The sequence below is a fragment of the Miniopterus schreibersii genome, assembly GCF_964146895.1.
Source record: "Miniopterus schreibersii genome assembly, chromosome: 5".
NCBI classification, from domain to species: Eukaryota; Metazoa; Chordata; class Mammalia; order Chiroptera; family Miniopteridae; genus Miniopterus; species Miniopterus schreibersii.
Genome location: NC_138106.1, coordinates 37703774 through 37775034, shown reverse-complemented (window position 1 = coordinate 37775034; position 71261 = coordinate 37703774). Strand labels below are relative to the sequence as shown.

The 71261-nt window shown below is 40.9% G+C and overlaps 4 protein-coding genes across 9 annotated transcripts in view; 2 read left to right on the top strand and 2 right to left on the bottom strand.

Annotated features, from left to right (window-relative positions):
- The window catches only part of AHSG (alpha 2-HS glycoprotein), a 7134-nt gene extending 2270 nt beyond the window's left edge, over positions 1–4864 (bottom strand). The window contains exons 1-5 of the mRNA XM_081137669.1: positions 4579–4864; positions 2242–2352; positions 1982–2066; positions 1453–1619; positions 167–268 (exon numbers count right to left, since the gene is read on the bottom strand). Of these exons, the coding sequence (XP_080993795.1) occupies positions 167–268; positions 1453–1619; positions 1982–2066; positions 2242–2352; positions 4579–4791 (678 nt within the window). The 5' untranslated portion in view covers positions 4792–4864. The remainder of the gene's footprint in view (positions 1–166; positions 269–1452; positions 1620–1981; positions 2067–2241; positions 2353–4578) is intronic.
- Positions 4865–22760: 17896 nt separating this feature from the next.
- On the bottom strand, positions 22761–40275 carry DNAJB11 (DnaJ heat shock protein family (Hsp40) member B11). The gene is made up of 10 exons (XM_081139407.1): positions 39789–40275; positions 36981–37137; positions 33202–33299; positions 31808–31940; positions 27560–27702; positions 26705–26787; positions 26014–26071; positions 24563–24674; positions 23948–24107; positions 22761–23210 (listed from the first exon to the last, which is right to left on the bottom strand). Exons 1-10 carry the CDS (start codon positions 39854–39856, stop codon positions 23146–23148), a joined length of 1077 nt encoding a protein of 358 aa, XP_080995533.1. The 5' UTR covers positions 39857–40275; the 3' UTR covers positions 22761–23145.
- A 305-nt stretch (positions 40276–40580) lies between these two features.
- TBCCD1 (TBCC domain containing 1) lies at positions 40581–64767 on the top strand. 6 transcript variants are annotated; one of them, XM_081139405.1, is made up of 8 exons: positions 40581–40661; positions 45217–45595; positions 48617–48772; positions 52343–52709; positions 54592–54778; positions 54926–55423; positions 60404–60554; positions 62754–64767. In XM_081139405.1, exons 2-7 carry the CDS (start codon positions 45260–45262, stop codon positions 60531–60533), a joined length of 1674 nt encoding a protein of 557 aa, XP_080995531.1. In that variant the 5' UTR covers positions 40581–40661; positions 45217–45259; the 3' UTR covers positions 60534–60554; positions 62754–64767. The 6 variants fall into 6 exon arrangements, with proteins under 6 accessions (XP_080995531.1, XP_080995528.1, XP_080995529.1 ...); XM_081139402.1 differs by lacking the exon at positions 40581–40661 and adding an exon at positions 42718–42751; XM_081139403.1 differs by lacking the exon at positions 40581–40661 and adding an exon at positions 42726–43272.
- Positions 64768–65107: 340 nt separating this feature from the next.
- Positions 65108–70999, top strand: CRYGS (crystallin gamma S). The gene is given in 5 exon segments (XM_081137617.1): positions 65108–65216; positions 65220–65276; positions 65279–65302; positions 70011–70253; positions 70639–70999. Coding segments are annotated over 5 exon segments (645 nt in total). The 5' UTR covers positions 65108–65168; the 3' UTR covers positions 70912–70999.
- The last annotated feature ends 262 nt before the right edge of the window (positions 71000–71261 follow it).

The following is a 71261-nucleotide window of genomic DNA, read 5'->3' as shown; positions in this document are numbered from 1 at the left end:
TAACACCAGGGACCTCCAGCAAGTGAGATGATTTCCCCAAAGGAAGGCCTGCATGACCCAGCCCCACAGGGAGTGGGTATTTTGCACAGCCCCAAGATACTAGCTTGCTCTAAAGATGCTCTGTTCTATGACCAGTTTTGCCATCCCCAGGGCCTGGCCCACTCACCTTTTCCTCCAGCAAGTTACACTTGGCTGGGTCTGTGACCTCTTTAGCAACACAGTCAGTGGCAGCCACTGCAAACTCCACGTAGGTTGAAAATGCAGAAGGCTGATGAGAATAAATGAAAAGGCTCATGAGGCAGCATGACTTGGCATGAAAAAGGCAGGGAAAGAGAGGCTGGAGGGAAGTAGCAAGGGCCGTGTCATTGCACCCTCTAGGGAGCACCTTTACACAGACCGCAATGAGTAGCCAGAAAAGATGGGTTGCATAGGGTGGCTATTGTGACCTCCTGTTCTGGAGTGCTGTATACAGAGTTCAGGGGTGGGTCTCCCCTGAAAAAGGTGCAGGTACCCACTGTCCATCATTCAGGGCAGAGTGAGTTTTCAAATAGGAAACAGGAACCCAGAGGCCAAGCTTACACTGACCTGAGTGAGAACTCTGCCTCTCCCACCCCAGCCTTCCCTGTTGGGGCTGCACTTTGAGACCCAAGGTTCAGGTTACTCCAAGATGGAGTGGGAAAGTAAAGAAATTAATTAATACCTCTCCCACCAATTGTATAGAGCAGGATCAAATGCAAAATAGAAATGAAAGTATGGAAGATACTTATGCTTTTCTTTTTTTATAGCTCTTATGGAGCATACAGATATTTACAATAATAAAATATCTGTTATTTGGTATAGTCTGGGGGTGAGGGTGTCCTGAGAAGCACATATTCAGGTTAATAGAATTTACCACTTATATATACAGTGCATTTCCAAGTATGCCACGGCTGGTATCCACAATACCAGTTTTGGTAAATATTAGAATTTTGTTGCATTCAAATGTGCTGAACTATCCACCGTATAATTAGATTTTCGTCAGTGATTCAAAAGGCATTTTAGGATCCTGCCACTATACGCCTATCTGTGTGAGTAGGCTCTTGCCTTCATAAATATCTATTAAGATGTGGAGATGCATGAATTTCTAGTGAGTGCCTCTAGACAATGTGGGAACTCCCACTTAGTGAATGGAGAGCCCTGGTGTTAACTAGAACTGAGAAACTGGAGACAGGCAACGTCTGGCTGTTTTGTGTTAGAGTGGCTCAGCATGGAGGAGGCCCTGAGAGTTTTTTGGGTCCACCTGACGCTCAGGGTCCTCATACCTTCCAGGACTCTTTTTCCCTTTTTTCCCACCACCCTCCTTGCCTTCCCGTTGCTGCCCCTGCACCTGCTCTGTCCCTCACTGGTCGTTCACCACGTGCATTCCCAAAGTGCCACCAAACTGCCTGATTTGTCAAAAGTCCTCAGTCTTACTGTAGCTCGTTGAGCCCTGGAAACTTCCACAAGCTGAAAATAGGAGCCATCAGTACGAGAGTTGAAAGCGGCCAGTGCAGCCTCTACAGCATGCACCACCTTGGTGTCGTTAAACTGGACCAGCAGGGGGCAGCCTGCGCACACCTTTAGCACATCCTCCTTGGAGTCTAGGCACAGAGAAAAAGAAGAGATCAGGGTTGCAATTCTCCACAGCATTCACCCCAGCTCTGCTTATTTAGAAAGGGCTAAGACATGATCCAAATGGCTTCAGGCATCTTCTCTGCTTCTTACTAAACCTTTGGGTGGCTCCTGTCATACTGACATTTCTGCAGGACCCCCTCTCATCAAGGGGCAATTTTCACCTCCCATGAGAACAGCTCCCTAAAACAGTTTTACAGTCCTAGAACCCAGGAAATCTGGCTTCTCTTTTTCCTCACCAACCAAGTGGCTAGAACTACTCATGCTGATAACAATGCAGGTTCCTTCCTCACTCTCTCTACAAGGTCAAAATAAGAAGAATCATCTCTACCTGGACTGGAATCACATTTTGCAGACAACACGGAAAACTGGCCATCCTGTTTCAGCACATGGAAATCACAGTCTCCTTCCACAGCCTAGAGAAATAAACCCACGGTGAGGGCCTTGCAGGAGGGCTGGCAGTTTTAGAAACTGCACATCGGCTAGCCATGAGGGCAGGCTGGGCAACTGGATAAATGGACCTGCTCTGTGTAGAACCACGGTGGAACTGGCTGGGCCACTACCCGCAGCCACCCTAAGAGTGCCACTCACGTGGTCCCTCAGCTGCCGCACAGAGCAGTTGGCCACGGGGGTGGGGTCCAATGCGTGGCAGGTGGTTTCCAGCGTGTCTATTTCTATCTCAAACACCTCTCCCGTGGGCCGCTGTGGAGACACAGAAGGAAGAAGTGAGCAGTGTATTGCCCTCGTGCTGTTGATCAGGGCAAAGTGTAAGCCCCCCTTGGGTTGGAACCCACCACCTGTTGGAGAGGTGAGGGAAGTCCTTAGGACTGTGCCTGCGACTCCGCCCCGCTCTGCCCTGCCCTGTGAGCCGGGCCGCAGCTGGGCTTCCCCGTCCTCCTCAGCCGGCTGGGCAGGTGCTCAGCGGTGTCTACCAGGAAGAAGGGGGCGTGGGCTTCGACAGGATGATGGGATCACAGCCACCGCTCTGAGCTCTGTCTAGAAGCTAAAAGGGAATGCTGACACCTATTTCATTTTTAAAATTTCGCCCTTCAAGCAGTGCTTTGAAAAAGTCAGCCTTGGATTTTTTGCAGTTAAGCAGCAAATAAGGTGCTTTAGGATGATATCATACTGTCTCTACCTTCTCCATCCCTCCCTCTGTTCTTTTTTCCTCCCCTCTCATCATCTACTTTTCTTCCTTCCCTACTTCCTTTTCCTTCCTAAAGGACAAGTCCTTGGCTTTGGGCTTTGGCTTGTAAATGCCTGATGCAAAGTTGCCGCCCTCTCCTGCCCCCTTCTGGTGCTGAGGGGAAGAGGAGCCCCTTTGACAGAGGAAGCGGTGTGTAAGTCACTAGCATAGACCTGAAAAAGGAGCTGTGGGGGGGACAGTGATAGGAGAGCTTGTATAACTCCTTGGAATCGTTCTTGCCAGTTCACCTGTTTCTGCATCCTTTCTTCAAGGCCTGCGAAATCAAGAAGGTACAAGTATGCCTTTTTAAAATTTCACCCCAGTTCTTCTTGCCCCTTATTTCTGTTCTGCCTTTATCACTAGCACCTGACGCCTTGGAATCTCATCTCCTGGAGAAAGCTGTGTTTTATGATGTGTAGATGTGCCCAGGTTAACTTCCTGAAAACACTTAGAGCTGCAGGGAACAGGAGACTCACACTCCTGGGTTCTCAAAGAAAGTAACTCTCAAGCTCTACCTTTAGTGAAAACCACAATGTCTGTTCATTGCCTTTTCCTTACATATGCATGTTGTGTATTATTCCCCCTGAATTGATCAGTGTTTCCTCTGTATTTCAGTATGGTTGCAGAGCTCTTAAAACCCATCTGGGACAATCCTGATTTTAGATATTTTGTCCCATTAGGAGATCAGATGTTACTTCAGATATCCTGATGTTTACCTTATTTTCCTCTCTAGATTCTAAACCTCTTGTGAGCACTAACTATGTCTTTTCTCATCTTTGTATTGGGTTGAACCATTAAAATGCCAATATTTGACTGCTTTTAATATACAAAAATGGCAATTTCATGTGGCTCAACCCAATATAGCACCTGACACTGATTCTTGCCCTCAGAAGGATTATACTCAACATTTTTGGAAAGAATTATTCCTCATCAGATATACAATCTAATTTCAAAATAGTCAGGAGACAGATGCCTTTTCCCTGCCTCTCCAGATCTCTCTACTGATTCCCAAGACATGTTTTCTTGCTTGATCTTTATTGTCACTGACTGCATTGTTTTCCTGTCTAGCATATGAGGAAGTCTCATGCCAAGACTTCTCTCTGGGATGTAGAGTCTTGGAGGCAGCATGTGCAGAGGAAGGAACACAGGTCTGGAATAAAATCCCAGACAAATGCTTACTAATTATATGACTTGGGGGGGAGGGGGGGAGCCTTGGTTTCTTCTTACATAAGATCCTTGGTTTCTTCTTATGTAAGACAAGGAAAATACCTACCACACAGAACTGAGGGGTGGGAGGAGCTAAGCAGATAACATATATGAAAGGGCCTGGCATATAGTAGGTAAACTGCCAAAAGCTAGTTTCATTCATTCTCAGTCTTCATCCAGAGGTAACAGAAGAAAAGCAAGATAAGTGATTTCCAGTCAGTGATAATTTGGCAACTAGAATTCAATCTCTTGCATCCTGCATTTTCTATCAAGCCACACTTTCTACCTTCAATCTTCAAAATATCCTTTTCTTCTAGAAATCTCCCCAACCTCCAGCACTTACTTTCCTTGAGACCCATGGCTACAGAATAGGGTGTGTCCTCTCTTGCCCTGCACCTGCCCCCTCCCTCCCTCTGGAAAGAAATTAGAGTTTAACCCTCTGCGGTTCCATTGTGCTGAGAGATGTGATCTTCTGAGACACCCAGTTAAGCTCCACAAACAGGTTCTTTCAGCTCATACACAGCAGGTTCACTTACCCGAGGCCACACCTTCACTTTGTCAATCTGGTTCAAGGTGTGCTTGTAGCCTCTAATAAGGTTCTTATTGATGTAGTCCACAGCCACCAGGGCTGCTTGCTCTGATTCTGGGTCATCACAGTTCAGTACTCTAGGAACCATATCTGGGAGAAGCAAGGCAGAGTGGCAGCCACAGAGCTGAGCAAGGCAAAAGACCAGGACGAGGGACTTCATGGCTGCTCCAGAGAGGCCCTGTCAGGTGGGCAGGTGCTGCAGGTTTCAGGAGACACTCAGGTGCTCTGCCAGGAAAGGTAGACCGTGGACAGGCCCAGGGCTTTATTTATCTGTCGAGACCTCCCAGAGGAATTGCATAAAGATGTGGGATGATTTCTGTTGTGGTTCCAAGAAAATTCCTGCAAACATCAGCCCTGGAAAAACAAATAGGTTAGGACATTGCTGGCCCCCAAGAAACCTGCCAAATCAATGTTTCTAGGGATAGGGTCAGCTTTGCAACATGGTAACAGCAGCAGAGAGGAGGCTGAGGGGATGAGGTGTGCAAGGAGGCGAGGGGGGCTGGCATGGCAAGCCCAGGGTGCTGTGGGTTTGGCAGCAGAGGCAGTGCCTTCTGTTGTGACCTGAGCACACCATGGGGTCTGTGAGGGGAAAGGGGGATGTGCAGCAATTTGACAAAATCCTCTAATGTCAGGGAGTGTTATCTCCTCTGAAAGGGGTCCTGGAGGGAGAACAAAGCCCACAGATGTAGCAAGGGACAGATGCTCTAGAGTGAGAAGGGGGCTACGGGACATGCCAAGATATTGGGTAAGATCCTTGGAGACAAGAAGGAAAGAAGGGAGATGTTTCTGCCTAAAGTGGGGAATGGGGGTGAGAAGAGGAGATTCCCAAAGCAGAGCGGGGGAGGGCTACTGCCAGGGGAGCAGTATGGAATTCTGCACTCTCGCATCCTTTTGGCTCCAGACCTCACTGCCAGGGCCCTGTAGGTGACAGCACAGGCAGCACTGACCTGGGTCTCCTGGGTGGCTGGGTGTGATCGGCACCAGTGGCCATGTGCCCCCCGTAGCCCAAGTCCCCAGCAAATGCACAAGTGCAGCAGAGGGGAGCCCGGGGCTAACAGCCACTCGTTGGCAAAGCTCTGGGTTTGAGACCCCACTGCAGGCTGAGACCCCGCAGGCGCAGCTGAGAGCGTGCCTCCTAAATGCCCTCTGAAGCCTTAGCAGAATTAGAGTTAGCCTTTCTGGCCAGAGCACAGGACCAGGCTTGGATTAGCCTGGAGCAAGGAAGCCCTAACATGGGGACCAACATGTTCTTCAAACATTTCGAGGTCATCATTGTGTGTGGGTGGATTTGTTCTGTTTGCTATTGCTTCAGAGAACAAAACTTGGTTTTGAAAAAAGAGGGGGCCTTCTACAGGGGAGCTGACTAGTATTGACTTGTTGGGGGAGGAAGGGAGACAAGGGAGTAGTGTGAAAGGCACAGGAAGTAGCCAGAAGGACTAGTTTCTCATTTATTCCCTGCTGCTCCTACTCTAGCAAAGGTTCTTAATGACAGAAGTTCAGAGGTGTGGTCAGGATTCCAGGTTCTCTGTGAGAGGGAGATCCTGGCACTTAGAGACACAAAAGGAACTGTGGCCAAGATGATCCTCAGAACCGAGGGTGACTCTGCCCCATTTTCTTCAGGGTCTTGACTTATGAGCAACTTTTTGTGGATGCTATGCTTTTCTTTCTTTTTTTAAATGATTTTTTAAAATACAAAATACAAAATACGGTCATTAGTAAAAAATCTGAAAATCACAAAAATATATGCAGTGAGTGAATATTTCGTATGTCATAAGCTCTGGTATATAAAATATAACTTTATTTTCCACCACACAATTGAGTTTCTGACTCTGAGCCCTCTTTTGTGAAGATTTAATCACTTCCATGTAACTTGTTCTCCCAGGTGCTTGGGTTGAAACCCAGCCCCACCAAGGAGTGTTTGCCCCTCACATGCTTCTTCTCCCTCTGGGGTTAAAAGCAAGCCTGAACTGGGGACGGGGTGACTTCCACAAATACTGCGCTAGTAAAGGCAGAAAGGAGCGTTCTCTTTTGCCTAGTTAGCCTGCAAGGGCCGATGCTGTTATCACCTGTCTCATCTGTCCTTAGTCACATCCACCTGTGGAACCCTTTCTAGACTTCTCTCACCTAAGTGCTACTCTCTCCTTAAACTTGGGAAAATTTAGCTGCTGTGTTCACCCATGGTGTGGGGACCTAAAAAAGCTGCTTTCAAGCTCATCTGCCTAGACACCCCCGTGCAGTCATGGCCTACCACTGCAGCGGTGTCACCTGCTACTCAGGGGGCTCCTCCATGCCATGTGATGTCTCCCTGTGCTATCTGTGTGTCCCTTCTCCTCCCCCGTCCCCATGGTGAGGCCCAGGTCCCCTCTGCCCTGGGATTTCTGCACTGATCTTGGGATGGTTCTATTGCCATCCCAACCGGAGGGTGGGGGAGGAAGGCAAGTTCTGTTTGATCAGCCTTTCTGATCATTCCTGTATTATACAAGGATCATTTATTTTGGAATCTTTGCTCTTGGATCTTCCATGGGTGACAATTTCTGAAACACTAGGTATTGTCCTGTTTTGCTGATGCTAGGAAAATAAAGAGCAATTCATAACTCACTTATTATCCTATCACCTGTAAACAGAAAAACAAACTCATCCAAATTCTCATCACACAAAGATAAACAGTGTTTATGTTTTAGTGCATTTCCACTTTGTCTTTTTAATGGAATTTAAATCATACTGCATATATAACTTTGTGGTCTTCTTTCTTTTTTCTTTTTTTTATTACAGATGTTCTCTTTTTCCCCCATTGATCCCCTGGGCCCCACATCCACTCCACCCCCAGGCCTTCCCCATACCAATGTCTATGTATTCTCCTTTCTTCATGTAACATTATAACTGGAATATCTTCCCATGTTATTAGACTTGAAAAACATGCTTATAATGATTGTAATTCTGTTTTGTCTCTCATTTATTTTAGCATTTTCTTACTGTTGGACATTTAGTTTGTTCTCAAGTGATCACTACTTTATTCAAAAGCATCAGTGACATTTTGGGGGGTAATCTTTGGCTTTCTAGTTATTTTTTCAGGATAGATCCTTATTGGTGAAATAACTTATTAAAATGATTTGGATATTTTTAAAGCTCTTAATTTCTTTGGCCAAACTGCTATCAGAAAGGCTCTGCCAGTTATAGCCCTGCCATTGGACTGGTGCAGTGTCCGGTCAGCTGTTTTCTGTTTTCCTCTGCCTCTGCTTCCACACTCACTTTTCTGGGAACTTAGATGTGGGGAAAGCAGCAGAACTCTTTTTAAGTGCAATTTATTTGTGTCTTTGGGTTTATCTCAAATATCCCATCTGTCTAATGCTTATAAACTAAAATAACCTTGGTGTCAAGCTGAATAATATGATCCCTCATTTAAACTCTTTCAGTTTCCTTAGAAAGAAGTGTCACCCTTTACTTACTGACAGTGAAGGCGAAAACAGGTGATATTTGGGGACGTTTTCCGAAAGAGCCGCAGCAGAGTGCCGGGGGGACGCTAGCGGCCTCTCCCTGGGCCGAGGGCGCCTTCAAACCCGGACAGATGCTCACCTGCCGCGGACACTCCTGCGTGCTCCCGGGTCAGCGCCACGCACCCCCCAGCCCCCGCACACCCCCCACCTCCACCCCCACCCCCAGCTTCTTTGCCTGCCGATAGGAGACAGGCATTTTCGCTTCCCCTCCTGGTCCTTTGTCTCCCTCTTTTGACTCCCGGGCTCTGCAGTTTTCTGAGGCCCGCATCGCTGTATTGAAATACCCCTCTCTCTGCTCGCACCGGGCTGAGAGCATGGGGAGGGGGGTCACCGGGGCTGCAGCAGGTTGGGGACAGCAGGCCCGAGGGGCCAAGGGGCCGACGAGGACCGGCCGCCTCCAGGAGGTGGCAGCAGGGCGCTGGCAGGTGCTGGCCGGGGGCTCCCCACGTGTGTGGCGGGCGGTGGAGACCTCCAGAGGGCGACGGCGGGTGAGGGTGGCCCGGTGAGGCTGGCCCGGGTGAGGCCCCGAGTGAGGCTGGGCCCCGGGTGAGGCTGGCCCAGGTGAGGCTGGCCCGGGTGAGGCTGGGCCCCGGGTGAGGCTGGACCCCGGTGAGGCTGGGCCCCGGTGAGGCTGGCCCGGGTGAGGCTGGACCCCGGGTGAGGCTGGCCCGGGTGAGGCTGGGCCCCGGGTGAGGCTGGACCCCAGTGAGGCTGGGCCCCGGTGAGGCTGGCCCGGGTGAGGCTGGACCCCGGGTGAGGCTGGGCCCCGGGTGAGGCTGGCCCGGGTGAGGCTGGGCCCCGGGTGAGGCTGGGCCCCGGGTGAGGCTGGCCCGGGTGAGGCTCGCCCCGGGTGAGGTTGGCCCGGGTGAGGCTGGCCCGGGTGAGGCTGGCTCGGGTGAGGCTGGGCCCCGGTGAGGCTGGCCCGGGTGAGGCTGGCCCGGGTGAGGCTGGCCTGGGTGAGGCTGGCTCGGGTGAGGCTGGCCTGGGCAAGGCCCCGAGTGAGGCTGGGCCCAGTGAGGCTGGCCCGGGTGAGGCTGGGCCCCGGGTGAGGCTGGACCCCGGGTGAGGCTGGGGCCCGGTGAGGCTGGGCCCCGGGTGAGGCTGGACCCCGGGTGAGGCTGGGGCCCGGTGAGGCTGGCCCGGGTGAGGCTGGGGCCCGGTGAGGCTGGACCCCGGTGAGGCTGGGCCCCGGTGAGGCTGGCCCGGGTGAGGCTGGGCCCCGGTGAGGCTGGACCCCGGTGAGGCTGGGCCCCGGTGAGGCTGGCCCGGGTGAGGCTGGGCCCCGGTGAGGCTCGGCCCCGGTGAGGCTGGCCCGGGTGAGGCTGGGCCCCGGTGAGGCTGGCCCGGGTGAGGCTGGCCCCGGTGAGGCTGGCCCGAGTGAGGCTCGGCCCGGGTGAGGCTGGCCCGGGTGAGGCTGGCCCGGGTGAGGCTGGCCCCGGTGAGGCTGGGCCCCGGTGAGGCTGGCCCCGGCCTCCGAATTTGTCAGGAGGGCGCTTCCCGGGCAGCAGCGCCTCGGGCTGTCCCCAGGCTGCCCGGCAGGAGGCGGGCAGGCGGGAGGCGGCAGCTCGGGGTCGGAGGTGCCCGGGTGGTTCCCGTGGGCCCGGAGCCGGCGTCTCGTGGGGCAGACAGAGCTGGGAGAGGCTGAAAGCCACGCGGGGATCTGAGAGCTGGAAGCCAGCCTCTCAGAACGGGGCCCGGCCGCGTGTCAGCCAGGCCAGAGGAACTATTGGCCTGCGCAGAGAGGACGCGGCCGTGCTTGGTGTTCAGATCGCTGGGCCGGATGCCTGGCTCTGCCCTCCTGGTACTTAAAGGGCCTGGGCCCCGAGAGGCCAAGGGTTAATTTCCGATCAGTGTGGGGTTTCTTCATTCATGCCGGCACGCATGGAACACCTACTGCCTGTGATGTTGGTGCCTGACGCAGAGTGATGGGAAGACCCAGTTTTACCAGAAGGAGCTCCTCTGGACCCATTTGGTCCAGTGACATTTGATGAGCCAAGAACTGTAAGTTATCCAAAATTATAATGTTTGTCCCGTGGAGACAGATTGGGATTTCATTCTCCAATGTAAAACATTGCTTAATGGAACACAGGCCACCCTTGTCCAAGGACCCGTCAGATTTTCTGTGAAGGTAACTTGGCACCAGTTGCCCTGGACATAATTCGGAAGAGCCCTTCGTGCTCAGTGCCCAGCGCACCAAAGTGCCTAACCTGTCGTGGTAAAAATGATTAAACCACAGTGACCAGAGGTGATCACGCCCTTTCTTTGGGTGGAGAAAGGGCTCTGCAGGCTTTCCCACAGTCCTGCCCTCATAATCATGACCTGGTTCTGAAAATCCAAACCCTGAAAAGAAACTCATTTGAGGGAATAAATAGAAAAAAGTAGGGCCTGGACTAGGGTGGGGCAACGGAGAGGGTGAAGGGGCAAAATTTAAGGCCGCACTCATTCTCGGAGTCGCGCCTCCTTAAATGTAGTGCCTTTGGCCTCTAGCCCCAGCCCTGGGGAAGAGGCATGATCAAAACCCAGAATAGAAAGCAAGTTTGTACTTCATCAAATATTCTACTCTTTCAAGGAAATTCTTTTCCCATTTGCACTGGTGATCCTATATGCGAAACTGGCCTCAGGAACACAGTGATCCTTGCAACAGGGTTTTCATCATCACATAAGAAACTATGGAAAACCTCCCTTTCTTTTTTGTTTGGAAGACTTCCAACTATATACTGTTTAGTGCAGCTTTGACACCCACTCAGATGATGGTCTCTCAAAAGAGAGAATCAGTTTAGGGTTAAAGAAAGCATGGGGAGACTTGGGCTTCCTGGGGCTGGGTTGGCCCCTCCTCAGGAAGACATTGTCATCATAGCTCATGCTGATATTTTATTCTGTAAAAGGAGTTGTGCTTTAATCCTCGCAACTCCATGGGAGCTGTACTGTTCTCATCTTCTGTTCTTTATGGAAGAAGCAGAGGTTCAGAGAGGTTCTGGAACTTGACCATATCACAAAGAGGCGGAGCCTGGATTTAGCCCAATCACTTTATCTCTGCTAGCCCCAAACCAAAAGAAGTAGGCCCCAAAGAAAGTTAAGGAGTGTGACTGCTGGGTGCTGCCTACAAATGAACACACCATTATTCTTAATAATAAGAAAAATGGCTGTCTACTGTATTTGAAGAAAAGTGAAAAAAGAGAAAGAAAAATGTATTGCATTTGGTTAATAATTAAAAGCAAAAATTTGCTTACCCACATAATTTCAATCAGTAGAACCTGGAAATCAATATTGCAGAAGAGAGCTGTTGACTTTAGTGAGGACTTAGCTGGTGTTGAAATGACTTCTACTTTGGATTTAGAAGGTAAATAAAAGGTAAATGATTAGATTATGTCTTGCTAAATGTTTTCCAGAGGAATGTTAGTCAATGCAGAGGATCACATCCATCTCTCCTGCTGGTTTCTGTTTTTAGCTTTTGATATCTTCAAAACCAGATTAGTGACACTCTTCAGACAGGAAGGGAGATGAGAAGCGAAATCATCATCTTCTAATGAGCCCTATAGTTTGCTTGCTGGAGCCCTCGGACATGCATGTTCAGAAGAGCTGTGGCCTTACCATCCGAGTTACAATGAGACCACTAGAGTCAAGTAACTCATTGTACCTTAGTAATTTGGATACTTCTTTATCCACCATCTAGATTACTGGGGTTGGAATGGGTCCTTTCAATAGAGAGTCTATATTGTAGATTATGTGGATCCATTTATTGACTTGTATTGAGTATTCTGTGGACACACATTCATTACCTTCAAAACTAATTTCTTACATTTTGCTAGGTGCTAAGGATTCACAAACAGAAGGTATAGTTCTTGCCTTCCAGGTGCTCTCTGTTGGGTCTGGCTCCATAGCACTATGTTTAGCTTTTGTGAGCACACAAGAGAAGCATAAGCTGTGGTTTCTGCCCTCAGCCTGCATTAAATCCAAAGGCACAGAATCCCTGAGTTGGAAGGGTTCTTGGAGGACAGCAGTGTCTATGTGATTTGCAATCTTGTATCCCCAGCAACTTCTTCCTGCTCAGCACAGACTGAGACCCATACGTGATCGCTGAGGGGCTCTATGCCAGTCTTCCACTCAACTCAGAGCTTCCCTCCAGTGTCTGGTGTCTGACTGAGGACATTCAGATACAGGAATCCCTCCACCACCCTGGCAGCCCATTCTACAGTTGAATCACTCTAGTAACTAGAAAGTAACTAGTTTCCTCCATATTGAGTCAACACCTACCTGTCTTATAACCTCACCAATGGGTCCAGAGTCTCCTTTAGGGACTACACAGACTAAATCAATTTCCTGCTTTATATGTTGGGCTTTAGGTATTTAGAGATATCCATGTTATATCCTGCCAACCTTCTCCAATTTTCATCATCTTTCTTCCTTGAATTACTTCTCAGGTTACTTATTATTATCTTATTAAATAAATCAGACTAGCATCAGTGGTTAAAAACTAGGATGAATCATCTTGTGATTGGGAATCAAATCAATTGCGTAGCTATCCGAGTGGTTGTGTGCCTGTGCATGCACATGTGGGCACAAGTGAAGGACTATTCAACAATTACTAGGAAAGAAGGTAGACCGCTTGCTACTTGTAGGACAGGAGGCTTTCTCCCGCTTTCTGGAGATTTATCTGGACTCTTAAAAGGAATAACAATGAAACCAACCAACAGAGAAGCCATTCTTCTCCATAGATTGCCTTGATTATATTTCTTGAATATTGAGACGGGACATATATGAGGCTAGTGGAAGACCTGTAAAAGGGGACCAAGTCATTCATCTTGAATTCAGCAAGGCTCTCAGCTGGTAGCATTTCTTCACTACTTGTGGTCTGACCCCTAGAAAACACTCAGGGATGTGAAAGTCTTTGCCTCTGGTGTTCTTGTTAGGACATTAGGTAACAAGCTGAAGTTGAGAAGGGTCTGATCATAGAGCCAGGGAAGGTAATGTGGGCAAATTTCTTTCTGCACTGGGATTGTGCAATAGGCAGCCAAATAATTTGGTTCATTAAGCAACAATTCAACCTCCAGGACTCATATTCTAATGGAGACTGAGGCAGTGGGAGGATGGATAGAGCAGGAAGATAAGGGTAAGTAAGATGGAGAAGGGCCAGATGGGTGGGGGGCAAAGGTGTGGGAGCAGCTTAGCTTGTTTAGGAGCCTCGCATTTAGAGTCAAGATAGACCATGGTGCCACTATATACTAACTATGAGATCTAACTAGAAATTTAATCTTGCTAAGCCTTAGTTTCTTCATCTGTTAAATATGGGCAGTAAAACCTGGCTTGTGGAGATGTGCTGAGGATTTAATGAGATGACGTTTGCTATGCTCAGCGTAGGGTATGGCATACAGTGAATTATCAGTAATTAGGAGTTCTTAATAACCCCAACAATACATTAGTACTGAAAGCACAAAGAAGTGCCATGGTGAATACAACATGAGTAAGATATGGCCTTTGCCTTCAATGAACCTATTTTGGCAATATAGCCCACTGGCTCAGAGGAAGGGCTCCTTGTCTTTGTCGTCTGTCAAGTTATTTTTTAACCTAGCAACACATATTTAGATGATGAGAACATTAATTGAGATAGTATGTTTAACATTCCTGGCATCAGGTAAGTATCTACATTGCCACTTAGAAGAAATAGAACAGGTAGAAGAGAGTGACTGCAGTTTTTGCACCACATGCTGGCAAAGAAGGGTTCTATATTGGCAACTTCTGGCAACAGGAGGGCACAGAGAGAAAGGGAGATAGGGGTACTGTGAAAAATGACTGATACATTCTTCCCTGTTTCTTGTGATGGTGGCCAACCCAAGGAAGTCAATGAGGCAGGACTCAGTGATAAGGGGCAGTAAGCATAGATCAGAGTGGCTGGGGGGTGGAGAGGACGGCTCAAGAAGCAGAACCCTCAGCTAAGTGCTAAGAGATGGAGAGCCAGGTATGTAGGTGCCAGAGCACTAGATGGGCTCAGGAAGGCGGACAGCTCAGGAGGTTCCCTGGGAGAGGATTAGAATGGGCCTTTCAATGATTACATTTGCCTGTTGGCCTCTCAGTTCCCCCAGGAGTGTCTGGGTATAATTATCTGGCCGCTGACCAGGCGTTTGTCTTGTGCTGTGGTGACAGGGCACTTACAAGGGCTATGGGCTTGGCATAATCCACCACTGTAGCTGTCTTGCAATTCCTAACAATTTTTGAACAAGAGGCCCTGCATTTTCATTTTGCATAGAACCATGAAATCATCAGCAGCCCTGTTAATCATCAGTGGCACGTAAGAGGCGCTATAGACCTTTGTGGGAGAAGGGGAGACTCATTCCCAGCTGAGGGTGGGCAGGGGAGAGGGAAGAAGGCACCGTGTAAGAGGATGCATTTGAATTTGCCTGAGAGGTGGCAAGATTTAACAGGTAGAAATGAGTATGACTGACTGGTTGGAAGGAATATGTTGGCAAAGTGAAGCGGTGGAGGAGGATGGCCTTTGTTCAGGGAATGGGAAGAAATCCTTGTAAATGTGGAGTCCTGTTCCTGAGCGATTCGCAGGGGCTTTCAGGGCAGTACCAGGCTCGGCTGACCTTTCTAGAGACAGGCTTCTCAAGGCCTTTCATAGTCCTTTCCTCCAAGTGTGATTCTTCTAGGTACCTGTCCAACTAATAAATTAAATTTAACCATGTTACTCATAGAAACCACAAAGCGAGGCACGGGGCAGGCAGAGACAGACTTAACAAAGAATCAAACAAATTTTCAATTGAAAAGTATGGTTATTTAAATAAAAATGAAAATACTTAAGTGGGTCAAATGATAGATCAAATACAGACCAAGAAAGCATTCAATCAGGAATCCCCGTAGTCTAATTTGCTCTCTCTCTTGATCTTTTATAATGCAAGTTCTGTGGAGGGATTTACACAGCAGACAAGTGGTGGAGGCGGAATTCCAGTCAGGGTCCATATCCTGTGCTCTGCCCACTACCCCACACTGCTGTGGCCCCTCAGCACTCCACAGTGGTGGGTTTCCCTCAGCAGAAGCCTGGAGTGGCCCAGAAAACAGTGCGAGCTTTGGCACTAATAAAATTACCTATAGTCATACCCTGTTGACACAGATGAGAGCCAATGAAATGAAAAGGCCATTTTTATTTTCATCATCTCACAATCTCTATTCTTTATTATAACTTTACTATCCTAACATTTGTATTGAAGATTTACTTCAATTAACAACATGGATCATGAATGACACACCAATATACCTTTTGTTGTAATCCCATTTGATGTACATAACTATTAAACTTTGCTGCTGGATCAGCATGCTTTGACTTTTCTCTTCCAGTGTGACCATCCCATGGCTTCTTAAAGTTGGAGCACTCTCTCCTATATCGAATGGAACAGTTACATAGTAGCTAGCAGGTCCTGGGTAGTCGTCGAGCCTGAGCCTCCTCCTAGGCTGTGTTTCTGCTTGTCTGCGGACTGGTGGGACAGATCACCAGGACACCACTTGCAGGAGGGGTGGGAGCCTTCTGGGCCAGAACCCACCTTCTTGGAATAGAGCCAGGACCGGCAGGCCTGCCTAATACTGAAGCCTCCTCCGTGGTCAAGGGAACAAGAAAACGGTGTCTGGCACTCAGATTTGTCTCCTGACCTGGCTCTGCTTTGGATTCATTATCTGAGTCCTATTATGAGAAAGAACTAAAGAAGGTTCTATTAGGAGGGACCCTGGGAAGTTCAAGCATTTGTTTTGATGCCCACTGACAGCCTCTAACACAGAAGAGCAGAGACCTTCTCCCACAGTCTGCACAGAACTCAGAATGGCCCTGGGTGCACCATGGCCTCAGCTGGGTGGGAGAGGGCAGTGTGGTGCCAGGCCAAGGGCCAGCAGTACCCGGGCACAGAAAGCGGTTCCCAGGGCCAGACAGCCATGCAAGGAAAGCCAGTGGTGCCCCACAGAAGAGAGTGGTGCTCTCATGGTCCCTGTGTCATTTGATTGCTGTTAGAAAACAATGTCAATTCAGTGTAAATAGCTAAGCACAGTATATATTTTTTAAAAAATTGAACAGAGAATACGACATTTAACCAAAAGAAATGTGGGAATAGCACATTTAGGAAGGAACAGGAAATGATAACCCAGGAAAGTTTAAACCATCAGACACTACATGTAATCAGGTTAGTGTAGGGAGATGGAGTGTCAGCGTTATCTTTTTGTAAAAAATCCAAAACTAACAGTTCAAGGTTTATTTACTTTCTGATATAATGAAATGTAAGTTCAAAGTTTGTTATTCCTAAGTCCTCTGTCCATGAGCTCACAGGTAAGTCTAGGGAAAAGGTAATGACCAGAGAACCTGAGGCAGGAGGGCAGGAGGGGGTACAGGGTGACCGAGAGAGGCTGCTGGTGGGGCTGAGGCCCTGATTTCCATCAGCACTTACCTTCTGTGGTATGAATCATTGATGTTTCCTCAGGCTAACATGAATGCTGTGTGAGTGCCACTTTATGACGTGTCAGCAGCTCTCCCCGACCCCAGGCAGGTTACCCTGAGCCTCACTCCTGAGTAGAAATCTAACCCACCTTGAAGCCTCAGTTCCCCCTCTGCTCCGTCACTCTCTGATGGTATCACTTAACTTTGGGGTCAGTTTCCCTGCTGTGATGAGAACAGTTGAAACCTCAGGGAGGAGACATTTCTCTCTCTCTCTCTCTCTCTCTTCTCTCTCCTCCCCACCCCATACTCTTTCACTCATTGAGGGTGCAGAAGGGTGAAGCCAGGGAGCCTGCTACTGTGTAAACAGGGCCACAATCATGGTGGCTGTCAGACCTTGGTTTTTTGCAGCTATCTCAATTGCTTAATTTTTCCCCCCAGTAAAGATAACTTGCTAAGTATTTATATAAATCTGACTTAAATTTCCTATTGTTCTGCACTTTCCATTCAGATAAGTTCACAAACCAGGAAGAAGTCATCTTTCAGAGTGAGTTTGCAGAAGCGACAACTTACCTGGTGGCCCTGACGACACAGAGGCTGCTATGCTGCAACTCTCCTGCTTTCACTGGTGACAGGGTCTAGCTCTGTGCCATGCATAAGAGAGGCACACAATAACATTTCAAAGAAGGTGGACGGAGGAGGTGATGGAGGCCATGCTCCAGGAATGGAGGAAAGGGCTCAAAACTGGACCCAGCAGGTCATTAGAAAGGGCCTTCCCATGAATGAGAACCATTGTCAGCAAACACTCATCAGTGGTGACCCCCAGTAGATTGGAAAGTTCCCCTGGAGCTCTGGGATGAGAAGGAGTCTAAGAGTAGGGGTCAGTGGGGAGGGTGCAGAAGGAACAAGCTTGTACTGTCACCTGCACTAGCTGGCTCCTCTGTGCAGGGGCTGAGCTCCTGGCATCCTTGGTTCCTCAGGGCTCCCAAACTTCATGTACGTAGCAGCTGTTTAATAAATGTGTAAGGAATCAATAGAGTGTATTATTTTTCTCTGTGTTTCCATTGGAAAAAGTCTGCAATGGCTCCTAATTGTCTTTCTACCAAAATGCAGCTTGTCTGTCTTCCACAATTGCACTCTCTCTCCCCCCTTGCTGTGATTTTGCCCACTCCCTCTCTACACCAGAGACAGTGGGCTTTTCTGAGTGCACAGAGCAACTGCCTCAGTCATATGGGGAAGGGCAGGCATGTGTGGCCACTTGGTAAGGGGGAGCTAAAATGACTCTAGAACAAACTGGAAACCTGGCAGTGGAAGTTCCATACATGACTATACAGTCCACAGGATGTATGTCAGGTCCATCCCCTTCACGGTAGACAGCGCCCTCTCGTGGAGATAAAGAAACATTCTAAAAAATGTTCCTTGCAGGTGCTTAGCTTTCCCTGTGGAAGGTTTGTGCCATCTGAGCCTGTAAGCTCATCTGTGATGGGGACTTGGACACCAGCCAGCTGGCTGTTGCCTGCTGTTAGTAGTCAGGGTGGCTGGAATTCTGAAATGGAATAATACCGCCACTTACAGAAACAATGAGTGCATTTTATTATGGAATATGAAAACCCTGAATATGTTTCTTAAAAAGATGGCTGGCTCAAGATTCACAAAACAAATAACCACACAACAAATAAAAACAAAATAAACAGAGATAAAAAGAGATTCAAACAAACAAAGGTGGAAGAATTATGACAACAGTCAGAAAAAAATAGTTTGAAAGGTATTTTTAGAGGACTTTTAGCCCAGAACCATGTGAGTAGCCTGTGTTCTTAACATAAGTACATAGTTATTCATTAAAATAAATGGAAAACTGTGAAATGACAGACAATTCTACTAAGTTCACATTTTAATTATATAGTCAGTACATGGAATAATTCTCTTAACCTTTAATATAAAGGATGAGGTGCATGTGCAACTTGCACACAAAAAAATTCTCCCTGTGCCCCTCCATAAGTGTCCAAAAGGGAATGTTGTGTTTAACACATGCCAGTCCATGAACCAGCCCGGGAAGACCACCTGGGTCTGGCCTGACCCTGCACACACTCATCCTGTAACAGCTGCACCATGGCCTTGACCCTCTAGTTCTCCAAGCATATTTCCCATGGATTCCTCCTTCATGGAACATTCTCCGAACTTGGCCTGGCTCTAGCCTCTCCAGTCCCTTCAGCCATCACTCTGCACTTGCCCTTGACAGTTATGAATGACATGAGCTGCAGGGGCTTCCATGCAAGTGGCCTCTTCAATGCTGGACCTGAGGGCGGCCGACTGTCCTGATTTCCCTGTGACTAGGGGGCTTGGAGGATGTGGGACTCCCAGTGCTAAAACTCGAAACAAGTCCCAGGCAAACAGAATGAGTTGGTCCCCCTAGTGCTGGTTGGTGGGTGGCAGTGGGGGTGGGGGTGGTGGAGATGGGCAATTTTTCTAAAAGGTAAGAGCATGACAGCCATGTTAGGCATCACTTGTAAGCACCTAGATGTGGAAGTGCTGACCAGTAGGACCCAGTAAGGGCTCAATAAGACTAACTCATGTTGACACCTCTCATTTCCTAACAGGCTGTTGTACAACTGGATTTCCACAAGGCCTCTCAGCATATCCTTGTAGACACGATAAAGAAATATGGCTAGATCCAAAATTAGTTACTTCCATGGAGGTTGACGTGGCTTTCCTGACGTTTTGATGAATGACAGACAACACAGAAAGAGGCTTTAAGTGGCAAAATCCTAGAGTTAGCCTTTGACTCTTGATTGGCACTTTTATTCATCATTTGGATGAAAATCTTCACGTCTCAGCCAATACAGAGGGCAGATAACATCAGGCAGAGAAGCACAGACAAAATATTGGGTAGCTGAGTAGGTGTCCCAGAACATCCTGACAGTCTGGACCACTGGACTGAATTGAATGAGAGATAATTAAATAGGGATGAAATGAGCATTTCTTCCCAAAGTCCTAGTTCACTTCTCCCGTGTTGAGGAGTGACTTGGTAGCAGTGCTATCGCTAGAAATATAATGTGAGCTACACCTGTTATTTTCAATTTTTTAGTAGCCACATTTTAAAAAGTAAAAACAAGAACGACTCAGGTGATTTTTAACAATGTATTTTTAATATATTTTACCAACCATACCCAGAATACTATCATTTCAATATGTAATCAATATATAAAATTGAGATATTTAAAATTTTTTTCACTGTCTTCAAAGTCTAGTGTGTATTTTATACTCATAGCATCTCAGTTCGCACTAGCCACATTTTAAGTGCTCAATAGCCACATGTGACTACTGTATTGGACAATGCAGCTTCAGAGGGTTTTTATTGACACTCAGGTCTGTGAGTAGACTGTCCCTCAATTACGTCGTTTTCAGGCTGGCTGCATTAATAGAGGCATTATGCCTAAAGTTATACCACTCCTAAGTATTGATTTCTTTTAGTGGGAAGAGAAAGGGTGGGGCTCTTTGACATATAAATCACTGTAGAAGCGTAGTGGTGCCCACTGCCTGTTACCTGTATTCAACCCTTGCTCTGAGTAGTGGCACAATTTCAGTGACTGAAAGACTAGAATTTTTTTCAGAGTGAACACTTAACCAAACCGTTTTTATCCTCTGCTTATCTCCTGGATGTGCCTTTTTGTTCACGGTAGCTGTTGTTACTAGAGCTAGTAGCAGCTTATCTTTTTTTCAAAGAATACAATAAAATCCTTGTTCTATTCCCATTTCTAACAACAACCAGTGCGACTTTTGAAATTGGTCTCAAGTTTCCATATCCTGTTCCCTTTTCCAAAAACTGATTTCTGAGCACCAACACCCAACTAGGATTCAGGAATCTGGCAACCTAACCAATAGTGAATGCAGCAGAGGACCAGGAAGTGAACATAAATAAAACGAATGGCTAAAATGTGTTAGAAATGCACAGAAGCTCAGGTTAAAACATATGGCCCTTCATTATTCCCATTTTGCAGGTGTCACAGACTCAGTCTGATCCCAGGCCAACACCCTTTCTGTCTAATTACATGACTCACTGGGATGACATGTTTCCTTTCAGGACTGAAGACACTGTCACCTGTTCTCCTACCATCACTACCTAAAATCCTTTCCCCACAGTATTTATTCCCTAGAGGTAGAAGTCATGAACGCACGGCAGTTGAGAGTACATTCTGCGGAGCCAACTGCTTGGGTTCAAATACTGGTACCACTGCTTGTAAGCTGTGAGATGTAACTCAAGTTCTTCAACTGTAAATTGAGGGTAACAGTCACTCTTCCGTAGAAATGAGCTCATCCATATAAAGCGCTTGAACAGACACCAGCCCATAGTAAACACTCAAATATTTTTTTTACTGAATGAGAACATGTTTTCAGTCTTTCACTTAGAAACTGTAATGTATAGAAGCTTCTGGCTCAAAGGGAACTCACATATTGACTACTATAGCCTCCCCAGGCCAGGAACCCCCACTACAACATTCCTGGACAGATGAGCCTCAGGGACCACCGCTCCATTTTTGACAGCATTAATTTCTGGGGACACATTTGTACCACAGTGCAAAAAACTTGGGCTTTGGAAGCTGGTTTTCTGATCTTCCCATCATCTCCATCACCATCACCCTGTTACTATGGTTTTCTTTATTACAAGAAAATCTGTGGAACTTTGATACAAATCCTTCCACATTACAATGGGCTTCAGAGAAAGCACTTAGGGTGAATTGAAGCTCAGAGTCAAGTAATGAAAGAATATTCTTTTATAACTCATTAAATCATGGCAGTCTGGACCATGAATAAACAGGAGTGACAAAGCCTCATTGACATCATTTGTAGCAAGAGCATTCTCTCTGGGGTCTTTCTAGCAAGACTAGTAACTAGCTTAGTATATGACTGATCTTGCAAAAATCTTGGAGAAAGGGGCATCAGCAAGTGCAAATAATGATCAAGAGCTCTCCCGGTCTAAGACATGTCTGGGAAATATTGATGATCATTATGAAATGCTCAACTAGAGCAACTCAGTCCATAATGAATATTAAGTGTATAAAAAGTCCAATAGACTTACACATGTGTTTATGTGGTTTCATTTCATTTCATTTTTAAGGCAGTGCTTGCAGTATTTCGAATAAGCCTTTTAATTTTGTTTTCTTCTTCACAAGTGAACAGAGTTGAACAATGCAAGTCCAAAGAGCGGCTGAAGTTCAAGGTGTACTGCTTTCACTTTATTCTTAACTTCTCTAAATTGATGAAATTCCCTTTTTTCACCCTTTCCACTCATTTTTGTAAAATGGGCAAAATGCAATGAAAAGGCAAGTGGCATTGGCAGCCTCATAGCCAAAGGTGGGGAAACTATACTGGTGGCTGGAAGACAGCTCCACACACACTGCGACAGAAATCGTTTGACAACATTGAAACACTCACTAGATGAGGCAAGAAGGCCAACAGTGCATGCAAAGGAGAGTGACTTGATTGCATAATGTAGGAGTGAAGGAGGCCATGTACCATCCTAATGAGGTGTTGTGGGAGAGGCCGATGTAATTTGCAATTCCACTTAGCATTCATTTTCTAGAGCCAACGGTAATCCTGGTTCCTAACACAAATCAAAGGCTTTTAATCATCAGGTCAACTGAGATCAGATATATGAAAGTGCCTTCTAAAGAGAAAAGTACAGTGGTACGTCGATTTTCAAATGCAATCCATTCCAGAAGACCGTTGGAGTTCTGAAACGTTTGAAAACCAAGGGATCAACAGCAGACAGCAAGGCCTCAGGATCTTACACTCAGAGGAAGCCATGTGGCATGTTCAACTTCCAAGGTGTGTTCGAAAACCATAGCATTTCCTTCTGGGTTTACAGCATTCGTAAACTAAAATGTTTGTCAACGGAGATGTTCGAAAACCGAGGCACCACTGTACCCATATCAGATTTTATTATTCCCAAATTAAGTGAGGAAGTATACTGTCTGAAGGACAATGAGATCTGTGTGTAACTTTGATTCACCTACCCTAATCTTTAGCCTATTCAGATTCTTCAAGTCCCCTTCTAGAAGACTGGTATGGGGACTGGGTCTTTTGCAGGTTTATGTATCCATCTTGCTTGATGGGAGGACAACCCAGCACACAGGCACCAAGGAGGGAAACTGGCAAATAAAGGGAAAATGACCAAAATGGAAACAGAAAAGACAACAGTGTAGATAACTCAACAAGAAACAGGAGTCAAGAAAAATCAACAACAAAATGTATTTAAAAACAGACTTCTCCAGTTGGTATTGTCAATGAAATAGCTACCAATTAACTCCAACCCTTTATATTGTGTTTCTTTTGCTCCTGGAGTCCTCTTGCAGCTTTAATTCTTGAAACTCAGATGGCAGCACCAGACATTAAATCCCCAAAGGGAGAGGTATTATTAAACCTTTTGCTGGTCATTCTTTTCTGAACAAAAATGGACAAATTCCTAAGCCTTCTTATTCATTTCATGACAATCATTAGAAGGAAAAAATTAAGCCGAACTTGCATATTGAAAATGAAAACAAACTCAAAAAACCTTGCAGATAATAAATATCGCTGATTCACTTATTTCAAAGTCCAATTTTATTCAGTCTTAATATCCTTGCAGTCCATTGTATACCTTCTGCACTGATCCCTGTTTCAGCAGCTGTTTGATACCTGGGGAAAGAATGAAGAAATGGCTCCATTAACAAAAATGTGATGCCCCTGGAGTATAAAGAGCATGTTTCATGTGGAGGCTCACAAAAGGCTTATGATAACCATGATCTGAATTAAACTAATAACCACCAATGTCCAACTTCATCACATGTAGATACCCATACACATGCATATGTAAGTATAAGATGATCTCCTGTCTTTGTCTCTCAAGCACACATACTACTCACATCCCACAAAACCCTACAAGAAAAGGCAACTGTAGTGAAATCTCTTTAGCTGTCTTCCCTCCCTTCATCTTTGTCTTTCCAGTTTTGACCTCTCTCACCTCTTCCTTTTGTTTAGTACCCACCAACCGGGCCCTCTTCTCAACCAGTCATCGCAAACATCACCCCTGAGCCTATAACCCTAATGTATACCTCATCTCTCCTTGAACAGTTTGGTCCGGATCATTTGTTTTAAGCGATTCTGTTTCACACCCACACATCCGCACAAACGACTACTCCCCAGGTTTCCAAGCCCAGCTTACCCAGCCTCTGGTCACACCGTGACAGAAGAATTTTTAATATTGCCTTCACAGAAAGGCAAGTTCACTCCTAGTCTTGTGTTCACTAGTGTTAGTGGTTGATGTCGGGTGTCATTGGAGGGTTTTGTTTTTATTGTATGTCTTCTTTAACTACCTTGTTCTCATACTCATATACAACACACAAACACACACTCACACACATCAAATCCCTCACCTTCTCTTGCTTCCTCTGTTAACTGTTCTTTCGGAAAATCCACATCAAAAGTGATGATCAAAGAGCCCTTGATGTTGTTGTTGTCAAAGTTGGGGAGCCCTTCCCCTTTCTTCCATAGCTTGGCTCCCGGTCTGGTGATCTTATCCCGGGAAATGTGTACCTGGAGAGCAAAAGGGAATGAACCAAAGCGGGACTGGTTCTCCCAAAGTACACCACCACTGCCTAGTGAACACTAGTATGGAAAGCTCATGTCACATCTCGGAGGAGGCAGAAAGGACTAAAGGGCAAGGGAAACTCATCAGAACACTGGGAGCCAAAGAAAGAGAAGGCTTTCAAAGGAAAAAGAAAAAGAGAAACCAAACACATAAACAAGTAAAACAGGTAAGGCTTTGCCCATGGAGATGGTAGGGACAAGACTGACGACACAGGCTGCGCAATCAATAGCAGCTGAACCATCCAGACGGTTGGCAGTAGAGTGAGGAGAGGAGGCAGCACAAAGACTGAGAAAGAAGTCCCCGTGGTTCTAAATGACTGAAGTGGCTGAAATAATCTCGAAACCACCCACGTGAAAGCTTTAAGAGGACAGGCAGAAAGCAGGGACATTGGTTTGTTTACCTTGTGACCATCCAAGTGAGTAATATCCATATCAAAGCCCACTAGAGACTCAACTAATGAGATTGTCACATTTGTGTATAAATCATCTCCTCTCCTTTCAAATATTGGGTGCCTAAAAACAGAAAAGGTAAAAATCATTAACTTCCGTCTTTCTTTGGGAAGAGTTCCAAACGTTTTTAGAACATTTTGGTTTTTTTTGTTAAAATATATCTTTATTGATTTCAGAGAGAGGAAAGGAGAGGGAGAGAGAGAGATAGAAACATCAGTGATGAGAGAGTCACTGATCGAGCCAGCAACCCGGGCATGTGCCCTGACCGAGAATCGAAGCCCGATCGCCTGGATCCTAGGTCGACGCTCAACCGCTGAGCCATGCTCGGCCGGGCCGTTTTTAGAACATTTTGAAAAAAGATGAATATCACTCATTTAAACAATAAGCATTTACTAGACACTCTTTTGTGTGTAGTATTGATCTATGAAGGTGTGTAAGATTTATTGAATCCTGCTCTTAAGGAACTTACAATCAGCAGAAGCCAAAGCATACAAATGAAAGTACAAGTAATTAGCTTATGGAAAAGAGAGAAAGACAACTTCCGGCAGTGGGGGCTGGGGAGGCCGCACTGGGAACAAGTCTGGAGAGGTTTCCAGGGCGGGCTTCCAAGGCCGGGTCAGCTCTGGAGACAAGGAGAAGGTCTTGGGCATAGGGGATGATGAGGACGGGCAAGAGGGAATTCTGGGAAAGACAAAAACTCGGGAAGGTGCCAGGCTGATTCAGGGAAAAGTACAAGCTCCAGTGTCTCCAGGAAGCGATGAGCAGACAAGTGGAGAGTCCAGGGGCAAGGCCGTGGGGATGAAAGAGCGCCGTGAGGGAAAGTCCCAGGTGGTGGGGCCCCTTTCTCCATATTTAGGTGGGAACCTTGTTTCAAAGAATCCTTAGAAGCAAAGGTATCCCTGTTCTCCAAAGTGGTGACAGGAGAGAAATGATAAGCAAGACAGCCTGTGTCCCAGGCAAAGTTCTTGTCAACAGCACTTCATGCGGAAGAGAAGCCAGCACAGAGCTCTCTGCGCAGAAGCAGCAGGTTACGTAATGGAAGGGCCTTTCTGTGCAGAAGGCTCCCAATTCTTGTATGTGCCACATTTCCTCAGTTAAATCTCAGGTCTCCTCCACTTCCCATTCTTATTTGCTTCTCTTTAACAGTTACTTATTTGTTTTACTCTTTCCTCCTAATATCTTTTCAATTTGTAGGTGATGAGTAAATATATCACAAGGCTCAATCCTAGGCCCCAACTCAAAATCTTTAGCAGTTGTAGAGTTACAAGTAATCATCTAGGGTATGAAGGATGTTAAACAGAGGAAAATGTCTGGAGTGCCCTAGTGGCTACCCATATTTCTATAAGCTGACTCATCTGAAAAGCAGGTGCTGAAGTGAGGCTTCTAAAATTAGCTTACTTACTTGACAACTTTGATTCGGAAACGTAAGTCTCCTGGTTCTCCGTCCACGTGAGGCTCACCTAGTCAGAAAAGATTAGAGACAACTGTGAGCCACACATGTCTGACACTACAAATCTACTTCTCAGCTGAGAGAATATTTTAAAACCCCTACCTAAGGTGTCCACTATCAAGTCTCTCTGTGAGAACAGTGTCTCTACCTGGTTATATTAAGTTTCAGATAATCAGTGACCACCTGTACCTCAGGCACAGCAATAGATAACTTGACATATTTCTTAAACAGAGAATGATTCACTGATTTCTTGTACCTGAGGCCTTAAAGCTTTTTTTCTTTTAGAGTTTTAAAATTTAACCCTAAAGGTAAGGTCTCAGACTACTTTATTAATGTCAACTAGAGTTACATTATCTTCTTTCATTGCTGAGTTAAAATTAATCCATTAATGTCTGAACATCCTAAATTTTGATATAACTTAGGCTACTTGAACATGATAGTCAAATAGTAAACAGTATGCTACTGCTTAAGGTGACCAATCATGATGGTCACAACAGGCTTTCTATATCCTAAACTGACTGAAGAGTGCTAGAAATAACATGTGGCCATTGAGAATATGGGGTGAGGTAAGAGTGAGAGCAGACTCACAAACAAACAGAGAGCAGAAAGTCATGAAAATAAAATATCAACACCAATATCTTACCTTCTCCAATAAAGGGGTACTCCATGCCATCTCTCACCCCAGGCTCTATTTCTACCTCCAGTGTTCGTTCTTCATTCACTAGTCTGAGACAAAGAGAATTTAAAATGAAAAAGAAAAGAAAATACAAACCAAACCCCAGATATGAATAATTAAAGTTTTCTCTAGTCTATCAGTGCTTTTTCCCAGAAGACTATCTTGTATCTCTAGTTGACAAAGCCATCTGGTATCTATTCACATCTACTTGCCAAAACAGGACAAAGCTACTACTATATAGTTTACAATCATGTAACTGCTGCCTCCAAAAAAGCCTTCAGTGGAATGATTACTTTGAACTGTGTGATCCCTCACAGAGAAAACTACTCACACTTACATATGTTTGTATCTGGAAGGGCAGTCATGTCTATCAGGAATATAGCAGGAAAGTTTATCCTATCTGATTTTTTTCCCTGATCCTACAAACAGCTGATCTAGTTTTGATATATACAATTTAAAGTTTAATTAAATAGTTGTATTTATAACACAATCAGCAAATAGTACTTCTCTAATCAGAAATGTTAACTGGACATAAAATATTGCTCTAATATTACAAGTAGGAAAAATGAAACACTAAACATTTATCAGGTATATTCAGATATACAGGCCACTGCTTATTAGTTCAAAAACATAAAGGAAGATATTTAGAAGAAATACCCTTGGAAAAAATAAAAATGTACATTTCTTTGTTCTATGCTCTGGCAGAACACGAGAGGAGTGAGGGGAGGAAGGGGAAAAAAAAAATCTAGGAATGGACCGTTAGCGTTTTATTAGACAAACAAAATGATTAAAGTGTCTCTTGGTAGAACAAATGTCACTTACTTGACATTAGGGCACTCATCGCAGACCACCTCCTGGGTCATCTGGAAGCGCCCTGGGCCCAGTTGGGTGGTCCGCATCTCTTGCCGACAGTTGCATTTTCGTTTGCCAGGAGCCTGCCTTGCCACAGGTTTGTTTCTAACTACCTAAGAAGTGTATAAACAATATTAGCTTCCCTCTCACATGTAAAACAGCCTTTGGCTTCCTAAACTGACCAGGGCTCTGCACGTGTGCCAGAGCTGGAACTTCCCCTTTTCCAGTAGGAAGACCTGAGCTGAGAGAAGTATTTAAGGAGTTACAAATCAGCCCCACACAGTAATGAAACACACAGATATTTAAATGACTCACATTCTAAAGTTGGAGAAAAGAAAAGGGAGTAAGAAAGAACAGAAAAATAATATGTAATATATCAGTATTTCTGAGCCACAGTTAAATACTACTGAGTTAAAGCAGTTCACAGAATTACTATCTTTTAGAAATCTGAGCTATGTAAAGCATAACCCCTAAAGAACAACCACAGCCTTTAAGAGCTGGTATGTGGCTACCACCAGAGGATTAGCTCTGATTAACCAAATGAAAACAACTCTTTGTTTCAGGCAGCTCAGTCTAGGATTGCTTCCAGCCTTATCTCAATTCAGATACTTTAGCACATAGGAAGAGATACAATGATCATCTCTTTGGAGTTGATTGCAATGAAACATTCTGATCCCTCTAAGTATGTGGAACCTTATTTATATGGAGAAATGTATTCTAGCTTTCACCTGTTTAATGAGTCAAACACCTAATCACACAGCACATGCTCAAGCAACAGGATGACACATATGCTTGGAGACAAATCCCTGAAAGCCTACCAACATTCGAAAGCCCAGGCCAACAGAATAACAACAATCACGGTAATTAGAGCAAATACTTTACAGCACTTACTATGTGCTAAGCAATGCTCTAATTGCTTTTATATATAGGAACTCATTTAATCCTCACAACCACCTTATAAGGTAGGTACTGTTATTTCCATTTTACAGAGGAAGTAATGAAAGCACACAAAGGTTCAGTAACATGACCAGGTCACATAACTAGCTCATGGTAGAACCAATATTCTAAACCAGGTAGTCTAGCTCCAAAGTCCATGTTTTTAATCACTATGTTCTCTCAAAATAATTTTTGCTTAAAAAAAGATTTATTGTTGGCTCATTTAAATAGCAAGGTCACTTACATCCTTCATAATAATTAGATTAAAAAGAATTTGTTTAAAGACACACTAACTGCAAAAAGTGATGTACACTGTGTATTAGCGATGACTGCAGACAATGGGTCTGGAAGGGAACAGAGGAGTTCACTAGGTTCACCTCTGTTCTCCCACCTGAACAAGCTATCCGGTTTTTGAAGGAGAAATGACCTCCATATTTTGAATGCCCCCTTTTCCCATTCTTCAGACTGAACAACTGTATTATAAGCCAGTTGCATCTTCTATAATGTCTAGTTCTCTTTCAAATGTTAAGAACAAAAGCCACAACTAAGACGAAAATGCTTCCTGTCAAGATGGCACATATGCACAGGCTACTGCTCTCTCCTCTAAAATCCTGGCACAACTACACGAAAAGATGAGTTCCAGCCTTGGCCAGTATGGATCAGTTAGTTGGAGCATTGCCCTGTGCACCGAAGGGTTTCGGACTCAATTCCCAGTAAGGGTACATACCTAAGTTGCGGGTCTGATCCTGGGCTGGGGTGCTTGTGGGAGGTAACTGATTGATGCTTCTCTCTCTCCCTCTCTCCCTAAAAAGTAAAGAACAACAAAACACCAAAAAACCACAGCAAAAACACATGAATTCTAGGAAATAATAATAACACAAAATGTGTGAGAAAACTCCAGAGATAGAAGGCTGTTTTGAACTGGTGTGCATAGGGGCAACAGGAGCTAGCAAGGGCAGTGAGAGGATGTTGGGAAAAAGCATATATGCCTAACCCATGGACATGGGGTGAAGGCCAGGGGAGGGGGCAGAAGTGGGATGGAGAGGGTCAAGTGGGGAAAAAATGGGACATCTGTAATACTTTCAACAATAAAGATAAATTAAAAACAAAAACAAACAAAACAACAACAACAACAAGCAGTTGAAGCTCTGCTCTTGCCTCATTCCTAAACTGCCTTAGGACAAGCACTGCCTGGCCCCCTCCTCCCCAGAAAACAATAGAACCAGACATCAAACAGAAACTCCAAGAAAACAAAACACAGTTAAAACCACTAGGTAAGGGCTTGCCCTAATATGCTTTATAAGGGAAGGGAAGTGTTGATATCCACAGGGGGCATATGATCTCACAGGCTGAAACAACTAGAAACCTGAGGTCTCCCAACTACCTACCACACACCTCAAAGATAACAAACTGGATAACACATGTATTTTAAGCAAACCTCTTAAAGAAGATAGTCTAAGAAATTAATACAAACATGGTAATACTTAAGGAGATAAAGGAAGATATTAGCAAAATGAAACAGAGTAAGAAATAATACAAGAATCAAATAGATCTGCCATAAAAAGGAAGAAAATTTTGCCCTGTGCGACTGCATAGATAGACCTGGAGAGAACATTATGCTAAGTGAAATAAACCAGTCAGAGAAAGACAAGTACCATATGATTTCACTCATATGTGGAATTTAATGAACAAACTGAACTACCAAGCAAAATAGAGACAGACTCATAGATAGAGAGCAGGCTGACAGCTCTGGTGAGGGTGGAGAGGGGGATTGAGCAAAAAACAAACAAACAAAAAAAAGAGAGAACTCATGAACATGGACAACAGTGTGGTGACTGCGGGGTGGGGGGGGTGGAGGTGGAAGGGGGCATAGAATGAACATAACTGAAGATTAAAGTAGTGAGCTGGGAGACTATAAGGCACTCTCCCTGAAGGAAACAGGGAAGGATAAAGAAGTATTTTTTTTAATATTTAAAAGAAAGTTAAGAGCAGATAGAAGCAGAAGTGCCAGTGGATTAATTATCTAAAACTATAGTAGAGATAAATTTTCCAGAATTAAAAAAGATGAATAACCTCAAATTAAAAGATCCTAAAGTTTTAGTAGAAAATATAGACGAATTGCTTTCTGATTTTAAGGCAGAGAAGAATTTTTTAAATAAAACACAAAAACTAACCATAAAAGAAAACTGATAAATTTACCACATTAAAACTAATTATTTCTGTTCATCTAAATAAATCTTCAATATAAAGACAAATTACAAAGTGATAGGATATATTTGTATCACATACAACCAACAAAGGATTAGTAAGTAGTAAGAATAAACTTTTCTTAGAAATCAATAAGAACAGGGCAAAAGAAAAATGGGCAAAAGACATGAACAGGCATTTCCCAAAACAGGAAACAAATATGGCCAAAAAAATATGAAGATGCTTATCCTAATTAATAAAAAAATGCAAATTAAGACCACAATAAGACAATATTTTATACCCACTTAATGGGTGAAAGCCAAGTAATCTAATAATTCAAAGTATTGGAGAGGTGGGCCGATCTATAGGATCTTTTATAAATTGCAGGTGAAAATGTTGGTACCAATCGAGAAAACAATATGGCATTATCTTGTCCAAATGAATGCTGTTGTATTACCAAGCAATTCCACTCTTACATATAACCACCCAAGAGAAATTCTTGCTTGTATGTACCTGCATATATGTGTATGTGTGTGTGTGTGTGTGTGTGTGTGTGTGCAAAAATGTTCATAAAAGCACTATTTGAAATAGAAAAAAACTGGAAATAACCTATGTGCCTATTGATACATTGTGGTCACAGTGAAATTCTACTCAGAACTATAGCTATAAGCAACAACAATGGATGAAAAAAGCCAGTACCAGAAGATAACGCACAGCATGATACCATTTTTACAAAGTCAAAAACAATGAAAAGTAACAATATATTAATCAGGTGTTCATACATATGTAATACAACAAGCAAGAATGGCAAGGGAATAATAAAGAGAAAATTCAGGTTAGCAGTTACCTTCGAAGGGAGGCAGGAGAACTTAGATGGAAGTGGTAGTATTGTTTTATTTAGTTCTTGGGCTGGGTGATGAGTTCATGAAACAATAAATGTATCATGAACCAAGGATTATGATTAATGCAATTCTACAACCTGGTTACTCCCCCCACCCACTAAAAGACAGAGAAGGTGCACAGAAACCCCTTGTTTTTTAGTCAAAAGAACAAGTTCTGTGAGTGAATATGAATAGCTGCATTGTTTGAACTTACTTCCACAAAATTACCAGCATATACTTCTTCCAAAGTGACTTCTAGATCTACAATAATATCACTTCCTCTTGGAATATTTCTGTCTTGCTGACGAGGGTTTCCTCCAAACATGAAACCAAAATCTCCAAAGAAGCTGTAGATAGGTGTAACATCAACAGGAAAAGAAATCAGAGTTCATGTCTTACAATGACTGAGTTTTCTTCACATTCATAAAATATTGTGTCATACCAACATATTGTACAAAACTGAAAGACATTTTTAATACACTGGAGTCACACATCATACATAATTGTTAATTTATACAATATCAACTATATTGCCCCCACCACAAAAAAATTTACTTTTCAGTATAGTATTGTCCAGATATATAGTACAGTGCATACATACAGTATACCAATGAATTCAAAGTTGGGCTTAATCAATGAAATAATGTTTCAATATTGAGAAATATCAAGATATAATGGACTTATGAGAAAGGGTATAGTATATATAAACCATGTAATGCTGAACCTAATGGTAATTTTGAACATTTGCAACGTTCACTTTATATGTATGCTTTTTAGAAATTAACTTTGTAGAAAGCTACTGCTCTGTACAAACATCTTGGGTACACAATTAAATAAACTAAAAAAGCATCACTTCTAACAGCTAGGGGAACAGGACACTTCCCTAGCAGGCTAAACCCAAATCAACTCTGGGGGAAGAAAAGAATTTCCTAATCATATTACTCACACATCTTCACAAGTCCTGAAAATTTACTGTCACCCCCAAACACTACTGTATGTCACAGTGACTCTTACTTCTTTTGGAGAAGGGTTCACAAAACCCTTTGAGAATCTGAAGAAAGCAATAAACTCTCTCCCCATAGAAATGCATATTCAAACATTTTTTTGTTTATAACTTGACTTGAAACCCTACGTTAAGATCTCCTAGTATAAGACATCATCAGGGAATATGGAAATTCAAATGCTCAACAAAGAGGGATTCGACAAGTGGGAAGGACAGGTGTTTACTATTCCAGCCACTCTGCACTTCCAGAAAGCCACCTCATAGCAGGAGATGAAGAGCCTCTATTCTAATTCCTTCCCCAAATGCTGGTTATCATAAGTGCCCCTCTCGTGTTGATAGGACAAAAGAGAGGCAGCTCTGGGTATGGGGGTAGGAATTTCTCTTTCTCTCTGCTTACAATAACTTTGCTTATTTTTTCTGGAGCTTTGTGAAAATGGAAGAATACATTCCCACAGGGAAGATGATGATTGACCTTTTGGTCAAGGATTAGTTGAGTCACACTCTTCATCAAAAGTTTCTGAACAAAGGAGCAAGGAAATTGCTTAATAATCACTAAGTGATCCATTCTCAGACACTACCACTTTGCAGATGGGTAAATTACATACTGTGAAAAAATGTCTCCATGGGAGCTCTGATGACCATCTTTTAATCCCTCTTCACCATAAGTATCATATTGTTTCCGTTTCTCACTATCTGACAGAACCTGGGGACAAAAAAGATCATGAATTGGTAATATTCAGATAAGGTATATTCATATTTATGGTTTTTTAAAACTCCGATACTGTATCTAAGATTTTAGTGAATGTAGTTTTTATCATATATGGTATTAAGGCATGTTTATAAAGTTACTTTCTTTGGTAGACTAAATTCTTTGATGCACTGTTCTTTTTGTAACTTCCAGATTGCTCAATTCATGTTTTTAATTTAAATTTATCCAAACTCACCTAGTCACATAAAAATTATATCTGAGATTAACAATGTGGCTATGAAGGTGAGGGCAGTAACAGAAAAGAGATGAGATAAATTTCTCAGGTTTACCTCCCATACAGTTTGACTCCAGTGCTTATGCTACTGACCACTCTGCTATATTATCTCCCTAAACTATAACTAGGATATAACTATGACAGACTGTCATTAGCTCCAGAAACAGTAAATGAGGACAGCCTTAAAATTTGCTCAACCCTACATGTCTATATCACTCCCCCTCTCCGTCCCCTCACTAGGAGATTGGCAATCAAGGGAATCAAATGATAGACTCTCCAGAAAGGCCTATACTGCTATATTTTCACATTTCCTTTTTCATTTTGGGGGGTATGTAGAAATCCATTTTTGGAAAAATGCTGTCTGCCATATATATACGTTTAAGTTCATAACCTTCCGTGTTTGAATTGCAGAGAGTAAAAAGACAGTTGCTCAAGGTCAATTTCACAGCTTGAAAAGACTTTTTGAAGTGTTAATGGTTTTAGAAAACTACATGCACAGTCAAAGGTATATGCTTTCTCAGTGGGTCCACTCCATACATAATACTAAAGAATGTAAAAACAAAATAAGCTTCTATACTCTTCAGAATTTTCCTCTAAAAAAAAAGCTTCCTGTCTACTTAGAGCAATCTTAAGTATATGCACACATATACCTTCAAAAATTAAATAAACGCTCTTTCCTTGATATTTTTAACTCCTATTTAAACAGCAGAATGGAGGAGGAAGTTATTGTAAATCCATACTCATGCTGGCTCAGGAGAAGAAGATGGAGGTAGATGGGCTTGTTGACTCAGCAAAAGAAAGGGAAGATTTGACTGCCATATGTAAATAGGACACATTTTGGCTCAAGACCTAAATGATGTGCAAGTGGCCCAGCAAATATTTACTAACATTTAAGATATATTTAGAAGAATTAAAAAAATTTGAGTGTATGTGAAAGTGAGCATTCTTAAAAGCAAAGGCAAATGGGTTAATCCAGAAGTGACTAGAGAGTATTTGACTAAAGCCACTATGATAGACCAGGTGAGAAGAAGGAATGTTTTGGTAAATATCCTAAAAAAGTAGCTACTTTGAAAAAGCAGAAATGGGCAGTTAACTTAAAAAAAAAACCCCAAAACAATAAAACTCTTATTATTATGCAATTTGGATTGCCAATATTTCCACTTTCAAGTCTACTTCTCTGGTCTTGTCTGGAAATGAACCCCACATTTGGATCTGTAAGAAACACCACTTCAAAACCCCAAAACAAAGACTATTTTTTAGTCAGTTTCTTTTTGAACATTAGAGGCTTCTGTAATAACTCCCCTAAAACTATCCTTAAAGTTATCTATTCTCATTCACTTCCTCCATACTTTTCTTCTATGTAAGGAATGCAATTTTATTCCATGGTCTTGGAAAGAAACTATTAAGGTTAGTTGGTTGGCTAACCAACCCACAAAGTGTTGACTTATTAAAATGCAGTAATCCCAGCTCAGTAGAGAAGACAGATTTGTGTTCACAAAAGACCCTTTAACCTTACAACTCTAATTTATTTAGGAAACAAAAGCAGTCAAGTGAATGATACAAAAAACAACAACTCCGGCCCCCAAAACGAACAAAACCAAACTGAACTTGTGACTTAGAAAGGTTCTTAGAGATAATAAACTGCAATATCATGAATGAACCATTTAGGTTATGGCTAAAGAACATGATAGGTTCTTTAAAGAACATGGTAAATTTATAGCAACAGCTTCCTTAGAAAATACTTGTGAGTACTGGGTTCCTAGCAAACAACGGGAATGAATATTCATAGGAAATATAGAATCCATATTATTAACAGGAGACAAAATGTTACATATAATGTAAGAGGCTACACCAGCCCTCTCAAGTTTATTTGTGAGTCTGAAATGAAAATATTTGTCCTATAAGATCCATGAAGGTGCCAAGACAAGAAAGGGGGGACACATTAGTTCTAGGTTTCACCTGGGTATAAGTCTCTGTTTTTAGTTCATTCACTTCTTTAATCTAGGAAGCCTTGGGATCCCTTCCTTTGTGTTTTTTCCACTACTAACATATTTTTCAGATTTGTTTCTAGCGTTCTCACTATACAGAGATTTAGTTTGAATTCAGAAGTTTTAGCTCCATGACATTTGGAGTTACTTTTTTTTTTTCTGTGACCTTTTAGCAAATGGAAATGCATGGTGACTAGAGCTGATAATACTCTATTGTATAACTGAAATTTGCTAAGAAAGCAGAACTAAAATAATCTCATCAAAAAGATAAATATATGAGGTAATTGATGTGTTAACTAGATGGGTGGAATCCTTTTACAATGTATACACATTCCAAATCACTATGATGAACACTTTAAATATAACAATTTTATTTGTCAATTATACCTCATTAAGCTGAAAAAAAATAAAACCACAGATCTCTTATTCTATTTTTAGAAGAAAGGTGAGTTGCAACACATGTAAAACAGCTTACTCCTAAATTAATAGATATGAAAGATTATCAATAGCTTACTTGTACAATTTTTTTCACTATAGTGTTGAAAGGTTTGTGTATAAGTTTTTCAAATAGTAAATAATTTATTAAACATTCAATTAACATTCCTCAGTGTTGTTAAAAATGAAAAAGAAAAGAAAGTGGAAATAAGAATATACCCAGTTCTACTATATTTCATGGTGCCCTACTGAAGAGTAAATGGGATGGTACACATGAAAGTGTTTTGACTTCTAGATTACATGTTGCAAATTCAAACGATACCTATTTTGTTTGATCTGCACGAATAAGAAAATTTTAAATTGAATTAGTTACTAAAATTTTACAACCAAGAGAATTTGCTTAAAAATCTGGATTTCCACTTCTCTTGAAACAAATTATCGGCAACAGTTTGCATTTGTATACAGCAAAAACTGAATGGGGCTGAATAACAGCTGCTCCCTTGAAATCCAGCAATAAGGCTTCAGTTTGTCACAGTCCTGATTAATCCCTATTGATTTCCAATACTGGAGGCAGAATATCCACTGTCATGCTTTATCTTATATCTGCCCTGCATGTTATCTGTCTAGCCCATATAGGCAAGAGGATTTGTGATTCTCATTTAGAGTTTGTTTCTGTTTCTAGCTCCAGCTCCCAAATTGATTGATGATCCATCTATTTATTCACCTATCAATTAACTTTCTTCCAATCATCTTTTTCAACATTACTCTGCTTAATAAAACAAATATTAATATGAAAAAGGCAGGAAATGGTGCCTATAGACATTAATGTACAATATAGCATCAAATACTACTTGTACTTTTATTTATTGCCTATTTTTAAAAAGACATGGCCTGAAAGAAGAGAATGTTTCCCTATGTTACATAGTCTTTTCTATATCTGTAGGTTTTCTTCATATTTTATCCATTTTCCTGACTCACCTCATAAGCAGCACCCAAATCCTGAAATTTCTCCTGAGCTCGTGGATCATCAGGGTTCCGATCAGGATGAAGCTGCAGCGCTAGTTTCCTGTAGGCCTTTTTAATATCCTTAATAGAGGCACTTCGAGGCACCCCCAAGATCTTATAGAAGTCTCTCCTGAGGAGCGGGTAGAGGGAGAGGATACTTCATTAAAGAGTCACATAATACATTTTTAAATGTGAATTTTTTTTCCTGTCTCTGAGCAAAGAGGCAGGAAAATGAAGTATATATGTGACACATACACACAAAAAAGAATGACTAAAAAGAGAACACACCAGATTTGTAATGAGTCTTATATATTGAAGTAATCGTAGTGAGAGGCTATCTACTTTTTGAGCAATGCTAGAATTATTCAAAATATATGTGGCATTCTTCTGTTATAGAACTACCTTTGGCCAAGTAAACCATATTCTTATTTTATGTTTACATGTTATTTTCAACCAATAAGGGTATAATAAAATGAACTCTCTCCTTTTCCTGTTACTGACTTCAAATGATTTTTGATTGTTTCTGAAGGTCAAATAGCAATCTCAAAGGATGATTTTCTTTATTAAAAAAGATTGCATTACATAAATGTTCCAACTAATAGTAGCACAGTTGAAATGTTAAAAATAAAGTGACTGAAGTTAACTTCGGAAGTTAACGCACAGGTTAAGCCAAAGCCCAAATAAGAACCCTGAAAAGAGAATAATACCCATTTGGATGTATGAATTGTGGTATTTGTTGTTGAAAAAGAAAATCTTGCAGTCATTGCTAGTAGTTATACTAGTTTGTCTAGGTCAAATCTTAACTATGGACAGCTGCTAAAGCCCATATGCAGGAGCTTATAAATCTCAGCAGTTGCAAATAGGCATATGGCATGAGCTGGGTATCAAGACAAGTTAGAGATCCACAAATTAATTATAATGGTAATCTTTGCAAGAAGGGCCATTGGGAAGATGGATTAAAACTACAATAAACTTTCAGAGCAGGGACTATATCTAGCCCACAAAAGTCATCAGTAAATATTCGCCAAATGAAATGAATAAATAAGCATGGTCACCAAAATCTGTTTTGCCAAAGTCACTTTAGCCACCAGAAGTTATTCTGAAAATGCATTCTGTCAACAAAGGGGATGAGAAAGTTTACAGTGGACACACTAATGTAGCAGTGACGGTAATTTTATAATGCGGTGGGGGGAACATTCATTGGCGTACCAAGATTCAGGGGATATAAGAGAAGATTTGACTTTGGGTGGTGGGCACACAACGCAATACACAGAAGATGTATCATGAAATTGTACACTTGAAACTTATATAATCTTAATAACCAATGTCACCCAATAAATTTAATTAAAAAATAAAAAATATTCATAAGCTTTTAGTCACGCTTTAGGAAAATCATTTAACATAAGTTTTAAAAATTATGACCACAAGGGGTTCCATGAAGATTAATTAGAATTGTGCTTTACCCTCGTCTCCAAAAGTCTGCAAAAACTTTACATCTCTTGAGACAAGAACTAACTAAATAGAAAGGTTCACTAAAGTTAATAACAAAAGAGCTAACTGTATAAAGAATAAGGCTTACTTAAAATCTGTTTAATATAAAACTGGTTAAGTAACAGCTCAGGAAAACACAGGGAAAAGATAGCTGGCATAGCCCAGCATCAACATTACAGTGCCCGAGAGACTCCTTTGTGAAAGACTGAAATTTAAAGCTACAGTATTAACAATACTTATACTGATATTTTGTTTAAACACCTTAGTGGACTAACTGCTTTAAGTATAAAAAGTACTAACAAAAACAATAAAGCATTACCTAGGCAGAGTTAATTTTTTTTTAAAGTTAAGATGTTTTACAAGGAAAAACATGACAAACTTTAAGCATGTATGCACAGGGGAAAAGCCTTTAAGGACAATAACAAGCACTTAAATTTTAAAGCTCTGCTAGGTAGGGTTTTCTCCATTTAGAGCAACCTATTGTTAGAAGTCAGGACCTTACTATTCCCCACATTCTAAAGTATAACCCTAGCATATCATATCCTGAGGTCACCAGGCTTATAGGGTCATGGATCTTAAAGGTTGGAAGGATCCTCAAGAGTTCGAGTGGTCTTACTCCCTTCATACAGGAGGCACATTATTATTCTCATGTTAGGGATGTCAATTTAGGTGGCTCCTTCAAGGTCACATAATTCGTAAAACGGGAGGTGTGTTAGAATCTAATCTACTGCCTGTTGGTGAAATACTCTTCCCGCTCATACCATTCAGCTTCTCAAAAATGTACCATGGAGAGAGACAGCGAGGCATAATGACAGCTTAGGCTCAAAATTTCAAGGAGCTGTACAAGGGCACTCCAAAGGGTCTGCCTTGTTCCCTCAATTTAACTTCCTTCAGTCCCTGCATGGCTTCCCCACCTGTTCGGCTAACTTCACTCAGCCTGGCACTAACCCATCCACTTTAATGTCAGCTCCCCACTGCCTCGTAGCAGGCTTAACATTATATCGCCCTCTTCTCCAGCTCAACAGCACCCCGTCCCCGCGTAGTGTTTGGAATTGCATCCAACTCCCACCCCACCCCCAGGCAAGTCTAGCTTTATAGGACCCCTGGACCTAAGCCCCTCTTATTCCAGTCGCCCATTGCTCTCTCCTCTCCACCCCACTAGCTTGTCGACATTACCCATTCCTCCGCCCCACTGTCTCACCACAGCAATGCCCCCTCCTCCTCCTTCCAGCCTGGTGCCAGCCAAGACTGACTCACGGGCCCCGTACGGCGCGGGTGCCGGTTCCTCACCCGGCGATCACGGCCCCGATGAGGTACAGTAGCAACAGGCAGAAGGTGCCCAGGTTTTGCGGAGCCATGGTTTCTCTGTGCGAGCCTCTATGCCGGCCCCTGTCCAACACACTCCTCACTGTCTCCGCCGCCGCTGCGCCGCCGGCCAGCCCACCCGGCCCTGAAAGGCCGCCTCACGCCGGGGTCTCCCGCAGGGTCCGAAGCGACGCAAGCTGGCCCACTCTTCTGCCAGTCCACTTCCCGGGAGTCCCGAGTCCCGGTGAGAGAAGCCCCCCGGCCGATGAGAGCCAATCACAGCTCGGGACATCACACGCGACCGGCTCCTCGCAGCCAATGAGCGCAATACACTTCACCTCCGAGGAGGCTCCGGCGGCCAGTTAGGCTACCGAACTGCAGCTGCAGCTCCTGGCCAATTAGAAGAGGGAACGTCAGAGAGTCGCGCCGCCGCCGGAATCCGCTCCGTCCAGCTCGCGGGACTCGTAGAAAACTACGTCAAAGGGAGAGAGAGAAATTGCTGCCAATACCGCATCTCTAAGGTACGCGAACTTCTCCCTCCCGCCTCTTCTGACTCTCCACCAATCACGAGGCGTTTCCTCCAGCTCTGCCCAATTGCTGGCGGAAAGTTTGACGCGAGCCACCAGTCTTGGAATTTCATTCATAAAGAACAACGCGCTGGAAGCGGGGCGGAGGGACGGGGGCGAAATGGGCGGGGACAATCACTTCAAAACCAATGGTACTGCGAACACATTGTTTAGGAGATCTTACTTTACCATCTTCTGACAGCCCAGGAGGAAATGGTCTTGGTTTCACTGAGGTGAGGCCCTGGAGGCCGACAGACCGAACTTCTGATTCAGCTTCCATCACTTCTTAGCAGTGAGAAACCCACGCCCCTTATCCACCAGTCGGAGCCTAATTTTCTTTATTTACAAACTTGAGCTATTTACTGGCAGTGTTGTGACATTTTAATAGGAGAGAATCTTCAAACTGTCTAGCACAGCGCTTTGAAATAAATTTCACGCAGTGAATTACTATTATTAGTTATAAGAACTCTGACGCCTCCCCCCCCCCCCCCCTTTGCTCATCTCAGTAAACGCACCACCTGGTTCACGACAGAACTCTTGTGTTCCTTAATTGCTGTGTTGCATCCCCTATTCAAATATTTACCTTTAAACTATAATCGAATCTCTCCACTACTTTCCACTACTTCTCTGGGCTAAGTCACATCATCCCTCACCTGGCCAGGGCTTCCTAACTAGTCTTCCTGCCTCCACTCTTAATACCTCGTTCCCTCCTGGCCGCCCACCGCCATGATTTTTTACAAACATACCAGATGGTATCATTCCCTTCCTTAGAGGCCTCAAATGGCTTTTCATTGCACTTAGAATAAAACTCCAACTCTTTGTGGTAGATTATAAAACCTTATATGTCTCAATAATGCTGGAAAAAAATTTTTTCCAAAGAAAACCTTATACGATCTGTGTACCCTCACCCAGTCAGTATACACCTTAACATGTTCCAGCAAAACTGGTTTCCTTTCTCTTTTTTGAACACCAAGCTCATTCCTGTCTAGGGCCTTTGTTCTAACTGTTCTCTTTGCCTGAAACACTCTTCTCTCAGATCCTAACATGGATGACTCCTTTTTAAACACACATATCAACTTAAATGTCACCACCTCAAAGAAGACTTCCCTTACCAACCAATCAAAATTAGCCCCTGCTGAATTCCTTATTCTTACACCACCTTGCTTTATTTTATTGTTTCCATTCCTGCCTCCCATACTCAAGTAAACTGGAATGCCAGTTTCATGAGAGCATGAAGCTGATTGTTCTGTTTTTAGCTGTATAGAACAATACCTTAGAACTGTGAATAAAAGTTGCTTTGACTGTGATCTTTGTATGCTGGCTTCTTATTCTTCAGGCCTCAGCTCAAATTCTTCAACATTGACTCCCTCCCCCAATAATCACTATCTGATATTATCCTATATTATTTTCTTAATATGTATTATCTATTCTTCCTATTAAAATATACACTCCAAGAAAGCAAGGACCTCATCTGTTTTGTTCACTACTATAATCCTAGTGCCTAGCACTATACTCAACAAATAATTGCTGTTGCAGAAAACGAAGGCTTAGAGAGAATCTGCTCAAGGTCACTGAGCTACTTAGTGGTGCAGCCTGGATCATAACCTAGATCTGTTTGAATAGAAGGAAGGCCCCTGCTGTTTACTCCTTGACTCATGAAGAGTTAAGAGAAAGATAAGGTTATGCTTTCAGGAAGATGCCAACTAGGGGAGAGAGGCTACATAAAAGAGGAACTAAATGCATTTTATGGTCTTTTTACTTTTGTATCTCTCACACCTAGAGAGACCATAAATGAACTAAGAAAGTAGGAAATGGCTAAAAATCATGAAATGGAGGCTTAAAAGAAGGAGTGATGTCTGCCGCTGGGTGGAATCCAAAAAGCTTCATGAAGGCCTGGGTTTGTATCTTGGCTGGAGTCTTGTTGTGTGGCCTTTGGGGTGTATTACTGTCACCCCTCTACGCCCTAGCTTTTCTGTCAATAAAACAAATGTACTTAACCTAAAGGGTTCTTGGGAAGATCGAGATAATACACATAAAGCTGCTTTGCACAGTGCCCAACCCAGGGTAAGCACTCCAAAATGTAAACTGTCATCATTTTTACTGATAACAGCGTGCTGACCTTTCCAACAGCTATTGCCTTGCCCGCAGTTCTGTGGAGCAACAGAAAACTTCCTAGTCCCTCAGTTGAAAGGCTAGATACCAGAAAGCGGCCAGCTACGGCTCCAGCCAAGAGCATCCCGGGAGCTCATTAGCCTCTGCCAAATTTTTCTCTGACCTCTGGAGAAGTGGTCGGCCGCTCTAGCAATATGGTCCTCCGGTCCTCGGTGGTGCGAGGCCTCGCGCATGCGCGCTGCGTGCGGCGGCAAGCGAGGGGCGGGCCTGGTGAGTAGGGCGCCGAGGTGCGCGGGGAGGTGCGCGGGGAGGTGCGACGGGCGGCGCCAGCCTCCGCAGGTAACGGCGCACGGGTCGGTGCTGGGGAGGGGAGGGTGGTCCTTTACGCTTCGGGCCCCAATTGAGGAGGCTGCTTTCGCTCGCGCCTTGTCTCTGTCGGCTACGGACCCTGTCGGCTGGGTGTTCTCTGTCCCCAAGTCCAGTCGGAGCGCTCGGGCGGCCCACGCAGTGTCCTACCCCGGACAGCGGCCGAGTTGCGGCGAAGCCTCAGAAGGACCGCCATGGGCCTCCCTCTGACCTCCCCACCCGAAAAACCCTAATCCCAGCGCACTCGCGAGTAGTTTTTGAAGAGGGAAACAGCCCCAGTTTACGTTTGTCCGAGGCAAATGAGCGCCCTGGATGCTGCGCCCTGGAGCCATACCCGGCCTTCTGGTATCGAGCCTTTCAGCGCAGGGGAGTAGGAAGTTTTCTGTTGCTCCACGGAACTGTGGGAGGCAGTAGCTGCTGGAAAGGTCAGCACGCTTTGATCAGTAATAATGGTAATGAAAGTTTATGTTTACGAATTTAGCCGTCTCCAGTCCCGGACTTAATATAGAGGGTTCGTGTCAGGATCTGGCTTTTGATTGCACACTTTAGGCACAGGAGCTCGGGACCGCACAGGGCAGCCTGTCTCTATTCTGGGGGGAACGATCTTCCTCACGTAACTTTCATCGTCTGCTTTTATTCAGAACGATGCGAAACCATTCCCATATTCGAAAACAGCAGTCATTTACCCCCTCACACCCTTCCTTCTGGTTCCTGCCCCCATATTCCTTCACTTGGAGCATAGCCTTATATGGCCTCATGTCTAAAGCCATTCATCCTGTTAATTCTCCTCTGGATCTACTCCCATTTACCAGAGATTTCCCCAAAACTGGTTCTTACAGTACATTTGTAAGCAACAGAGTTCCCAAGTCACAGACTTGAATCATAATCCAGGGCTGTACCAATTTAAGTATGTGATTTTGGGTAAGTCTCTTAACTTCTCTAAGCCTCCATTTTTTCATCTGAAAATGGGATAATCATACGAATCTCCAAGAGGATGAAAAGAGTCCAAGTAGAAAAAAAATATTTAGCATGCTACCTACCTGGCACATAGTAAGCAATTAGTTGATGTCACTTATTTTTTGAACAAGTAATTCCCCAAAACACACTATTTTAGAATCAAATGCAAAATGTAATAATAGCAAAACATTTTTCATCAGTCATAGAAGGAAGGTTTTTTTAAGTGTTGTTACTTAGTTGAGGAGTACCCAGTGAAGAGAGTACATTGGGTCAAATGAGGGTACGATTTGATACAATCATTTTGGAAAGCATTGGAACTGTATGTCAGGAGCTTCAGAAATGTCAGTTACTTCATTTCACAAATGCACATCTGAAACTTTTCTCTGGGAAATAATCCTAATGCAGAAAATAATGCAGAAAGGTGGTATTATATAGCATTATTTGTGATAGCGAAAACATTTAAACTTTTCATAATGGAAATTTTTAACATACACAAAGGTAGAAATAGATAAATGACCCATCTTTAACAGTGGTCAGTATTTTCCCTATCTTGTTTTTGCGAAAAATTTTAAACCCACTAAATGTCTAAAACCAGGAGAAGAGTTGAATAAATTGTGGTACATTTATTTAGAGTGCTACGATGAAGCTTTCCAAATCATACATGGTGTAATTGTATATGTGGTGTAATCACCACTATGAAAATTCAAAAACTAACATCCGGTCTGTGTGTAGAAAAAGACAGAAAAGTGAGTACAATAAAATACTAACTAGTTTCTGTTTGGTGGTGGAACTGTGGATGATTTTCTCCTTTTCTATTTTTAGATATTTTATAAATATTCCATAAAAATCATGTATTGTTATAACAAAGAAACAAATAAAATCTAAAAATATTGCACCTGAACATAATAAATTATACCTGTACCGAGAATAGCTTTAACTCTCCTTGGTCTATTTTTGCAGACAAGTATTCTTGTCTGCCATCTTGTGTTAGTGCTTTATATTTAACCAACCATTCTTATGTGTAAGTGATTTGACTCTGTGAAGTTTTATTCCCTTAATTTTGACTAGCATTCCCTTTCAGGGTAGAGCAAGATGTCTTGCCATAGTATGACTCTTTTTCCTGTTTCTTCTTTTTTCTAACTCATACCTTATGCATTTATATACTTCTTCCTAAAACAACCACTTTGAACAATTCAAATAAGATAATTTTGTTTTGTCATAAAATTTTTCTTGTTCAAAAGATTGTTATGAGAACTGACAAAAAAATAAATTCTACTCTTGATTGATGAACTAGATCTGCTTTTTAAAATGATATAAAACATTTTAAAACAGTTAAGGGAAGGGTCACCTTACAAAAAATGCATAAATGAGTTTTGTTTCAAATCAATTTGTGTACAAACTTTGTTTCCTAGGTATGCAAAGAAGCTTTTTTACACAGATGTCCTTAAAGATAATATGGATCAGTCTGGAGTTCTCCTCTGGGTGAAAGCAGAACCCTTTATAGTGGGTGCCTTACAGATCCCCCCTCCATCCAAGTTCAGTCTTCACTATCTCAGGAAGATATCCACCTATGTGCGAACCCGGGCCACAGAGGGAGCTTACCCACGCCTGTACTGGTCTACCTGGAGGCACATTGCATGTGGGAAGCTGCAGTTGGCTAAGGATCTGGCGTGGCTTTACTTTGAAATATTTGATAGTCTTGCAGTAAAGACACCAGAGGAGCGCCTGGAATGGTCTGAGATTCTGTCCAACTGCACATCTGAGGATGAAGTCGAAAAGCAGAGAAATCAGGTATGGCTTTATATGTATATATATGTGTTTTTAATTACTTTGGGAAATAAACATTTTAACTTTTAATTTTTGAATTAAAATTTTTTATTTTTAAATGTTTAATGTGCACACCAGCTGTACAGTGTGTGGTTTTAGGTTAATGACCATTGCAATCCAAAGCATTTGGGTTTGAGCAGTTCTGTTTGGCAGTATTTAATGTATTAGTCCTTACTTAGCAATCTTTATTCACCTGCTTCCAAACAATAAAGTTATAGGAACTCTGTAATTGAAAGAGGGAAATATTTTCACTGATTTTAAAAGTATTTTGAGATAATGAATGCTTATGAACCGTTGGTAATGAACCACTTGACTATTTTTAAGTGAGCATCTGCTATGTGCTGAAATTCAAAGATTAGAACAGCATGTCAGCTATCATGGCTTCATGGAGCTCAGACTAGTAGGGGAAGCTGGTACGTAAAAAAGCGCTATTTAGTAGTGTGAAATAGAAAATAATCAAAGTATGCATAACATACAGAAATAGAATAGAGAAGAGAATGATTGATTCTGATGATCAGGAAGGGCTTCACAGAGAAAGTATATTAATCAGAATAGGCTACAGTAACAAGCAATCCAGCATTTCAGTGGCTTGCACAATAACAGATTATCTCATTTATGCATAGTGCAACACAGGGGATCTCTAGGCTGCTGTTTTCCAATCAGTGACTCAGGAATCCAGGCTTCTTCTGTCTTTTGGCGCCACTGTTACATTAGTCAGCTTTGCTGCAGTTAAAAACTAAAACAAGAATGACATTGCAGTGGCTTACAGTAACAAATTTTTTTTTTCTTGCATATTTTACATGTAGGCTGCATCTTAGCTATGGCTCTCTTCCAGGCTGTGGCTTGGCTCTATGTTCTTATTTGAGGATCCACGCTGAAGAAACAGCTTCTGTGTAGCTCATCTATTCTTGTGATAGGGAAGAGCAACAGAGCAAGAGGAAACTCATGATGCCTCTTAAAACTTTTGCTCAGATGTGTAACATAAACTATGACTACTTTCATTCCATTTGCAATGTTTTGTCATATGTCCATGCCTAAAATCAATGAAGGGGGAACGTAAACTACCTCACAGGAATTAAGGAAAATCCCATTGGTTCGTATAAACCTCTTGAAGGATAGGGAAGTGAACAGTTGCAAATACAGAGTATCCTCAAAAAATGAAAAGATTAACACATTGGAAGGAGTAATTATTCAGAATGTATATACATGTTTTTGGGACACCCTGTGTAGTACAGTTTGCCACAGCCTTGCCCACTACATCCTCACAGCCTTTCTCTTCTATTTTATTTTGGGAGGGGGGGCATTGGGAGGCTTGAAAATGGTATGCGAAGATCCACCCACATCTCATTGACTATAACATAGTTATACTATATCTAACTTGAAGGGAGGCTGGGAAATGCCATCTAATTGTATGCCCAGGAAGAAAAGAAAAGGTATTTAGTTAGCATCTAGACAGTCTCTGCCACATGGGGTAATATCTAAACATGGTTTTTGGGGATTGAAAAAAGTTTGGAAAGCAATCAAGAGGGGAAGGGCATTACGGTTAATTATTAATCAAACATTTATTGAATGCCTACTGTGTGCTAGCCGCAGTAGAGGATACTATGGATACAGAGATGAATAAAAACTCCAAATGTTTTGAGTGCTTAGTATGTACCAGATTCTATTCTTATTAGGAATATAAAAATGAAAAAGGGAAGGATCTTGTAGTGTCATGGGGAGGCAGGCGCATAATGGAATAATAACAATGTAATAATGGAAATATGTATAAAATTAGGAAATTACGCTGAATTTAAAAAGCCAGTCCCAAAAGTTTATATACTATATGATTCTGTTTATAGAATATTCTTGAAATGAGAAAATTATAGAGATAGAGAATGAATAAGTGGTTGTTAGGGGTTAAGGAAGTAGGGGTGAGAGTGGGAGAGAAGTGGGTATGGCCATAAAAGGGCAACATAAGGGATTCTGGTTGATGGAAATGTTCTGTATCTTGACTATCAATGTTAATATCCTGGTTGTAATATTTTATTATAGTTTTACAAGATGGGAAACTGGGTAAAATGTACATAGGATTTCTCTTTTAGTTTTTATAACTGCATGGGAATCTACAGTTATCCCAAAGAATTTAATTAACAAAGTAAAAATTTTTGAAAACATGTAGGTTCGTGGAGTTCCACATTGACAGTTGATCGAATAGATCTAGGAGATCCTGTGAATCTGTTATTTTTAAGTTCCTTAGCAGTAGCAATTTTTAGCCAGGTTGGGAATCAGGGTGAACATAAATACAGTCCCAGGTGTATTACTTTACTTTTTGCCTTTCCTGTATGGGTGTGGGAATGCATATATGAAAATAATCATGAGCTTCAAAACCTGAGTTTCAAACCACACCCTTCTTATAAACATCTGTCAGACCAGTCTTTTTTTTAAAAAGTCAAGCAAACGTTCCTTTAAGAATTTGATGGAAACCCTGAGGCCTGCTCCCTACAAAATGCACATACACCAAAAAATTACATACAATTTTAGGTGTTGCACTGATATCCTAAACTTTCTCAATAAGACTGTGTGTGAGTCTTAGATTAACTGACCTCTGTGTCTTGACTAAATTCCCTTCTTCCTTTCTTTCATCTATTTATTTATCCATATTGCTAAGGTATTTTTTTTAACTGCAGTTTTAAACTTCTGAAATAATATAAATACTTTTTTACAAATATGTACTTCATTCTTTCTTCTTCATCAATTTTGAAAGAGAATGTCTGTGGCCATAGATGCTACACAGCTTTCCAAGAAAGTGACTCCAGTTTAATTAGTTTTAGAAACTGCTACATCTGGGTATCAGAGACATACAATGCTAGCAATGTTTCTACATTTGTCTTCCTAGGATCATCAAACTGTTGTGAATTTTTTTTACTATATCTATTTAGTTGTAGACTAGTGATTGGTGTGGTTTTAGAACCTGTGTTCATCATTTATTTTCCTCTTGAACAGCTTTCAGTGGATACCCTACAGTTTCTGCTCTTCTTGTACATACAACAGTTAAATAAGGTCTCCCTGAGGACATCTTTGATTGGAGAAGAGTGGCCTAGTCCCAGAAACAGATCTCAGTCTCCTGACCTGAATGAAAAATCCAGTTGTCATAGTAAGGTACTGTTTAATTTTGGCGTCTTTCTCTGAAAGAGACAATTTGTAAGGGAGATGATTTGTCCTCATTAAATATTATGTTGGGCCCTGGCCAGTGTCGCTCAGTTGGTTGAGTGTCTCATGCACCAAGAGGTTGCCGGTTTGATTCCCAGTCAGAGCACATGCCTGGGTTGGAGGCTCCATCCTGGTGGGGGTGTGCAGGACACAGCTGATTTATGTTTCTCTCTCACACAACGATGTTTCTCTCTCTCCCTTCCTCTCTCCCTAAAATCAATTTTAAAATATTTTTAAAAATTATATTGGGATTATTTATATAAACCATTGATTTGATGGCTTGTTTACTTTTTCCCCCCTCAAATTATAAAACAAAATCAATGTGTGCAATCTTAAAATATAGAAGTGATTTCAGTTCCTTCACTGACACAAAAATCACATGATTTTCAGATATATCATTAACCAGACTCTTATTAGCATTCCCATTTTTGCAAATGTTAGTGAATTTGGATCTACTTATTTGTCTAAGGATAAATAAGAAACTGCAGTGTTTGCAAAGCCTATTGAAATATACTGAAAAAAATTCTTTAAAAATATCTTCTCCTCATGTTTAGGTAATATGCTTAAGTATACTTAATTAAGCTTAGCATGCTTAAGTAATTATTTATGATGTGATATCCTAGAAGTTAAATTTAATTGCCTCACATTGTGAGTTTTAGAAAATCTCATTTCTTTCTGTTTTTATAAAGAAACCCAAAATGTTTTTATCTGTTTATGTAAAAGTATTTTTTTAAAACTTAAAGTAAAATGTAGATCTCAGTATTTTTGTCATGTGTAGGCTCTTTGATCTTCTTTTTCAAAGGAATCTGTTTACCCTTATATTCTGTAATGATCTTCCCTCCTGGTTCTGCTTCTGATTCTTGTCACTCTTCATGAGCCTTTTTCTGCCTGGTCCTTACAAGCCGCTCTTCCCTTAGAATTCTTCCTGTAGCAATTTTGTCTTATTCGACTTATTTATTCAGCATAATTCTTTCTCTTCCCATGACTTCATATATCTCAATGACTCCTAAGTTTTTCTCCATTCTAGACTTCCCTCTTGACATAGATGCCCTGTCTGTACCTTAAATTCTGAATGTGCAAGTTCAGATGCCAACCATTATCTTCTGTTTCCACACATAGTTCCTGCTGAATGAGCACCATTTAGAGATGGTGTTTTGAACTAAGGTAGCCTGCATTCAAATCTGGCTCTGCCACTTAGTATCACATGATTTTAGGCAAGTCAGTTAACTTTTCTAGGCTTCTCTTCTCCAAATGGGGATGATAATGTCTATTTCTGAATGGCTGTGAGAATTCAGTAATATATTAGCATGAGACTTATTACATAGTAAGCACCAATAAATGGTGACTCTAGTTTGTGCTATAGCATGACCTCTCCCAACAACTGATTAGACCAGGGATGGACACTTGACTGGAGTAGCCAATTCATTGGTATATATTTTAAATTGGCCTGATTTGAAATGATGACCTGACCCAATAAGTATTCCCAGGGACTGAAGAAAAACAGTTGGTGATGGGTGCTTGAGTTGACAGCTCATGTGGCCTTGGGACCAGAATAGCCACCAAGTTCATGAGTGACCTGGAGTTATGAGGGATTAGGAACTCTGAGGTAAATCAGAGAAAAAGAAGAGACTGGAACAGAAATACAGAGAGACACTGGCCCCGAGAGAGAACCAGATTCAAGATGGCTTTCCAGTTACAGTTCTGATGAGACCTACCTGTACTGCAGTTTAGGAGATGATTGTGTGTCCCTACAGTATAATCACCCTTTACTTGAATTAACTTGTATTCCCTATGCCAGTGAAAGTCCACCAGCCACCCATGTTCTCTCATCACCCATACCTAGTTAGTTATCTTCCTACTGATTCTGTCTCCAAGTAACTCTAAAAATGTGACCCTTTTCTTCCTCTTATATAGGCCCTAATGCTATTTTTTATTTTGGCCTCGATTTCTGTAATCAGGTCCTATCTTGTCACCCTGCTGTTAGTCTACAGTCCACCCACTACACTGGACTTTCTGAAATGTAGATGGTTTATATCCCACTTCTACACAAACTCCATCAGTGAATTCTCATAATTTTCATTTTCATATTGTACTCTATGGAACCACCGAGGGGCCTACTATGGGGGAGAGATGCAGCAAGAGGGAGGAAGAACAGGTGAGGCTGTGGAAAACTCTGCTTTGATATGTTCTTTGGCATCCAAATGAGAGTTTATGAAAAAGAAAAAAAGGTATAGCGATTGAGAAAATAGGTTTAAGTTTCTGGCACAAAAATAAAGTCCAGATGTCTTAGTGTTTCATACAAGGCCTTTCATGATTGGTCCCTGGCTACTATTTTAACTTTGTTTTTTTTTAAACCTTTCACTTCCCAGAATGCTTTCTTCACCTCACCCAGAACTTTCAGCTCTCTGAAAATAGCGGATGAAAATAGCAGATAATTTTACTTCTGTGGGTCTTGGCATATGCTGTTTTCCTATGCTCAAATGCCTTTTTTCCTTGTCTGTTGCCTAACAACATCAAACAAGAATCTATTCACACAACACCCACTACAATTTTCCCCCCCAAGTGGAGTTCATTGTTTCCCTCGTGCTCATAGAACATCTTTATAGATCTTTAGTATAGGTTTTAGCTCATTGTGTTATAGTTATTTATTTATATTGTCTTTTCACTACATAGATTTTGAGTTCCTTGAGAGCAGTAACTATGTATTGCTCAGTTTTCATAATTCATCACTTAACACTACTCATATCACACACAAAAAAATCTGTCAAATGAATAAGCCAAGTCATTGGGACATCTGCTAACTCAAAGCTTATTCCCAAAGTTATAACCTCTCTTAAATTTAGTTGCTGTAAGATTAGTTTCCTTGTTTCATCCAGTGGAATTTGAAATTTTTTCTGTAATTTGAGCAAGTAAATAAACCGAAAATTTCAATTAATAAATGTTCAAGATGATATTTTTATGTTTGATCTGAAACTTTTAAAGTATTTACTAGCTGTGTGACCTTGGGTGAGTTTTTTAACCTTTTTTTAATTTTTTTTGTTGTTGATCTTACAGAGAGAGGGGGAGAAAACATTGATGTGAAAGAGAAACATGGATTGGTTGCCTCCCACACATGCCTAGACCTGGGATTGAACCCGCCAACTTTTGGTACATGGGTCAACACTCCAGCCAACCAAGCCACACCAGCCAGGGTTTTTTAACCTTTCTATATATCTGTTTCCTCATCTATAAAATGGACTATCTTAAAGTTGTTAAGATTAAATATGTTAAACTTTGTGTAGCACTTATTGCTTGCCACACACTAAGGGTTAGCTTTTAGTATTTTGAATTGGCTAAGGTGGAGAGAGAATCTGTTTATACTGATCATATACACATGCAAAATCTTATAAGATTTATTTGGCACCTTAAATTCTTTGTTGGGGATGAGGCAAAGTATAAATACAAAATAATTAAAATATAAGAGTTTCAGGTCTTATAGAATCTCTAATGTTAAGAGTGCTTTCTTTTGATATTTTTTAGAACTGGAATGATTACAGTCACCAAATGTTTGTCTATGATCATCTGTCAGATTTCCTTGAGCTGCTTTTAGATCCAGAACAACTCACTGCATCGTCTCATTCGACCAATAGTAGTCTAGTCTCTAGAGAAGCTGTTGTTGCTCTCAGCTTTCTTATTGAAGGTACATTGAGGAGAGCCAGGAAGATATATCCACTTCATGAACTTGCATTGTGGCAGCCACTACATGCAGAAAGTGGCTTCTCAAAGATCTCTAAGACCTTTTCTTTCTACAAGCTGGAAGCCTGGTTGAGAGCCTGTTTGACTGGGAATCCATTTGGTACTTCTGCTTGCCTCAAGTCTGGAAAGAAATTGGCTTGGGCTCATCAAGGTATTTAATATTTTAATCTATATTAAATTGAATGACAAGTTAGAGAACCTATTGTTTTCTTGTGTATTAATGACCATACATCTGTAGAAGACCTAAAACATACTGCTCCTATAAAAGAGAAAAAGGGAACATTTCTCTAGTGTATATGCCCTTTTCTCTCAAGGCAGCAGCAGTCTCAGAGAATTGATTTATTAGTCCAGGTCATTTTGACTTCAGTTAACAGAAACTCCAACTTAAGTTACTCCTCTTTTTGCTCTGCTTTTCTCTTTTTGACTCTTTCTTCCTCTCATTCTCAGAGGCTCATTTGCTTGAGGCTTTCCTATTTCTTATGCACCACAGCAGAATTTGGCCATTCTCCAGTTACCTCAACATAGTGTAGAGATGAGGTCCTTTTTTGCTCCACAGACACAAGCAGACTAGATATTTCTAAGTAGGAAATTTAAATTTATCATAGAGAGCATCTGACTTTGGTTTCATCAGTTACTTATTCCCGATGGTCCAGTGATGGCTAAAGGGATAGGTTCAGGTGCTATATGACTTCTTGGGGCCTAGGTATAAGTTTTAAGAGAAGAGGGACCCAGGTGTAAGTTTAAAGAGAAGTAGGTGCCTATACTGAGGCAAATGTCAGACAAAATTAATGACAAACCCCTAGAATATACTTTAATAATCTCTGAATTTTAAAGATAAAGAAAAATAGGTTCTGTGCAAATACAAGAAAAAAATCATTTTTGTATCAAATTTTTATAATGCCAAACAGAAAATGGTTGATCAACATCTACAGAACCTTGAGCAAAAACAGTGATCTAAGAATTCTATTTTCAACCAAGTTATTGCTCTAGTATGAGATTTAAAACTCAGATATGTGAGACTCCCATAAATACATGGGAGGTACTACATAATTCTTGATAAAAGAATATAGGTGCAAGTAAATTTTTAAATGTTAGAGTAGGCACTAGTAGGGGGTGAAAAAAGGATATCTATCCTCTTAGGATTATACTAAAATGTTAACAGAGGTAGTCTCTCTCTCTCTCTCTCCCCTCCCCCCCTTCCTCCGTCCCCTCCAGTCTCTCAAATCAGTGGAAAAATATCTTAGGTGAGGAGTAACAACAACAATAAAAATGTTAATAGTGGTAGATAGTAGGATAACAAGTATTTAAAATTTTTCTACAATCATGTATTATTTAATATAAGGTAATAATATGAATTACTTTAAAAGAAGAATAATAGCATACTTAAGTGATGTCTTCACATTTGGCCAGTTTTCTTTACAAGGGTGTCCTGGTGGCTTGCAGGGAAGTACAGTCTGAAAAGCCAATCCCATAATGGCAGGACTGTGTTAGGAGGGCAATGGGCGCAAATTTTTTTGAGTATCAGTTTGTGCAAGGAACTGTGTTTGAGAGGAAGATGTGCTTTCAGTAATGATCTTGGCAGTAAAGATATAAACCAGAAAGGAATTCATGGAATGATGTGGTAAGTAGCTTAGGAGGGGTTCAGAATTAGTATTATGGCAATTTGAAGAGATTATTTAAGGGTAGGGATGATAAATTAAGGTGTCCAACTTACGAGCAATTTCGCCCTAGGCACATTACTTAATTTGAAGGGTAGTCTTGAAAAATATCTTAGCTTTATCTAGGCAATCTTGAATGGATTATAGGTTTAAACTTTTTTTGTAACAAAAAATGACAAAATATTGCAAACATACAGTAAAGTATAGAGAATAGTATAGCAAAAGCCTCTTTACCCAGTACCCAGATCTAACATTTTTTAAACCTTACTGGTATCTAACTTTAGACTGTATACATGTAGATATGTATAACATCATATGGTTGATGTTTTCCTTTCATTTGAAACTATCTCATTTATTTATATTTTTCTTAAATAGTTGAAGGGACGACCAAAAGAGCTAAGATTGCTTGTAATACTCATGTGGCCCCTAGGATGCACCGCATGGTGGTGATGAGCCAGGTTTACAAGCAGACATTGGCCAAGAGCTCAGATACTCTGGTGGGGTCACATGTAAAGATTCATCGTTGCAACGAATCTTTTATTTATCTGCTCTCTCCCTTACGGTAAGCACAGTCTTCATAGTGTTCTGATATTTTTATATTTTCTTTGGACTAGGATTGATCTTTTTATCATCAGAATAATTTTGTAGTCAAATACTTTTTTATCTTATTCTCATTCATAGAGATTTACCTCAGTTCTTCATTTTTCAGATCTGTGACAATTGAGAAGTGCAGAAATAGCACCTTCGTCCTTGGCCCCGTAGAGACTGCTCTTCACCTCCACAGCTGTGACAACATTAAAGTCATTGCCGTTTGTCATCGTTTGTCCATCTCTTCCACGACAGGCTGCATCTTTCACATTCTGACGCCTACACGCCCACTTATTCTCTCTGGGAACCACACAGTAACTTTTGCCCCTTTCCATACCCATTACCCAATGCTGGAGGACCATATGGCCAGAACTGGCCTTGCTACAGTGCCTAACTATTGGGATAATCCAATGATTGTGTGCAGAGAAAACAGAGACACAAATGTCTTCCGACTCTTACCACCTTGTGAATTCTATGTATTTATTATTCCCTTTGAAATGGAAGGGGACACAACAGAGATACCTGGGGGTCTTCCATCTTCTTATCAGAAAGCACTGGGTCAAAGAGAACAGAAGATACAGATCTGGCAGAAAACTGTGAAGGAGGCTCGTTTGACAAAGTAAGTATTTTCTAGAAGTAATAATTTGTCTTTTATGTAAAACTCCATGGAAAGCAAATTAACCTGCACATATTTATAGCTGTGCTAAAGTAATAAAAAGACAAAGTATGTCTTTGGTTAAGGCTTGTGTTTCAGGTCAGTATTTAAGGCACAGTTTGGTTGGGGAGATGAGAGTGAATGAATACTTAAGTATTAGACTCCCTTTTTCAATGAAGCTTAAGTTTAGTTGGCAGATATAAAGCTTATATGAATAAAAGATCATATATAGAATGTGCCACATAATCTTATGCCTTAAATGGATTGGTTTTAGTTTTTAATTTACTCTTCTACACTATCATGGTGGTTCTCAAACTTGGTCATGTACCAGAATCATCCAAGGGGCTTGTTAAAAATACAGATTTCCTAGCTCCACCACACCGCAGATAGATTCTTCATGCTAGTCCATGGACTAATGCCAGTTTTTTGTCAAAATTTTCCCTAATATATGTTTCCCTAATCCATACAGTGTTTTCAAATAAATCTAAATTTAGTCAATTTAAAGTACTGGTTTTCATTCTGAGATGATTTTCTTCCTACTTTTGAGTACTAACCTGTGTTATTTTTCATAACATGCTGTGGTAGTAGATAGTTATGGTTATTATGTCTACCACAGAGTTTTATTTTAAGAACATTGGTCTTTGACTTCTAGGAGCCAGGGACACACTACCTCGTTTTAGCAATTCAGAAAACATCCATGTGGTAGTTAGGGAAGATTAATGGAAGAAGTAGAATTTGTGTTGCGCCTTGAAGAATGAGTCAAGTTTGGATAGGAAGTGAGGACTGAGCAAAATACTTTTCATAGCACTAGAGGAGCAGATGTGGAAGCAAAAGCAGACCTTAGGTATCCTGGAAATCAATTGCTGAACTAGGATTCTGGGTATGGAATAGTGGTATTTAAGCTTCGATGGTAGATTGAGCCAAGTTATTATAGAATCTTGAATGCCAGGCAGTGAAAGTTAGACTTAAGTGGAATTAAGCCGTATGAGCCATTAAAGGGTTTTGAACAATGGACTGAAGTACAGAAAGCTGTTCATTTATTTGGGAACATTTATGGAATGCCTACAGTATGCAAACTACTTTATTAGATGCCATGGCAGATTTTAAAATGTGTAGGGAAATGTGGTTGCATATGTGAAGATCCGCTGGTTAGATTTGAAAGAGGGAAGTCAGGGTGATATTCCAATGGCCTGGACTAAGAAACTGGACTAGAATGGAGAGAAAGGGGTTGGAGACCAGAAATAGTTTGACAGGAGGCAGGATTCAATGTAAGATTTTGTGAAGAACACAAGAAAATCAAAGATCACTCCAAAAATTGGAGCCCAGTTTAGAAACTTTTGATTAATAAGTTTTCTTCTGGAAAAAATAGCATATGCATCTTGAAATAGTTGGTACACAGAATATAAATAGTTATTGTTTATACAAGTATTTGATATTTAGTCAATGTATTTGTTAGGGATATTAGGAAAAGGGCATTGGGAACACAGTTAGCTCCAAAAGATGAAGGGTTGCTTCTGTAACACTGTCCACTTGAGAGCTGTAGCTAGTTTGAGAAAAGAGTATCAAGTTCTTTCGGGGGATCTTTACAATAAATGCCATATGTCCTGAAGATATCTTGATCATTATGGCCCTTTTCCTTAAGACAGAAAAAGTCTTTAGTAATTGGATTTCATTTTCCTAGCAATTTTTTTTCTGGTTGTCATTATTTTTAGAAAGTGTCAGCCATTCTAAAATGTTTCTGTTTCTGATGATCCAGACTGCTGTTTGATATATAAATAAAAATGATTCTTTTAATTAGACCTTAGTTTTATTAGATTTTAAGGTTAGCGTTCTTTGGATAGCTGTGTCTCTATTGTACTGGAAAATACTCAGACTGAGGAATTAGTACTGACCATGCCCCTTGACTATGTGATATGAGTCTGTCATTTAACTTTTCTGGCTTTTAATTGTATCATATATAAAGTATAAGCATATTTTCCACCTTGTGTGATTGATATGAAGATTTAGTAGGTAATGTGTGTGTGTGTGTGTGTGTGTGTGTGTGTGTGTGTGTGCGCGCGCGCGCCACTGTGTGTAGTGATATGTACTGTACTGTGTTTAGTAGTTATGCATGGGAGACACTCTGTTTAGTGTTTGTGGGACACATCTGGGTAAGATTGTTTACCCAGAATATCTGAGACCTAACCTGTTAGAATGAAGTTTATTCTAAGAGAAGTAGTAATTGAAAAAAAACTTGATCCAGCCCTGGCCAGGTGGCTCAGTCAGTTGGAGTGTCATCCCATGTACCAAAAGGTTGCAAGTTTGATTCCCAGTCAGGGCACATACCTACGTTTTGGGTTCAATCCCCAATTGAAATGTGTGGGAGAGGCAACCAATAGATATTTCTTTCTCACATCGATGTTTCTTTCTCTCTTCCCCCATTCCTCTTTCTTTAGAATCAATAAAAAACAAACAAACATCCTCGGGTGAAGATTTAAAAGAAAAAAAAGACTTGATCCAGCCACAGTAATTTTCTGGATGCATTCTTGTGGCTTTGTTCTCATCATATGGATTAAGGAATGAAATACAGTGTGGGGCAAAAGTAGGTTTACAGTTGTTTTTATAGAAAATAATACAATAAATAATAATATAAGAATAAATTGTGTTTCGAGTACTCACAACTGTAAACCTACTTTTGCCTCACCCTGTATATATACATAGTTACACAGTTGCTACCTATAAAAAAATATAAAGATCATTAACAGTTACAGCTCAAGCTTTATCTGGGAATTCATTGTGATAATGCTGCTATCTTTTGCAAACATTCCACCTGGTTTGTATCTCATGAATTGAGCCACCAAGACATTAATACTACAGACAAGTCATTCTCAGTTTAGCATATCATAGAATAATGATTACCATAATAACAAGTAATATGTATTGAGCACTGACTATGTAGCAAGCACTTTTTTAAGCACCTTCTATGTATTAACTCATTTATTCTTTATAACAGTACCCTATTACAGAAAAGGAAACTGAGAAACAGAGAGATTAAGTAATTTAGCCAAAGCCACACAGGAGCTGGGATTCACAACTAGTCATCCTGGTTCCAGAACCTGGGTTCTTAGTTTCTATTATTTTTTGGGAACTATTGTTATATATATAATACAATATGATGTAATGTAATGTAACATAATACAATATGATCTATATTTATAATGATATTATATAAAAATGATCATTGGAAAAATATCCTTTTAAAGCAAGTTGTTGGAATGCTTCTAGTATTTAGATGCCTAGATTTTCCTTACACCTGTGAAAAGCTTATACACGTGCAGAGTCAGGAATGTGGTATTTAATAAATGTTGAATCTGAATCATTGTGTATTCAGGTAATAAGATCCAGGATAACACTAAAAATAGGAAAAGCACTCAATTTAATTTTGGGAATATAGGAAAACAGAAGAAGTATTGATCAATTTGAAAACAAACTTCCAACACGGTCTTTTTAAAGTGGTTAGATCATATCCTTTCTCTGCTCTGACCCCTCTATGGCTCCCCATCATACTTAGAATAAAATCTAAAATCTTTACCATACCTACCAGCCCTCCTGTCTCATCTTCTGTTATTCTTTTCCATATTTACTCCCCTTCTACCTTACTGCAGTCTTGCTATTACTTAGCCATTGCCCTTTGACCAAAGATCACCAGGAACTAATATGTAGAACAAACCTGGGTTTTATTATTCATTGCAAGTAGGAAGAGGCTTGTGTATCATCTCAGGAAAAGACTGTTAAAAAGAACTTATAATTGGGTTTTGGCTTGTGTTAGGTGGTTTGGGGGAGAGTTCTAGGAAGCGAGGCTTTGTTGTGGGTTGGATGCTATCTGGAAGCAAGAGATTCTATAATTTGGCTTAGTAATTTTTATATTAAAGGCAGGAAGAATAAAGTGGAGCTAAAACTATAATTATAAAGAAGCAGCAGTTACTCATTAGCCAGGAAAGGGTGATGTGTGGTTATTTTTGTGGTTTGGACCACAAAGTGTTTTTGTTTTTTGTCTGGGCTGAGATACGATTATGGAGTGGTCTTGTTCTTGCCTTGATCTATTATCAGCCCACAGTGGCCTTGTCTAATGTTGGTCTTTATGGAATCGTTTATGTTCAAAGCGCGAACACCACGCCAGTCTAGATCCTAGCTACATTAAGGCCTAACTGATAGTAAGCTAGCTCTTGGTTTTCAGGAGTTACTCTTCTCTTATCTTGAATTTGTTAAATATGCTCTCACTTTAGAGCCTATGCACTTTTTGTTTCCTCTGCCTGGAATGTACTTCTCCAGATAATTATTTGCTTAACTCATCATTTCATTCAGACCTCTGTTTAATTGTTATCTTAGAGAGGCTTTCTTTGTTCATTCTTTTTCTAAAATAGCATTTCCAGTACTCTCCATTCCCTTACTCTGCTGCATTTTTCTCAGAGGCACTTACAACTACTTAAGTTCATATCATATATTTATTTTATTTATTACCTGTCTTCTCTACTAGAATATACAGTCGAGCAGGCACATAGACTACCCAGATCACAGTGTGAATGACGCCCTCTCGAGTTATACAGTGCAGACCTGCCTGGACAGCAGCCTTCTCTTCTTTCTTTGCACATTTATCCCCATAACTCAGAACACTACCCAGCATCACGTGGTCCTCAGTAAATATCTGTTTTTGAGTAAATAACCACAAAAAAATATGTAATCATTGATAAGTCTTTACAAAGAGGACATTGTATCTGACCAAATTAATTTTTTTGGGTGGTGGTCCAAAGTACAGAACTGAACAGAACAGTTATTTGCAGAGAACAAATGGGTAGCTAGAAATAATTTAACATTTATTCCATTAACGTGTTTTATAGTCACTTAGAGTAAAATTAATATGAATTAGTGTTTTTACATTCTTTTTGCTCTCAACTGCAATTTTAGGGATCAAAGGAAGCAGTTCCAGGTACTTGTGGAGAACAAGTTTTATGAATGGTTGATTAATACAGGACACCTCCAACAGCTGGACAGCCTTGTGCCCCCTGCAGCAGGTTCCAAACAAGCAGCAGGATAAGACTCCTACGTCAAAACACTGGTAGGCATTTATAATGCAGACCACTTAAAACAAATTACTTTGGGGAAATATGATAAGCATATTAAAAAAACACAGAATATTATGTTACCAACTGTTGCCAAATTTTTTCTACCACTCCCACCAGCATGTACAGACCTTTACATACCCATGTTTGCCACAGTTTATAGTGAGAAGACCAACAAAATATTTAGGTGAGCCTGTTGAGTTATGGGCAAACATAACGGCCAAGTTTTGTCGTTTTGGTCTCTTGCTTGGCAATATTTGTACTGTCCAAAGATACTACTTTCCCTTAAAAGGTCTTAGTTTTATTCCCCTTTTAGAACACATCTTTCTTCTTTCCCATCACCCACCACACCAATTAATAAATAGCTTGCCTTTGTTAATTGCACATGAACCTTAATAAGTTACCAGAATTAATCCAAACAAAGATTTGAATACTGAACTCTAGGAGATCACAGATTCAATGGAGGAGATAGAGACAAATTTAATGGAAATTATTTAACTCAAATATGTAGTAGTTTTTTATAGAAATTAGTATACTTTGCCATTTAAAATATTTTTAAAGACTGACAGAAAAACAAAGGACATAAATAGGTAGAAAAATACAAACACAAAGATGCTCACTTTCACTTAAAATTAAAGAAATATAGGATATTATTTTTCATCTGTCAGATTGGCAAGGATCAAAAACTGATGATATACAACACCGGCAAGACATTTCACGTACCACTGGGGAAAGTCTAAATTTGTGTAACTTCTTTGGAGGATAGTTTGACAAAATCAAAATTAAAAACCCACATATTCTTCGACTTGGTAATTTCACTTCTTAGATATATCTTATAGATACACTCATATATGAGAAGGTCTCTGTAAAAAAATACGATCACTGCAGCGTTGTTTGAAATAGCTGAAGACTGGAAACAACCCAAATGCTTCTCAATAGAGGGCTGGTGCCTAATGAATTGGTGCACTCATGTCATGGAATACATCTTTTAAAAGAATGAAGTATATCTGAATGTGCTGATACTGAATGATTGCTAAGCCAGGGGTGGGAGGTGTGGGGTGAATATGTATGTAAAATGTTCCTTTGTGTGTTTGAAAAAAGAGGATTATCACACATTTATATGCTAATTATATGCCTTAAAATTTCGGAAAAGATATAAAGAAATTAACAGTATTTATCTTTGAGAAGTGAGACTGTGTGTCTAGAGTGGCGAGAAACTTATTTTTAATTTTTATTGAACTATAATTCACTTACATAAAAATCACCTTTCTAAAGTGAAAAATTCAGCTTTTATTATATTCATAGGTTTGTGCAACCATCACCATTAACAAATCCAGAACATTTTCATCACCCTAAAAATAAACTCCATACACATAGACAGTCACTCCCAATTCCTCCAACTGTGGATATCTCCTCTTCCTCCAGTACCTGGCAGCCACTAATCTTTTTGCCTTTTAATTTGTCAAATTCCATTTCATATAAATGGAATTATATAACATGTGGCCTTTGTGTCTGGTTTCACTTAGCATAATGTTTTCAAAGTTCATTCAGGTAGCATGTGTTGGTATGTTATTGCTTTTTATGACTGGATGATAGTCTATTGTATGGATATACCACACTTTGTTTATCTGTTCATCAGTTGATGGACATTTGAGTTGTTTCCACTTTTTAGCTATTGTGAATAATGTTGCTGTGTACTTTTGTGTACAAGTTTTTATGTAGACATGTTTTTATTTTTGTTGGATATATACCTAGAAATAGGTCATGTGTTTCACCTTTGACTAACTGCTCAACTGTTTTCCAGAGCTGTGTACTTATTCTTTATTGTTTACTTTATATATTTTTACATTTCAAAGGTATTACTTTTTATTAAAAAGGAATTTTACAATATTTAGTAAATGCTAAGATTAAGAATCATAAATCTGATAAAGATTATAAGGAAATGGGAAATATGACGGTAAAATTTTAGATTAAACTAATCCCCATAGCCTGCCAAATTTTAAGGTTTATGTATGAATTTCTTTTCTTAAGAAAAAGGAATATAATTAACTTTAAACTTTATGTATTTTATTGCTCCTAATTATCATCTGACCTTGAAGAGTTGTGTGATTTTATAATTACAAGGCTTTTTTCTAATTATTTGCATGAAGGCAATAGAAAATGCAGTTAATTTTAATTTTTCTTTTTATCTTCAGGGCCCTGAAAACATGAGGATGAATGGAAGATGATGTACATCTTTTTTTTTTTTTTTTAATATATCTTTATTGATTTCAGAGAGAGGAAAGGAGAGGGAGAGAGAGAGATAGAAACATCAATGATGAGAGAGTCATTGACCGGCTGCCTAGCCCGCAACCCGGGCATGTGCCCTGACTGGGAATCGAACCCCAACCGCCTAGATCCTAGGTTGACGCTCAACCGCTGAGCCACGCCCGGCCAGGCAATGATGTACATCTTGAAACTAAATTTAGAAGGTGCTCTTGCTGCTTTAAAAGACTTTGGGGCTTTCTCTTCCTATTTAAGACTTTTCCTTGATTTCCATTCCATACTCATTTATTACCATTTCAGTTGAATTTTAGGTAAACTGACTATCATTAATGTACTATTTATAGAACATTAGAAGATTCATCTTTGTGATGCCAAAATGGAAAATTTGATGAAGCTAGTCCCATTGAATATATGTTAATATTAAAGGGATTGAATGTAGATTTACAAGTTAACTTCACATTTTAATTTGTATGATAAAAGGGTTTCATCCTTTCTGGAGTTAAGAGGAGTTCTATAGTTCTTTGTAACTATTTAAAAGGAAATTGCTACTTTTTTCAAAAATAATTGGAAAGAGAGTATGATTGTTGGTATATAAATATAGCAGAGATAGTTTTCTACAAAGATATTTTAGTCCTTAAAGTATGAAACTTAAAACTGTAAAACCTTTATTTTTCATTTTGCTTCAGATTTTCAATAAACAAACTCTAAAAAGTAATTTTCTCCTTTTATAAAAAGATAAAGCTTCACTTTTAACTTTTGAAAAGGTTTCGAATGTTATTCTGTGATATTATATCAAAATAAAGTTTACATTTGATTGGGAAAGCTGTGTTCTTTAAGATAACATACAACAGTAATCAAATTAGTAAAATGAATTTGATTGCTGTTAAACGTTGTTTTATATACTCACTGACCATTTACTTAGTAATTATATCAAAAAAGGGCTTGATCTTTTATTTCTAAAATGAAAATTAAACCTTGGGATGTGTTAATTCTAATTAGGGTTTTCATAGTTTTTATTTTAAGATGAAATGCAAGCGAGCAGAGCATTATCAAATAAATACTGGAGTAATAGAAGTGTGTTTTGTAAATTGCCATTGGTTAATGAAATTAATGGTATTAATTTCTTTAAAGTTGATAAAATTCAGAAAACTGCACATATAACTTAATACTTTGTTCCCTAGAAATCTTCATATCAAGGCACATTTGCCATTTTCTGAATTGACCATAATGTACCTTGGGGGCATTTCATTTATAAAAATATTTGTTGGATACTTGGTTAGTGGAAAGATAAGGAAATTGGACTTTTGAGAAAAATATACTTGACCAGGAAAAGTAAAATGGAGAACAGTTGATTTGTTGTGTTTTGTTGTTTTTTACTGTTGTTTTTTTGAGCATATCTAAGATGTAATATCATTCCTAAAGACAGAGGTATATTTAGTGCCAAATGCTCTCTAAACAGGTCACAATATGATATCATCGCAGAGAAATGCCACTTGGCTTAGCTAAACCTTTGTAAATTCAGGAGTCCTCATAGTAGCTTTCTGTCTGTCAGGCTATGTATGTAGCACCCTTTCTGTGGATTAGAAGTGTATGTGTGTTTTCTGAAAATATTTCTAATTTAAAGAACAGTTGCAAGAACCTGAATTTCTACATAGCCTTTGTCTAGATTTGCCATGTGTTAACATTTTGCACATTCACTTTACCACTCTCTATATACTATTATTACTTTATTTTTGCTCAGTGATTTGAGAGTAGGTTGCAAACATCTTGGACCTTTACTCCTAATTACATTAGCGTGTATTTAATAAAAACACAGACATTCTTTTACTTAGCTACAGTGATTAAATTAGTGAATAATACAGTGATTAAAATTAGGAAGTTTAACATTGGTACAATAGTATTGTCTAATTTACGGTTTATATTAAAATTTTTTCTAATTGTTTCAAAGATGTCCTTTGTTGTGACTTTTTATTCAAACACAAGATCATGCATTGCCTTTAGCTATGTAAGTTATGTTGCTTTGTACCATGTCAGTTCTGTTCAGAAATAGAGGATATCCTTTTGACTCATCTCCTGCAAGTTTTATGAAAGAAAAAAAAACACATTTGGGATTTCAAGGTGGCTGATTTCTAGAAAATCAAACTGCCCGGGTAAGAGGACCATTTTCATTTTGAAAACTTTGGCTGAGTTTTGGTGTCTTGACTCAGCAAAGTCTATAGTACAGCAAGGCTTTGTAAGCATTAAAGTGGGTACTGAAGCCTTCCTTTATTTCATAATCCCAATTGTTTTTCTAGAAACCATCAATAGTTTCTAAATGACTGACTCAATTTTTGGATCCTATTCTCATGACCAAGCAAATGTTTGATTTGAAACCAGCTCAGTATAAATGTCTTTGAACCTCTAGCTCTGTAGCTATTCCTGGATTTCAGCACTGGGGAAACCAGTCTATGCACCAAAAATGTCTAAAACTGGAAGCAAGGTGAGTAAATGGTTGTGCTGATTTTTAGCTTACCCACTTTCTTTTCACCTAATGACACATTGAAAGAAACTTGGAGAAAAGCTACTTTGCCTGGAGGTGAGTATGATAGTGGTTAGAAGGTTGGAATTAGGAGAGGTTAAGAAATGCTTATTGTATTTTCTACTCTAACAGAATTACCAAACAGTTTGTTAAGGGTTAGGGTTAGTATGTTGAGTAACATGTAAATATGATTTCTGTCTTCTAGCAACTAATATTCCATGAACTTCCACAGGAATAGGACATGCTGATTGGATGATTATATGAAGTAGAAATCTTTTGGTATTCAATGAAAATTTTATGAAATTTAGCCTCAACCATTAATATTTTAAAAGCCAAGGTGGATGGAACAATCAAGTGAATTAAATCCTACATATCCTCTTCATTCAAGTAGTTACTCTTACCCCTTCCCCCAAATCAAGTGCTTGCTAAGTTAGGAAAACTGCCTTGAAATATTTGATTCACAGTTGGACTGGCTATTGATTCCTCAGGCAGAGTTTTGGGAATGGGAATATACTTTCATTCACTTTTTAGCTCTTCCACTGGCCACTGTCTAAAACAAAGCCATTGGTGCCTGATTTTCACCCCTGACTTATTACTTTGAAAATTTCCAAACCCATTGAATCTTAAAAGAAGAAGAAAGAAATGGTGAATGAATACTCATATATCCTTTACTTACATTCTTCAGTTGTTAACATTTTCCCCTATTTTGTCTCTTCTGTCTTTTTTTATTAAACCATTTGAAAATAGCAATCTTAATACTTCTGCCTTCAATATTTAGGCATATATCTCCTAAAAACAAGGGCATTCCCCTGTGCAAACATAATATCATTATCACATCCCCCAAATTTATCATAATACCTAATATTCAGACTATATTCAAATTTCCCCCTATTGCTCTCAAAAATGTGCCCATGGCTGGCTTTTCCTCTGATGTAGGATCCAACCAAGGATTATGCATTGCATTTGGTTGTCATATTTCTTTAGCCTCTTTAAAAAAAATTTTTTATTATTATTTTATATAGCGAGAGAACAGAGAGAAACATCAAGTTTTGTTCCACTTATTCATTCACCGGTTGACTTTTGTATGTGCCCTGACTGGGGATCAAACCTGAAACCTTGGCATATCAGGACAACACTCTACCCAGCTTAGCTACCCAGCCAGGGATCTTTTTTTTCCTTTAGCCTCTTTTATATTGAACAGTCCCTTTGCCTTTTTGGTGGTTGTTTCTTGAGACATTGACATTTTTCAAAGTCCAGAACAGCTGTCTTGTAGAAATTCCTGAAAGCTGGATTTGTCTAATTGTTTTCACATGTTTAGATTCCAACTAACCATCTTTGGCAAGAAAGCTACATAGGCAATGTCAAGGACTTCCCATTGCATCATTTTAGGGAGCACCTGTTAATTTGTTCCAGAATTGGTTAGTGCCTGATTTGTTTTTCCACTTAGAAAATAGAACTAGTAATCATTCTTGTCATTCAGAAGGTTTGAGGAGAAAAATGAGACAGTGTCTTTAGTGCTCTGAGGTTCTTAAAAATATGCCATGCACATCCCACTGAAAAGAATTTGAAGTCCTTAGAAGGATATCCATGTGGCTTGAGGGAAGGCTGTTACAGAACCATCTTAGATGAAAACATCCCTGCTTTCAGAGATTTCCAAAGTAGTAATGGTGTGCTCTCTTCTATTTCTTGTAGCTGGCCTTTTGCTTAACTAAATTTTCTTTGCTAGACCAAAGAAGATAGTATCTCTTACTCTTTCTCATTACTTCTCCCTTTCCCACTCTTACTAGCAGTTTAATCAGAGGAGTTAAGGGCTTGGCAAAAAGAATGTATTATGTTTGCTTTTGTTACCTCTGGAATACTTGAGACACCTTTCTGCTATATTGTAATAGTACTCTTTAAAAAAACAAAACAAAACTTAAAAATGAGAGGAATTGTGAAATAATTTCTAGGCAAGTATTCTGCACATTTCTTAGCCTTCTTTGCAGCTCTCTACACCCCCTCCCCCCAAGAGTTAAAACCTTCCCTCAGCTGCCCATAGAGTAAATTTCGTTGTCCTACAAATGGAAAGTGAGTAGCTATGCAACATTCTCTGGGCCCTGAGATTTGGAAGGTCTCCCACTGAAGGGGAGCTTGGTCCTGGAGCTCACTAATGGTTCCACGGCAACATTAGTGCTTTGTTTCAATCTTGAGATGGTTGGCTGTTCTGCTGGGAAGGTGGACAGCAAGGTGACCTTGTAGAACATCTTGGATATTTTCATTTCTCAGCTACTGATGTCAGACCCATGTGCGGATGGCAGTAAGTGTGAGAAACAATGAAGGGAAATAGATGATACTAACCTAATTTCCCATAACATAGTCTCTTTTTTTCTGATTAGGTGGCCAAAAACCAAAGGTAAGTTGAATTAAGAACTTTGGATCTATCTATTCTTAGAAAAGTTACCTTTATTTTCCTAAAGATCTTTCCACAGGTTTTGGGAAAAGCCCCTCAGACTCAGGATCAGTGTTAATTCCATTTCTAAGAGAGTAAATGCTGTATGTCGAACAGAGATAGCTGTGCAGGTAGGAAGACAGCAAAGGGAGAGAGAAAGTAAAATAAAATGAACCAGATTACTAACCAGGAATTTGCACTGCAGTCCTCTTGTTTGCCTGCAACAATTTGCACTGCAGTCCACTTGTATGCATGCAAGACATTAAACTAAGTGCTTAATGGGCATTCTCCCATTGGACCCTCAGGGCAACCCTGTGCAGTAGATATTGTTACTCAGTTTTACAAATGAAGAGACTGAGCCTCAGATTCAATGGCCTGTCCAAGGTCACAGAGACAGTAACTAGTGGTGCTGTGATTTTGGTTTTTTCATCTGTAAACGGGCATCCTGCAGCTCTAAATATGTGCTGTGCTAAAATGGGAAAGGGCACTGGAAGAGATAAATTTGGAAACGGGAGAAAAGAGATAAAATAGATGATTTAGAGGTGGAAAGGAGTAAGGAAGCTTTTAGAAAACTTCTGAAATTGCTGGCTTATATTAGAGCACTTTTGTTTTTCCATTTTAAGTCTGAATAGAAGAGTTGAAAGAAATGGGAAAGGTAAGGAGGGGGGATTAAGATAGAAGGAAATAATTATTAATAGGGAACTATCTAGAAGGAATCACATGGGGTGGAAGAGAAAGGTTTATGCCCATTTGTGAGTCATTCTTGGTTTCTTCCTGTCCTTCATTCTCTACATCTAATTAGTCACCAAATCCTAAATTTGTTTTAACTGTTTCCTCATCATCATTCACATTGTAGTTGCCTTTCCATTGGCCCTCATCACTCACCTTGCCCATAGCAACCATCTATTAACAGAAACATGTCCCACATAATCACCAAAGGGACTCTAGCATGGCTCCTGTGTCTCTTTTCTGGCTTTGTTTCCTAATTCTTCACAAATGCTCAGTATGTACCAGGTTTAATGAACTACTGGTCCCTACGATGGGTCATGATCTTTCATTCCTTTGAACAGGCGATCCTTTTCTCTTTGCCTCTGGAAAACCCCTTCAAGCCTCACCTCAAATGTCCTCTCCAGACTGCTTGGCTCTGCTCCTTTCATGGCGTTCTCTTTTTAAACCAATAGAGGAAATTAGCCACAAGGTGGCAGCATAACGCCAAATAATTAATTTATTGAGTCAGTGACCCCTGTGATTTCAGTTTTAAATTATAACCTAGCATTGATCTTGGATTGCAGAATTATAGAAGAGTGGACAAACTCTAGCATTTGTCAGACATGGTTTCATGAAGCCCTAGGAATTTCTAGGAACTCCATCTACTGTTTCAACCAGAAAAGCTCTGAGTTTTATTTTACAGTCAAGCCTTCCAATGTAGTCTATTCCTTTCATTGACAAACGGGAGATTGGAGCTGAGAGATGGTTTGGCTAAGGTAGTAGTGCTGATTATGGAGATGCAGCTCTAGAGCCCAGGTTTATTATTTCTGGTTTCTCAGGGCTGCGTGTTTTCTAGGGCCATCACAGATCTCAGGGTGTACCCCAAGCATTCTGTTAGAAACTGGGTAGGAGCTTGAAACAAAGAATACAGCTTGCCTTGTATTGTCACTGTGCAACAATTCTGTTGGCAATAAAATCATAATACAGAACATATCTTACATTTTCATGTGCGTCTGCTTGATACCCATCTAAAATAAGCTTTCTAAAACTAAGATCTATGTTTAATTTTTCCTACATATCTTCCACATCACCTAGAATGAATGTCTGCATCTGAGGGTGTGTCAGGCGTTGGGCACAGGGGTTCTTAGCTCAAATAAGGTTTGGTCTTCGGCCTTGGAAGAAGTCTACAAGGAGTCTGGTGAGAGAGACAGACATATTAGTTGATAACTCATTATATAACGTGGTAAGTACAGTGAGCTGTGGAAACAAAAAGGAGGAAGCAATGAGCTTGAGTCTGAAATTGCTGGCTTGTATTAGAGCACTTTTTGTTTTTCATTTTAAGCCTTCAGAAAGTACTCATACCTATTGTTGACAACCAAAGTTGTCTGCCAGAATGTAAATGTTATAAGGTGAGGTAGAGCAAAATAGAGGAGGAAGGAATTTCTGAAGTGGGGAATATGTTCTTAATTTTTATTTTATGTATGAATACTGCCACCCAACTCCTCAGTTCTCTTTGTTTGCCCTGTACTTCAGATTACTTTCTATGAAGACAAAAATTTTCAAGGCCGCCACTATGACTGTGATTGCGACTGTGCAGATTTCCACATGTACCTGAATCGCTGCAACTCCATCAGAGTGGAAGGGGGCACCTGGGCTGTGTATGAAAGGCCCAACTTTGCTGGGTACATGTACATCTTACCTCGGGGCGAGTACCCTGAATACCAGCATTGGATGGGCCTCAACGACCGCCTGGGCTCCTGCAGAGCTGTTCATCTGGTGAGTCTGGTGGTGCTGGCTCTCTCCTCCCCACAGCCTTTTTTTTTTTTTTTTTGGCATTTGCTTGAAAGCTTTTTTGAGGTTTTTCTACCTCTTAATGGGGAGCTGTCTTTTTTAGCTGTGGAGGCTTAAATTAAATCTTAGGTCAGTTCATCACAAGACTGAATACACTAATTATTTCCGTAGCACTTTACCCCTTGAGGATTTTAAGGAATTAAGTTTTTCTTATTGAAAGTCAGCTGTTTCAGTCAGTGCACAGTGGGGATGGGAGTTCAGATCATCTAGATTTCAAGATGATGGTTCTGGCCATGCTGTTCTCTGAGGCTGTGGCCTGTTGGGTGGTTTCCATAATGGTTACTGTTCATTTCCTCCTGTGTTTTTTCAGTCTGGTGGAGGCCAGTATAAGCTGCAGATCTTTGAGAAAGGAGATTTTAATGGTCAGATGTACGAGACCACTGAAGACTGTCCTTCCATCCTGGAGCAGTTTCACATGCGAGAGGTGCACTCCTGTAAGGTGCTGCAGGGTGCCTGGATTTTCTACGAGCTACCCAACTATCGCGGCCGGCAGTACCTCCTGGACAAGAAGGAGTACCGGAAGCCCGTCGAGTGGGGCGCAGCTTCCCCAGCTGTCCAGTCTTTCCGCCGCGTTGTGGAGTAATGACATGGATGGGGGCCTTAAGCTTCTTTCTGGGGGCCAAACCCTGGCTGGCCTGGTCATCCAAATAGGCGTCATAAATAAAACAATTGGCATGCATCCGCTGTTGACTGTGATGTGTCTCCTTAAACACTCTTAGGGATCAATAAAACAGTACCCACCAGAGTGGAAAGTTACACAAAGCAACTGACTCAAAATGGGACTGCATGAAAAGTCTAGAAAGTCATACCACCACATAGTGGTTCTTTTGCTTACGTTTTGTGTTAGTTCACAGGCGCAATAATAATAGCTGCCATTCATGGAGCTCTTTCATTATTCCCTTTTCCCTTCCCAACAGTCCTGTAAGAGAGGTG

Bases quoted from the DNA above. Each gene is read 5' to 3' on its own strand.
- TBCCD1 (XM_081139405.1), top strand. From the start codon at position 45,260: ATGGATCAGTCTGGAGTTCTCCTCTGGGTGAAAGCAGAACCCTTTATA. The intron at 52,710-54,591 runs GTATTTAATATT...TTTCTTAAATAG, and splicing joins ATTGGCTTGGGCTCATCAAG to TTGAAGGGACGACCAAAAGA. The intron at 54,779-54,925 runs GTAAGCACAGTC...TTCATTTTTCAG, and splicing joins TATCTGCTCTCTCCCTTACG to ATCTGTGACAATTGAGAAGT.
- DNAJB11 (XM_081139407.1), bottom strand. From the start codon at position 39,856: ATGGCTCCGCAAAACCTGGGCACCTTCTGCCTGTTGCTACTGTACCTC. The intron at 31,941-33,201 runs GTATGTAATTTA...ACCTATCTACAG, and splicing joins CATGGAGACATTTTTTCACA to CTTCTTTGGAGATTTTGGTT. The intron at 23,211-23,947 runs GTGAGGGATTTG...TTCTTTCCCCAG, and splicing joins AACAGAGGAAGCAAGAGAAG to GTATCAAACAGCTGCTGAAA.